The sequence below is a fragment of the Babylonia areolata genome, chromosome 19 (genome assembly GCF_041734735.1).
Source record: "Babylonia areolata isolate BAREFJ2019XMU chromosome 19, ASM4173473v1, whole genome shotgun sequence".
Classification (NCBI taxonomy): domain Eukaryota; kingdom Metazoa; phylum Mollusca; class Gastropoda; order Neogastropoda; family Buccinidae; genus Babylonia; species Babylonia areolata.
The window spans coordinates 60,216,203-60,288,291 of NC_134894.1; the positions used below are offsets into that span (position 1 = coordinate 60,216,203).

At 40.6% G+C, this 72,089-nt stretch overlaps 3 protein-coding genes across 3 annotated transcripts in view; 2 read left to right on the forward strand and 1 right to left on the reverse strand.

The window, feature by feature from the left end:
• LOC143294385 (pyridine nucleotide-disulfide oxidoreductase domain-containing protein 2-like) overlaps window positions 1-25,850 on the forward strand; it is a 28,693-nt gene extending 2,843 nt beyond the window's left edge. The window contains exons 5-17 of the mRNA XM_076605861.1: window positions 625-698; window positions 2,502-2,657; window positions 3,714-3,867; window positions 4,058-4,119; window positions 8,604-8,701; window positions 10,254-10,395; window positions 11,784-11,915; window positions 13,096-13,168; window positions 14,628-14,784; window positions 16,443-16,597; window positions 19,181-19,287; window positions 21,879-21,999; window positions 23,764-25,850. Of these exons, the coding sequence (XP_076461976.1) occupies window positions 625-698; window positions 2,502-2,657; window positions 3,714-3,867; window positions 4,058-4,119; window positions 8,604-8,701; window positions 10,254-10,395; window positions 11,784-11,915; window positions 13,096-13,168; window positions 14,628-14,784; window positions 16,443-16,597; window positions 19,181-19,287; window positions 21,879-21,999; window positions 23,764-23,834 (1,502 nt within the window). The 3' untranslated portion in view covers window positions 23,835-25,850. The remainder of the gene's footprint in view (window positions 1-624; window positions 699-2,501; window positions 2,658-3,713; window positions 3,868-4,057; window positions 4,120-8,603; window positions 8,702-10,253; window positions 10,396-11,783; window positions 11,916-13,095; window positions 13,169-14,627; window positions 14,785-16,442; window positions 16,598-19,180; window positions 19,288-21,878; window positions 22,000-23,763) is intronic.
• Window positions 25,851-28,391: 2,541 nt separating this feature from the next.
• LOC143294386 (clathrin interactor 1-like) lies at window positions 28,392-60,236 on the forward strand. Its single transcript, XM_076605862.1, has 14 exons — window positions 28,392-28,541; window positions 30,232-30,433; window positions 31,113-31,251; window positions 31,870-32,004; window positions 32,523-32,679; window positions 36,041-36,338; window positions 37,249-37,399; window positions 38,398-38,467; window positions 40,885-41,110; window positions 41,763-41,843; window positions 44,359-44,439; window positions 50,786-50,930; window positions 59,124-59,450; window positions 60,064-60,236. The coding sequence occupies exons 1-14, from the start codon at window positions 28,501-28,503 to the stop codon at window positions 60,210-60,212; spliced, it is 2,202 nt and encodes a 733-aa protein (XP_076461977.1). The 5' UTR covers window positions 28,392-28,500; the 3' UTR covers window positions 60,213-60,236.
• A 10,169-nt stretch (window positions 60,237-70,405) lies between these two features.
• LOC143294225 (actin-interacting protein 1-like) overlaps window positions 70,406-72,089 on the reverse strand; it is a 30,158-nt gene continuing 28,474 nt past the window's right edge. Inside the window, exon 13 of the mRNA XM_076605655.1 lies at window positions 70,406-70,533. Coding sequence (XP_076461770.1) covers window positions 70,406-70,533 — 128 coding nt within the window. The remainder of the gene's footprint in view (window positions 70,534-72,089) is intronic.

Sequence of the window (72,089 nt, forward strand, 5' to 3'; positions counted from 1 at the left end):
CAGATTCTCTTGCTTCCTAGGCAGACACGTTACTTCTAGGCCATCACTCCACTACATCTTCCTGTGGACTTGGAGAAGGGTCTTGTCTTTTTTGCCTTACTTCAGTTTGTGTGTGTGTCTGTGTGTATGTATGAGTAAACGTGTGTGTGTTTGTTCGTTCGTTCTTTAGTTTAACGTCTTTTCACTGTAAGTGATATTAGACGAAGTGTGTGTTTGCACATGTGTGTGTGTGTGTGTGTGTGTGTGTGTCTCTGCTTGTGTGTGTGTTTGCGTGAATGTGTGTGTGTGGATGAGTGAGTGGGTGTGTGTATGCGTGCACATGTGTGTATGCATGGACATGTGTGTGTGTGTGTGTGAGAGAGAGAGAGCTTTGTGTCTGACAAAGCGACTTTTTTTTTTTTCAAAGTCAGCTTTGTAAAGTCAGTTTCACAGTAACAGAAGAATTATTTTTACCTGCATTTGTCTTCCTCCACTGTCGTGTTGTTCAGTTGCACATGTGCATGCATCATGTGTGTGTGTGTGTCTGGATGGGTGGGAGAGGGTGGCTGGCTGGCAAGGCTGGACACATCGCACTCCTGTTGGGTGAGGGTTGGCTTAACAAAGCTGTGTGGGCTCCTGTTTCAGGGTTTAAATTTTCCAGGGCCTCCTATGTTCTGAGCCTGCTGAGACCGCAGATCATGAAAGATCTGGAGCTCAAGGTAAGAAGACTGACTTTTTTGACTCACTTGTGTAAACAAAGTGAGTCTATGTTTTAACCCGGTGTTCGGTTGTCTGTGTGTGTCTGTGTGTCCGTGGTAAACTTTAACACTGACATTTTCTCTGCAAATACTTTGTCAGTTGACACCAAATTTGGTTATAAAAATAGGAAAAATTCAGTTCTTTCCAGTCATCTTGTTTAAAACAATATTGCACCTCTGGGATGGGCACAAAAAAAATAAAAAAAGAAGTCTAATTATATGCAAACTGCATTTACTGTTATATTTATATTTTTTGTATTCTCTAAACTTGGCACTTTGACCTCTTATTCTGACACAACAACAAGAGGAGTCATTATTATCATTTTTTGTTCAAACAGGAACTTCTTTTGCTAAGCATGGAATTTTTTTTTTTTTTTTGCAAACGTTTTGGTGCAGATAGTAAAAAAGGGAAATTACTCTGTAATTAATGCTAGGGGACTTAATTTATCACAAGTGAGTCTTGAAGGCCTGGCTCTCTTGTTTTTTATAGCGCAAACAAGACTGATATTTTTATGACACTTAATAATGTCCATGCTTTGTTTGATATTCTTATTGCAACCTATATATTCCTGTGTAACATGCAGACAAGCACACACACATATGCATGCATGTGCACGTGCAAGCACACACACATGCACACATGCGTGCACTCAAGCATGCACACACACGCATGCACTCATGCGCATACACGCATATGCATGTATACTTACATAACATGCAGCATTTGTGTGTATGCGTTTGTATGTGTGTGCCTGTCTTTCTGTCTGTCTTTTTGTGAGTCAGAGAGAGAGCCACATGAAATGAACTACAGCTTCTGAGAAGTTGATGTTTAGGTCTGAACATAAAATATATACCTGGAAAAAAGTACATGTTCTGGGATGTTGAAAAAGGTGAGCGTTTTTCGGAAAACCCCTATCTTCTCTCCAAGGCGAATTACAAATAAAAATAATAGACATTTTATTGAGTTAAGAAACAACTTTGATAGCTTAATTCTTGCCTGTTGGATCATTGAACTGTTTACCAAGACATACAATCAGTTTCTTCATTCTTGTTATCGTGGATGTGTGTTAATGCACGCATTTGTGTGTATGTGTGCGTGTGTTTGAATTGCCTGCATTTTCGTTGTTATTGTTACCAGTATTTTTTTGTTTTCAATTATTTATATGTGATACATTATTTGATTTATTTTAAGGCATGTTCTCCATTAAATTGTCCTCTGTAACTTAATTTCTAAACTGTATGTGTATGTTTTGTGTGGGAGTGGTTTTTTTTTGTGAATGCTTTTAGTGCTATTGTAAAGCACATAGAGCTTCAAGAATATGCGCTACAGCAAAACATCGTAATAAATAGATGAATACCTAAAGTTGGTGTGTCTGTTAGAGCTTCACGAATATGCGCTACAGCAAAACATCCTGATAAACAGATGAATACCTAAAGTTGGTGTGTCTGTTAGAGCTTCACGAATATGCGCTACAGCAAAACATCCTAATAAATAGATGAATACCTAAAGTTGGTGTGTCTGTTAGAGCTTCACGAATATGCGCTACAGCAAAACATCCTGATAAACAGATGAATACCTAAAGTTGGTGTGTCTGTAAGAGCTTCACGAATATGCGCTACAGAAAAACATCCTAATAAATAAATGAGTACCTAAAGTTGATGTGTCTGTTGTTGTTTTTTTAACAGAAATACAGACTCAGAATATACAGGCACGACCCTAACGACCAATGTCTTTACTTTTTTTTTTCTTTTTTGTTAACACAGAAATACGGACTCAAAGTATACCTGCGTGACCCTAGCTCCTACACACCACTGATTGAGCCGGGAGGAAAGAAGGGGAAAGCCAGATCGTTACTGCTGGGCAGGAGTCATGAGAGCAACGTGAAGCAGATCGCACAGTTCTCTGAGAAAGATGCCAAGGTGTGGGTGATGAGTGCCATGGATGTATGTGTATGTGAGTGTGTATGGATGCTCATGCATGTTTGTGTGTGTGTGTTTGTGTATGTGTGTGAATGTGCTTATGAGTATGAATGTGTGTGTGTGTGTGTGTGTGTGAATCAAGCGTCAAGCATGCACCAACTGCCATCAGTCACTGACCATGTTCTTGTTTCCATAACCCACCGAACGCCGACATTGATTACAGGATCTTTAACGTGCGTATTTGATCTTCTGCGTGCGCATACACACGAAGGGGGTTCAGGCACTGGCAGGTCTGCACATATGTTGACCTGGGAGATTGTAAAAATCTCCACCCTTTACCCACCAGGTGCACCGAGATTCGAACCCAGGACCCTCATCTGCCAATACAGAGAGTCTGTGCTGGTCTGGGTTCGAATCCTGCTCTCGCCCTTTCTCCCAAGTTTGACTGGAAAATCAAACTGAGTGTGTAGTAGTCAACAAACAATGAGGCCAGGAGACGAAGATGATGAACAAACTGCAAAGAGTGGTAACTCTCTCCACTCACAAGGCGCACAACCTCAAGCCAGTGCTGTACTGCCCACGCCACCGACCCAGCCAGCACACAAGCAAACAAAAGGTACATTGGAACAAACCCAGACACTTACCTCAAAAAAAAGGGAGCGCCGGGCCTGTCCTTACACCGATCATTTACATTCACATTTGTCACAGTGCTTTTTTCTTTTTTTTCTTTTTTTTACTGGCGTTTTGAGTGTGTGAAGAAGAGCTGGAAAGCATTAACTTAATTTACGTTTGACTCTGCAGTTTCTTTTTTTTCTTTTTTTCTTTTTTTCTTTTTTTTTTAAAGGCGTTTGGTGTGTATGAAGAGGAGGTGGATGGCATTGGCTTAATGTACATTTGACACTGTGCTTTTTTTTTTTCCTTTTTTTTGTTGTTGTTTTTTTTAAGGCATTTGGATTGTATGAAGACGAGCTGTAGAGCATGGACTTAATTTACATTTGATGCTGTTGTTTTTTTGTGTGTTTTTTTAGGGTTAGTTTGTTTGTTTGCTTGTTTTAGGCGTTTGGAGCGTACGAAGATGAGCTGGAGAGGATCGTCGCTGCCATCACGCCCCTGCTGGACCATCCGCCTGTGTCCATTGTCAGGACGGGCCAGTCGTCCTTCCAGCACTTCAAGGCCACGCTTCGGAGCGCACGGCTCTTGGCACGCACCGGTAATTTTTTTTTGTGAGAAAATGGGTCTTGGAAATTTTGCTGTTTTATTCCGTTTCACACACACTGGTCAGTCTTGTCAGATACTCAAGTCTGGGATTTGCTATTGGATTCTTTTTGTGTCCATTTTTAGCTGTTTTCAAAAGGTTTGTGTTGGACTTTTTCTTTTTCTTTTTTTTTTCTTTGTTCCAGCATCCAAGCTTGGCAAGGATTTACCTGCGTTCTATGAGTTGATGACAGCACCTGGTCAGAAGGTAAGGTCATATTTTGTTTTCAGGTTGTGCATATTGTAGATGTCTTTTTTTCCATAACCCACTGACTCTTGCATCCATTGCAGAATCTTTGACGTGTGTGTTTGACCTTCTGCATGCCTACAGTTGTGAAGGGGGCTCAGGCTCAAGCATGTCTGCACATCTGTTGACCTGGGAGTTTGGAAAAATTTTCCAACCTTAACCCATCAGGTCCCGTGACGTGGATTTGAACCCAAGACCCTCAGATTGAAAGTCCGGTGACAGGCGCAATAGCCAAGTGGTTAAAGCGTTGGACTGTCAATCTGAGGGTCCCGGGTTCGAATCACGGTGACAGCGCCTGGTGGGTAAAGGGTGGAGATTTTTACAATCTCCCAGGTCAACATATGTGCAGACCTGCTAGTGCCTGAACTCCCTTCGTGTGTATATGCAAGCAGAAGATCAAATACGCACGTTAAAGATCCTGTCAGTGTTCGGTGGGTTATGGAAACAAGAACATACCCAGCATGCACACCCCTGAAAAATGGAGTATGGCTGCCTACATGATGGGGTAAAAACGGTCATACACGTAAAAAGCCCACTCGCGTATATACAAGTGAACGTGGGAGTTGCAGCCCACGAACGCAGAAGAAGAAAGTCCAGTGACTTAACTACTTGACTGTTGCACCCGTCTGTATCTGACAGGGAGACTGAAGCATCAGTTTCTGGAAGTTGTCTACCTTTGTTTTGGGCGGCAATGGAAATTAGCGTAGGATGTTAATGGTTGGGTTGAACCTTCTGTTGGTTTTGGTATTGGTTGACAGTTACTTTTGGTTTTGGTATTGGTTGACAGTTATCTTTGGTTTTGGTATTGGTTGACAGTTACTTTTGGTTTTGGTATTGGTTGACAGTTACCTTTGGTTTTGGTAGGGGTTGACAGTTACTTTTGGTTTTAGTTGTGGTTGACAGTTACCTTTGGCTTTGGTAGGGATTGACAGTTACCTTTGGTTTTGGTAGGGGTTGACAGTTACCTTTGGTTTTAGTTGTGGTTGACAGTTATCTTTGGTTTTATTTGTAATTGACAATTGTCTTTGATTGTGGTTGACAGTTATCTTTGGCTTTGGTAGGGGTTGACAGTTATCTTTGGCTTTGGTATTGGTTGACATTTACCTTTGGTTTTGGTAGGGGTTGACAGTTACCTTTGGCTTTGGTAGGGGTTGACAGTTATCTTTGGTTTTAGTTGTGGTTGACGGTTATCTTTGATTGTGGTTGACAGTTATCTTTGGCTTTGGTAGGGGTTGACAGTTATATTTGGCTTTGGTTGAGGTTAACAGTAATCTTTGGTAGTGGCTGACAGTAATCTTTGGTAGTGGCTGACAGTAATCTTTGGTAGTGGTAGGGTAAAGTGATGTAATTTCGACCAGTTCAGTCACCTGCTTTGGTTCTCAAGGCATTACTGTAGACTAACAGCATACCTTTTTGATTCGCACAGTCAGTAACTTTTGTCAGACTGTCTGTGATCGAATGCAGTGCCTGTCGTGCTTCTATGTGCTATTTTTAGTTCTGCAGAAGCCGTTAAAAAACGTTTGTGTGCTTGATCTAGATCCTACTGTGTGGATCTCAAACCCGACCAGTTTAGTCGCTTATTTTTGTTTTCAAGGCGTTACTGTCGACTGGCAGCATATCAATTTGGTTCACAGACTCTGTGATTGAATACAATGTCTGTCATATCTAGATCCTACCGTGTGGATCTCAAACCCGACCAGTTTAGTCGCTTATTTTTGTTTTCAAGGCGTTACTGTCGACTGGCAGCATATCAATTTGGTTCACAGACTCTTTGATTGAATACAATGCCTGTCATATTTCTGTGTCCTATTTTTAGTTCTGCAGAAGCTGTTAAGAACGTTGGTGTGCCTGATCTAAATCCGACCAGCCTGATCTAAACCTGACCATGTTGATCTAATGCCGACCAGAGTTCTGAATAGTGTATCTGCCTCTGGATATGTACGTTGCTGGGGCTGAAATTGACTGTAACTGCAACGGGGAGGGGGCTAGTGGGGGTTCCGCACAGGAGTGGGTCAAGTGGTGTTCGCTCTGAGCCATTTACCTGAAGCCAGTTGACATGATATTGCCATCAAGCTGGTTGATCCACTCCCCTGTTGTAAATGTGCCTGTGTGTGCGTGCGCTCGGGCGTGTGTTTGTGTGTTATGCAGTGTGTGAGAATTGGTACTGAGATGATACGCACACACACATATATATATATGGCCAAGAAAGGGGATATATTCACTGGAAACAACACACACACACACACACACACACACACACACACACACACAAATAAAGTCAATGTCACATCTGAACTGGTCAGGATTAGATCCACCAGTTGAAATGATGGATCTAACTTTTTGTCTGTCACTGCCAGGACAAATATAGCCTTGAAACCAGATGACATATAACGTAATCACTTCCCAGACTCATGTTCTATTCACTGGTAAGTGAGACAAAGCCAGCAAATCAGCTGTTTCTTACATGGTAACGCGACACTTGCCAAACCAGTGTGTTGACCACACAGCGACTTGGCGCCAAAACTGTCGTCAAGTAAGTCACACACACACATGGAACGCTTTTCGCGCCACTACACGTCACAGGTCGGGTTCCCGTGATGTTCTCATTGGTCTAAATGATCGGTTTGTTCCGTTGGCGAACTGAACAAGGATTTCCCAGGCTGCTGCTATGAATTGATCGGCATTGCTAATCATGGGAAGAAGGTGACTGTGTAAAGCGGTTGAAATTAGATCACCTTACCGTAGTGGTTGATAGTGATCTTTGGTTGTGGCTGACAGTAATCTTTGGTTGTGGCTGACAGTGATCTTTGGTTGTGGCTGACAGTGATCTTTGGTTGTGGCTGACAGTGATCTTTGGTTGTGGCTGACAGTAATCTTTGGTTGTGGCTGACAGTAATCTTTGGTTGTGGCTGACAGTGATCTTTGGTTGTGGGGTTGTGGCTGACAGTGATCTTTGGTTGTGGCTGACAGTAATCTCTGGTTGTGGCTGACAGTAATCTCTGGTTGTGGCTGACAGTAATCTCTGGTTGTGGCTGACAGTAATCTTACTGAATCATTTGTGGTGAGTCAGAAACCAGTTAATTGAATTCAGTTTTTTTTTCCCCTGTAAGTTTCAGTTTCAGTTGCTCAAGGAGGCGTCACTGCGTTCGGACAAACCATATACGCTACACCACATCTGCCAAGCAGATGCCTGACCAGCAGCGTAACCCAACGCGCTTAGTCAGGCCTTGAGAAAGAAAAAAAAAAAAAAACAAAAAAACGGGGGAATAAATAATAGATAAGCTTACATAAATAAATAAATAAATGAATAATAATTATAATATAGAAAAAGGTAGTAGTAATAATAATAGTAATACTAATAAAATGATTAAAAAAAATAAAATAAATAAATAAGACAACAATGGTGATAAATAAGCGAATAAATGTAAAACATGAAGACACACATTCACACACACACCCACACATGCACAACAGAATCATCCCCCCATAAAGTGCAATAAATAGATGCATTGTGTAAACAGTGTAATTATCATATCATATTGTATTACGTTTTGTGACAACCAGTTTGTCTGTTTGAAAGTCAGGTAGCTCTCCCAGGGGGGGAACTGCATCACCATCATGCAGCACCACCCTTCTGTTTGTTTTTTTTCTGTCTGCAAGTGAATGTGTGTGTGTGTGTGTGATTTGTGCATGTTGGTGTGCTTTGTGCATGCAGGTAAGTATGTATGTGGATGTTCATGCAGGTAATCATGTTGTGTACAGCCAGTATCTGGTGGTATCTGCCTTTGTGCTATTCTGGTGATGTTAGCTTGCTTCTTGCCTGCATGCATTTTTTTTTTTTTTTTTTTTTTTTTTTGGGGGGGGTCTGGAATTTGTCTCATTATTTTATTTTTTTTTCTTTGAACATCTTGTTGCAAATTTTATTGTTTTTCATGTGCAGTTAGGTTGGGGGGGTTTTTCCCCATGTGACAAACATTTTGTGATACAGACATTTGAAATTTATAAACATTTATGAAAGAATATCATGTAATATTGCCAGCAGTAAGATTCTGATGTTTTGGCAGTCGTGAAGAATTAATGATTTTTCATAGAAATAATGCGTATCCATCCAATGGCTTTATGTGCTTTATGAGATGTAATTGGTGTTTATAGATAGTAGTTTACACCAACAATGATCATAGCAACAGTAATGGAATTAGGATTCACATACTTTCAAACTGTGGAGGCCGCAAGTTACAAAGTGTAACACAAACACATGCACACATGCATGTGTCATCATATTCATGCATGCACATACAAAGACACACACACACACACACACATTCTGGCACAGACACATCAATGCACAGTCATACATGCATGCGCACGCACATAAACACAAATGCATTTACATACACACAAGCACATGAGAAAGGATGGTACTATTTTCTTTCTTTTTTTTATAGGTATTGAACAAATGGTTTGAATCAGAGCCACTGCGAGCAACACTGGCGACAGATTCCGTTATCGGCGCCATGACCAGTCCCATGATCCCAGGCAGTGCGTAAGTAATTTTTCTTCTTTTTTTTTTTTTTTAACATTTCTATTAATTTATTTTTAGGGATGTTATCGGCCGTAGCTACTTTCGTTTTCTCTGCATAGGCGGATAGTAGTTTGCACAGGACAGGAGTGTCAGACCCCTGCCGGAGTCTGCACTAGTTGGGTCACGGTAAAGTATGTTACTTAAACGTAATTTTAGATGGAAAATTTCCTTTTATTACAATCATTCTACTTCTTCTTTCTTCTTCTTCTTCTTCTTCCTCTGCGTTTGTGGGCTGCAGCTCTCGCGCTCACTCGTATGAATGAATAGGTTTCTTACATGCATGACTACCTTTACACCACCATGCAAGCACCCATACTAAGTGTGCTTGCTAGAATTTTTTTCTTTCTTTTTTTAATATTTTTTTTATTGCCCTCTTGTTACCAAAAATCCCTTGGCAAATAGTTGTTACTGAGCATAAAAAGGCTTGGCACTGAAAGGGTTAACGGTTGAATTTCTGTCTGTTGAAGTGTGTTTGTCACGCTAGTTGCACATTTGCTTAATAGAATCTCACTGTGAGCAGTCCTGGTTATAGTGCAGGGGTTTTCTGGTACCGATCATAATTATTTGCAGGTAATCATATTTATGTATCATCTTCTGATCTTTTTGGAGAGGAACACGAAAGGAAAACAGAGGGAAACAGAAGCATGTGTGTGTGTGTGTGTGTGTGTGTGTGTGTGTGTGTGTGTGCGTGTTGTGTGTGTGTGTGTGTTGTGTGTGCGTGTTGTGTGTGTGTGCGTGTTGTGTGTGTGTGTGCGTGTTGTGTGTGTGTTGTGTGTGTGCATGTTGTGTGTGTGTGTGCATTGTGTGTGTTGTGTGTGTGTGTGTGTGCATGTTGTGTGTGTGTGTTGTGTGTGTTTGTGTGTGTGTGCGTTGTGTTTGTGTGTGTGTTGTGTGTGTGTGTGTGTGTGCATGTGTTATGCATGTGTGTGTGTGCATGTGTGTGTGTGCATGCGTGCGCGTGTGTATGCGTGCGTGCATGTGTGCGCGCGCGTGTGTGTGTGTGTGCGTGTGCATGGCTAGTGTAACAGAGGAAAAAAAAACGGTCACACAAGTACAACAGTGTGATGGAAGAAAGATTCATCTTTCCAATGGTACCATAAACCTTTTTTGAATCCATGAACAAAGGTTAAAAAAAAAATTTCCACTTGAAAAGTACTAAAAAATAGCCCCGTTACCGGGCTACACACAGCCACTGAGTACCTCGCCTGAGGTGAAAATCCACCCAGCTGAGGTACACAGTAATAGCGTTAACTCTCTCCATACGAACGGCGAAAGAGATGACGTTAACAGCGTTTCACCCCAATTACCATCATCAAAATATTGCAAGCGGAAGGCTCTTATACTGAAGAGGTGAATGTTGACAAAGAATACCACAGTTCTGACGACGGAAGCTAAAGGTTGGGTCATTCAGACACCCACTGGACATCCGAGGGGTCTGTGTAGAGGAGAAGAGAGGGCTGGCCGTACTGAGTGAGTTAACCTTAACGTATTTCAAACTGTGCGTGACGGACAGGTACGTGTTGCTGCACCACGTGATGGGAGAGCTGGAGGGGGTGAAGGGGGCGTGGGGGTACGTGGAGGGGGGGATGGGCCGTGTCTCTGAAGCCATCGCCGCCTGTGCCCGGGACCACGGCGCCGAGATTTTCTGCGACAAGGTGTGAGGGAATCGATTGTCCTTTCTGCGCTTTGTGCGCATGCTTTGTTTTGTGTTAGAGTGCCAGCTTTGTGTGTATTTGTGCTTGCATATGTGTGTGTGTGTGTGTGTGTGTGTGGTCATGAATGCATGTTTGTCCACAAGGATTGATCAGTGTGAATGTTGTCAAAGTGTGTGTGTGTGTGTGTGTGTGGTGCATATTTTGTGATTCTTTGGTGTGTCTGCATGTTATGTCATGTGCCATTATGCACGTTTTTATATGTATTGTTTCATGTTAGGTACTTAGAGCCTATCATATGGAGAGTTTACATCACATAAGTACTATATTATTGTGATATTGTCTGCAGGTACAGTATTATGTATTGTTTTATGTGAGGTGCTTGTGGGTTGTTTGCGCTATATCAGTTCTACAGATTATTATTATTATAGTATTATTGACCAAATGTACAATTCTCATTCTTCGTTTATGGCCTGAGACTCCCACATTCACTCTCATACACGAACAGGCTTTTACATGTATGACTGTTTTTTTTACCCCCACCATGTAGGCAGCCACACTCCATTTTCAGGTGAAGGGGAGAGGTGGTGGTGGGTGCATGCCATGTCTGTTCTTGTTTCCATAAACCACCGAATGCTGACATGGATTACGGGATCTTTAACGTGAGTATTTGATCTTCTGCATGTGTGTACACACGCACAAAGGAGGTTCAAGCACTAACAGGTCTGCACAGATGTTGACCTGGGAGATTGGAAAAAATCTCCACCCTTTACCCACCAGGCGCTGTGGCCGTGGTTCGAACCCAGGACCCTCAGATTGAAAGTCCAACGCTTTAATCACCTAGCTGTTGAACCCGTCCAAATGTACAGTGGACCTTTCATGCCCTGCTCTCATGGTGACCTCAGTTTCAATACCCCTCCACTTCCGTGCTTGGGGTGAGTCCTGTCAATGTTGTCAGTGTCGGCAGATTCATGGGGGGCTGTTGTTTGAGGGACATGGTGGCAGTCTCCACTCTGGGAGGGACGCTCACTCAGTCTGGCTCCACGACAAAGCCATTATTGTCGTCAGTAGGGGCTTTAGTAGGTGGTGTCCTAAGTACGTTAAATCAGAAAAGGCACCACTGAACACCACCGAAGTGACTCAGCAGCAGTGCAGGGTCTCCTCTGGTGTGTGGCCTCCTGGCGACCTAACATTGATGGTTCCCTGTGGACTGCCGACGCTGGAACTATGACGGACGAACCCGGGTGTGGCCGTGTATGGGGGAATCTAAATGAGCGGCGTGGTAGTAATGCCACTGAAACGGTGCAGATGATGGGGCAGCAAAAAAAAAAAAAAAAAAAAAAAAAAAATGTACAGTGGAACATCTAGCATTGCGTCACCACTGTTGACAGCCAGTGGCTCAGATCACGTCACAAGGGGAGAGGGTGACAGGCGTGGTGCTGGAAGATGGCCGTGAAGTCGGCGCCAAGATCGTCCTGTCCAACGCCACGCCGAAGATCACCTTCCTCAATCTGCTGCCACGGGTAAGCTCTTCTTCTTCTCACTGGTTGTTTTATTCTCAACAAGGTGATTTTGACACGTGTGACATTCATTCTGTTCAGCACACACACACACACACACACACACACACACACACACACATGTGCGCTCATTGATACAACTGGTGTGGAGAGTGGGTGACTGGATGGGTGTCTGTATTTGTATTTGTATTTCTTTTTATCACAACAGATTTCTCTGTGTGAAATTCGGGCTGCTCTCCCCAGGGAGAGTGCGTCGCTATACTACAGCGCCACCCTTTTTTTTTCTTTTTTTTTTTTTCTTTTTTTTTCCCTGCGCTCAGTTTTATTTGTTTTTCCTATCGAAGTGGATTTTTCTACAGAATTTTGCCAGGAACAACCCTTTTGTTGCCGTGGGTTCTTTTACGTGCGCTAAGTGCATGCTGCACATGGGACCTCGGTTTATCGTCTCAGCCGAATGACTAGCGTCCAGACCACCACTCAAGCTCTAGTGGAGGGGGAGAAAATATCGGCGGCTGAGTCGTGATTCGAACCAGCGCGCTCAGATTCTCTCTCGCTTCCTAGGCGGACGCGTTACCTCTAGGCCTCTGGGTGGGTTGGTATGTTGCAGCAAATTATCATTCCCTGTTCTGTTTCAGTTGGAGGAAAGAAGTAGTGGAACATAGAATAAAAGAAACATCCATTTTCAGAAAGATCCATTTCGTCGTTTATTTTTTGTGATAACAGAAATGCTAATCTTCACAGTTGAGATTAACGAAAATCAGGCGGTCATAATATTGTTTTGTGAACTTAGATGCGGCTCTGTACTAAATGTATCCCATCTGTAAGTGCTGGGGTGTGTTCTTGAAGTAGTTTTGCTGGTGCTTGCTCCTTTTCTTATGACGGATAATGAAATTGTTTATTTTCTTCATATGTGTGAGAGAAGAAAGAGAGAGAGAGAGAGAGAGAACTCAGAAATTTTTTAATATATATTGGCCTTGGCCCACGATACAAACACAGAGAGAGTGTGTGTGTGTGTGGTGTTAGTGAGTGCATGAAATTTACTTCTTCACACACACACGCACATGCGTGTGCGCACACACACACACACATGCACACACACATGCACACACACACACTCAAATATATTAGCATGTTAAGTTGCCACAGTGACATGTTGGCAATTTCTGCAGTCCTTTTTCAACAGGGTGTTTTACCAGCAGACCTCACAGAATCCTTGGAGCATTTTGATTTTACCTCTCCAGTTACCAAGATCAATGGTAAGTTAATGTGTAGGTGAAACAGGACTTGAACATGTATGTTTATTTAAGAAAATGTCATTCTCTGTGACGGGCGCAATAGTCGAGTGGTTAAAGCGTTGGACTTTCAGTCTGAGGGTCCCGGGTTCGAATCACGGTGACGGCGCCTGGTGGGTGGAGATTTTTACGATCTCCCAGGTCAACATATGTGCAGACCTGCCAGTGCCTGAACCCCCTTCGTGTGTATATACAAGCAGAAGATCAAATACGCACGTTAAAGATCCTGTAATCCATGGTGGGTTTTGGAAACAAGAACATACCCAGCATGCACACCCCCGAAAGCAGAGTATGGCTGCCTACATGGCGGGATAAGAACGGTCATACATGTAAAATCCCACTCATGTGCATACGAGTGAACGTGGGAGTTGCAGCCCACGAACGCAGAAGAAAAAGAAGATCTTTAAACGACTGTAGTAGTTTTGTGACCTGTTGTGATTCATCATCAGACACAAAATGAGAGCGCCAAAGAATCGATAGACAGACAGAAAATACGGAAAAAAAAAAAACTTAGCCGTATGCGGATCACAGGAGCAGGAGTCAAGATGGCTGCCAGAAAAAGAGGGCGTTAGTCAGGGTGGCAAAGGGGAGGTACCCTACTTCGAGAGGTTATCGGCCATAGTTACTTTCGTTTTCTCCGCATAGGTGGGTAGTAGTTTGCACAGGACAGGAATCAGACCCCTGCCGGAGTCTTCACTAGTGGGTCACGCTAAGTATGTTACTTAAACGTAATTTTAGGAAGAAAATTTCCTTTTTGCGTCATGCAATTTTCATACCTATTTTTCTTGCCGTTTTTGACTCACTTGTGTAAACAAAGTGAGTCTATGTTTTAACCCAGTGTTAGGTTGTCTGTGTGTGTGTGTCTGTGTGTCCGTGGTAAACTTTAACATTGACATTTTCTCTGCAAATACTTTGTCAGTTGACACCAAATTAGGCATAAAAATAGGAAAAATTCAGTTCTTTCCAGTCATCTTGTTTAAAACAATATTGCACCTCTGGGATGGGCACAAAAAAAAATTAAAAAAAGAAGCCTAATTATATGCAAGCTGCATTTACTGTTATATTTATATTTTTTGTATTCTCTAAACTTGGCACTTTGATCTGATATTCTGACCCAACAACAAGAACAGTCATTATTATCATTTTTTGTTCAAACAGAAACTTCTTTTGCTAAGCATGGAAGTTTTATTTATTTTGCAAACGTTTTGGTGCAGATAGTAAAAAAGGGAAATTACTCTGTAATTAATGCTAGGGGACTTAATTCGCTTTAAACTGATCTTTCTCATCTTAAACATTACATTTTGAAATTATACACAATACATAAAAAGCTTGGATTTTTTTTTTCAGTGTATCACAAGTGAGTCTTGAAGGCCTTGCCTCTCTTGTTTAAAAAATGTAATGAGTCATGTCATCTCCTTATCAGTGGCCGTGGACAGGATTCCAAACTTCCTGGCTGACCCGAACGTGCGTGAAAAGGAGCCCATGCCCCATCACCGCTGCACGATACACCTCAACTGTGAGGACAGCGCCCTCATCCATGAGGCCTACCTCAGCGCACAGATGGGGCAGCTTCCCTCCAAGTCAGTGGTGTGTGTGTGTTAGAGGTGGTGAGCGAAGGTATGATTTGGGTTTGACAAGGCTTAGGTAGATATGTAAGTACTGGTGGCGCTGCCATTCCCCAACCCCTGCTCCCCTCACCACAGTATGCATTTTCTCGGTTTTCTTCTTTTATCAGCAAGAATAATATGTGAGTTATGAAGGATTTTCCTTTTGTTTTGTTATATTTTAGTTGTTTATTTTGGAGAGAGAGAGAGAGAAGGAATGACATCTTCTTAAATAAACATACATGTTCATTCCAAGTCTTGTTTCCCACCGTGAGACGGAAAGAGAGTATCCAATTCAGACAGGGACTGTCAGTTTCTCTTGTGGATAGTTTAACAGTCATGGCAAAAGCAGTTTATATTGTTGCATGCATGCGTATTAATCTTATGAGGAAACAAGAGAGGCAAGGCCTTCAAGACTCACTTGTGATAAATTAAGTCCCCAAGCATTAATTACAGAGTAATTTCCCTTTTTTTTACTATCTGCACCAAAAACGTTTGCAAAAATAAATAAAAATTCCATGCTTAGCAAAAGAAGTTCCCGTTTGAACAAAAAATGATAATAATGACTGCTCTTGTTGTTGGGTCAGAATATGAGATCAAAGTGCCAAGTTTAGAGAATACAAAAAATATAAATATAACAGTGAATGCAGTTTGCATATAATTAGGCTTCTTTTTTTTAATTTTTTTGTGCCCCTCCCAGAGGTGCAATATTGTTTTAAACAAGATGACTGGAAAGAACTGAATTTTTCCTATTTTTATGCCTAATTTGGTGTCAACTGACATAGTATTTGCAGAGAAAATGTCAGTGTTAAAGTTTACCACGGACACACAGACACACGGACACACACACACACGCACACACGCACACACACACAGACAACCGAACACCAGGTTAAAACATACACTCACTTTGTTTACACAAGTGAGTCAAAAATGGGGAGTGATCTAGACATGGCTGAAACGGAGAAAGGAGAGGGAGAGAGAGAGAGGAGTCAGAACTCAAAAGAAATCAGTTGTGTGTTATGTCGATTGAAACGACTCTTGTTAGTGCGTGTTCTCACTTCTGCTATTTTTTTTTGTTTAGTGCGTCATTCTGTCATTCGTTGATATGTGTGTTGTTGCTTGTTTTTGGTTGTTTTCGTGAATGTGCGAATACAAAGATCTTATCGTTTTCATCTGTGTTTGTTTGAGTGTTTGTGTGTGCTCACACTTGTTCATGTAATGTGGACTTGATGCATGTATGTTTTTGCATGTGTCACGTTTTTTTTACATATCATAAATGCTACAAGCTCCTTGAATTATTATTGTTAATATTGATATTGCTATTATTGTTGTTGTTATTGTTATTATCATTATTATACTGTTGCCAGTGTTACCATTGTACATGTTCCCCCTTTTGTTTTTGCCCTTTCATGTATGTTTGTGCATGTGTCGGTGCATGTATGTTTGCATGCGAGCGTGTGTGTTGTTTCCAAGAATTATAAACTAAAATCAGAATTTCATCTGGGCAGTGCTAAATTTGTAGTCTTTATTGACAGACTTTAAAACTAAGGGTGGTTTTTTTTTTTCCATGAAGGAAAACATCAGGTATTTCGTCACCACAACAAGAAAGAGAGAATTGTTATTTGTTTCAGGCCAATGATAGAAATGGTGATTCCATCGAGTCTGGACCCAACAGTGGCTCCCCCTGGGAAGCATGTCGTGCTTCTGTTCACACAGTACACACCCTACACACTGGCCGACGGACGTGTCTGGGATGATGAGACACGCAACCAGTATGCTGATACAGGTCTGCTTAGAAAAGGATTGTACTGTATTGCATTGCATTGCATTGTGTTGTGTTGTGTTGTATTACGTTTTATCACAACAGGTTCGTCTGCATGAGTGCTCTCCCCTGAGAGAGCTATTTCTTTTCTTTCCGTTACATGATCAACATCGACTTGCCGATGACTCTGTCATGGCTGATGCATGCTGGGTATTTTTGTGTCTCCTTAACCCCTCGAACACTGACATGGATTACAGGATCTTTAATGTGTGTGTTTGATCTGCGTGCATATACACAGGACGCGGGGGGGTTTAGGCACTAGCAGGTCTGCACATATGTTGACCTGGGAGATCAGAAAGATCTCCACCCTTTACCCAACAGGTGCTGTTACCGAGATTCGAACCCGGGACCCTCAGATTGAAAGTCCATCGCTTTAACCACTTGGCTATTGCGCCTGAAGTAGAGGGCAGCATCACCCATTTTTCTTCTTTTTTTCTGTCTTCAAGTGCATTTGTTGTGGGATCAAAGTGGATTTAACCTCAGAATTTTCCCAGGGACAACACTTGCCATGGGTTATTTTATATACACTATATGTATGCTCAGGGTTTGAATTTAGCGGGTGCCCGGGTGCAAATGCTACGAAAAGTTGGCTCGGGCATGCAAATTTTCTGTCGAGAGTGCCCAGTTGGCACTCAAAAATTGATAGATGCGAAAGAAAATTCATCAAAAGACACACCAAGAAAGCAAGCTCGAACACAGTCGATCGAAACGTAAAGTGTCGTCTGCTGCAGCTCGCTTCGCGGAGCAGCATCTTTGCACTTACACGATCGGATGTTGATGTTCATGGCGAGTTAGCGCCAGTTGATGTTTCCCATCTTCAGTGTTAAGGCCAGACACGGTGGTGAAATTTTGACCAAAATCATGATTTTTTGTGATTTTCGTTTTTTCGCATAATTTGCTTCTTCAACATCTAATCTTTATAGTCCGTTTCACCTGGGTACTATATTCACTTAAATAAAGCTTCAAACAGCATCAACATGTGTGATTTCTTGTGAGTACCAAGCACGTCTCCTTCTTTTCCTGTTTTCTCAGTTTTGTGTTTTGTCCTCCTAATACGATTTTTCAAAATGCTAATGCTCAAAAACTTTAAAAGATAGCATGTTCAAACTTGGTACTTTCTTTCTTTGTGGATTCATCTTTATTATAGTGCAGTGGGTTGTATAGTACTAGTAAAGGAATGAATATACAGTCATTTGAAAAAAATTATGTCAAGGAATTTATACACATTTCAACAACAACAAAAAAAAAGTATTTATTCAAATTCCAAAATACCACTGCACTATAATAAAGAACAAATACAAATAAATCAAATAAAACAAACAGAAATAACATATCTATAAAGGTATCGAAGTTATAAGCTTTTAATTTTTTTGTTTGTCGGCCATTTTGGATTCGTTTCCATGGAAACCGTCATGACAAATTGCACAAAATGACCTTTTTAGACATGTTTAGTCCAATATCTTTGCATACCATGTCACAGAAAGCCATAAACTTCAAGTTTATTTCATATGTTTTTGTACTACCGTGTCTGGCCTTAAAAGAAAGAATCCCGAAACAGAGACAAAAACACAGGATGACAAAAAGAATAAACAGCAGGAGTACGAATCAAAGCACCAGCGCATGTTACAATAAAGCCTGGCTGAAAGACTTTCCTTGGCACACCATTGAAACAGAGGAAGATTTTATTTCATTTTATTATGCTGGCACCCAAAACCACAATTGGACACTCAAAAAATGTTTTGTCCAGAGTGCTCGACTGGCACTCAAAAAAAGAAGTTAAATTCAAACCCTGATGCTGCACATGGGACGTCAGTTTACCGTCTCATCCAGAAGACGAAGAGAATAACCAAGCCTCAGTTATACAGACCTCATCAGCTATGTGCTGCCACTGCCAAAAGCTGTCTGCAAGATCCAGGGCTAGTTTGTGTAACATCTTGGTAAAAAAAAAAAAAAAAATTTTTGATCATCTCAGAGTATGGTATGATTTTATCGTACTGATTAAAACATAGTTGAAATGAATCACTTTACAAATCAATATGATACGATTTTATTGCATTGATTGAACATAGCTGAAATGAATCACTTTACAAATCATGGATCCCAAACATAAAAGGCATTTGAAACAACCTGTTCAGGAAATCAAGGTTTTAATTCCAGTTGCTCCACAAATGTGCACAGAGAATGTTACGAAGTAAAAAAAAAGATTTTTTTTTTAAATGAAGTGAAAAAAAACTGTCTAATGTAAATGAACTGTGAGATGATACAGCGGTTTTCCTTTGAATATATTTTGCAAATGTACAATTTCTTCAAAAAAATGTATGACCTGGACGGAGTCAAGGGACAAGTTTTCTTCTTCTTCTTCTTTTTGTCCCTCACTCTGCGAAGAGTCGTTGGTGTGCAGCACAGATTCACCAGATTCCTCCAAGTCTGTCGGTTGCGTATCAAAGCCGCGGTCTCTGTATCAACCCAACATACATTCTCACTTGTTCCTATCCTTGCCAGTTGATATAAACAGCTCATGTGACGACGGTTCTGTTCTGTTTTCAGTGTTTGACACGATCGAGCAGTACGCACCAGGGTTCAAAAACAGCGTGGTGGACAGGGACGTACTGTCTCCCCCTGACCTGGAACGAATCTTTGGGCTGACCGGCGGGGTAAGTGAGGAATGGTGCTCAGGCTGTCAGAGATGCCAACCCCTGTCAAGTGTTTGTAGGAACAATCAGGAAATTCGGCAGGAACATTTTGAATTTGTTTGGAACACTGTGGAGTGATGGCCTAGAGGTAACGCGTCCGCCTAGGAAGCGAGAGAATCTGAGCGCGCTGGTTCGAATCACGGCTCAGCCGCCGATATTTTCTCCCCCTCCACTAGACCTTGAGTGGTGGTCTGGACGCTAGTCATTCGGATGAGACGATAAACCAAGGTCCCATGTGCAGCACGCACTTAGCGCACGTAAAAGAACCCACGGCAACAAAAGGGTTGTTCCTGGCAAAATTCTGTAGAAAAATCCACGTCAATAGGAAAAACAAATAAAACTGCACGCATGAAAAATACAGAAAAAAAGGGGTGGCGCTGTAGTATAGCGACGCGCTCTCCCTGGGGAGAGCAGCCCGAATTTCACACAGAGAAATCTGTTGTGATAAAAAGAAATATAAATACAAATACACTCAGACTCTGAGCCACATCTCAGCAAACGCACATTTTATCTACAAGGCATACAAACACTTGGGCCTTCCTGTAACATGGTGTATCTGCTACGATTAAGCTGATTTGTCCATTCAATGCTGTTTCAATGTAAACACACATGCGATTAGCTGAGCATCATCACGTGAGACCAAGGTTAGTAGTGACTGCCCTGGCCTCATGATCGATAAGTCTATAGCGTCTGGGTAATGTTATGACAGGAAATCATGTGACCATGCTGTGTAGTCAAAAATGAACTCTTCGAAACATTTTTGACATTGGCATAACATCGTAACAAACTGCAATCGAGCTTAACAAAATACTGCGATATCGCAACAGTTGGCATCTCTGGTCAGTAAAACTTGAAGCAGAGTGTTCGCTCTCTTTCTTTTGACAAAAACTGAAAGAAACACTAATCCACAATCAGAGCTAGAACACTTATCGTAACTTTTCCTTTTCAGTGGTGAAACTCTCAAGACTATCCAAGTTGCAAATGGAGAAAGTCAAAAGAAAACAACTAAGGCTGAAAATAAGACTCATATTGATAAGAAGTGTCAACGTTTCAAAGTGTAGGCTGATCTTCAAGGTCTGTGGTAAATGGAAATGACAGTGTTCAGTGGAAATATCCACTTTAACCCATTCAACCCTTTGAGTTCACAGCCTTAGACGGTCCCCTGCCATATTGGATCGGAAAAATGCAGTAATTTACTTAAATTGACTGATTTTCCCCTCAAAATATACACGTATGGCCAAGCCGGAAACACTGTCGAAGTTAGTTCTCTTTGCTTATGGTTTATGATTATGTAAGAACATGGAAATAATTTTTATGAAACAAATTTTGATGCCCCAGGGATGCTCAGGTGCAAGGTTGAATGAGTTAAGACAGACCTTGAAGATGAGCCAGTTGTTTGAAATGTCGACAGTTCTTATCAGAGTCATACTTTACAACAACAGTTTTTAGAGACATTCTCCTTTTGTAAAACTTCAAGTTTAGCTCTCAGACTATTATCAAATTCATTATGGACCAAGTATTGTTCTAATGTCATGTGCATATGCTTTAGTAACCTGACAATTGAGCATATAATTTTTCACTGTAGCTTGATGAAGCCTTTTGTACATGAAAGTGTGTCTTCACAAGTGACTGAGAACGTTGATGTTTTTTACTTTTTGCATTCATTATCAGTTGTTTCGCTTGTCAGTTTAACGACTTCTCTTTTACGAAGTCCTTTATGTAATTTCCTGTAACTATATTTAGAGGGGGTTTTTTTGTTGTTGTTTTTTCTTCCAAATTTCACCCACATTTTTATCCTCATTTGCCCAGTTTCCCCCAACCCTCCATTCATCCACATCTCCCACCCCTTCTAACCGATAATACTCAGATGTATTCATAAATACTTTAACAGAATGTCTTCAATCACCGATATGTGTGACGGGACATTAAACAAAAATTCCTCCTCCTCCTTTTGTAAGTGTAACAGACTCAGCAGTTATCTTTTATTTTATTGCCCTTTCAATTGGGTACATGGACATCACTTAAGAAGTAAAATAATGCTTTTCTTCTTTCACACGCATTTGCACACTGAGATGTGATTTGGAAACAGGCACAATACTGTTTCAAAAAGAAAATGTCTCATGTCATCACAGTGTGGGTATCAAAGCGGGAAAAAAAAAAAAAAGACTTTCTTCTTCTTCTTCTGCGTTCACTCATATGTACACAAGTGGGCTTTTACGTGTATGACCGTTTTTACTCCGCCATGTAGGCAGCCATACTCCGTTTTCGGGGGTGTGCATGCTGGGTATGTTCTTGTTTCCATAACCCACCGAACACTGACATGGATTACAGGATCTTTAACGTGCGTATTTGATCTCCTGCTTGCATATACACACGAAGGGGGTTCAGGCACTAGCAGGTCTGCACATATCTTGACCTGGGAGATCGGAAAAATCTCCACCCTTTACCCACCAGGCGCCGTCACCGTGATTCGAACCCGGGACCCTCAGATTGACAGTCCAATGCTTTAACCACTCGGCTATTGCGCCCGTCAAAAAAAATGACTGTTTCAGAATATTTTCCATGGAGCGATGTCACTGGATCAGTTGTACCTGTCCAGACCTCACCCACAGATTGCTAATTACCGCTGCCCTCTGCCTGGCCTTTACCTGTGTGGGAGTGGGGCGCATCCAGGTAAAAACTTCTGTGTCTTGCTGCTTTTGTTTTTTTTTTTCATTCAGATTCAGTTTATGTATTATCCTGGATTCTCTGTGAGTAAAAAAAAAAAAAAAAAAAGATAAATAAATATATTTTTTGAATGAAGCCTTTTTTTTTACATCAGTGTCCTGTGTGTGTGTGTGTGCTTGTGCGTCAAGTCAAGTCAAGTCAAGATTTTATTTCATGATGGTAAATTGAATAAGCAACAATTGCTTTTTTACATCAAGCCATCAATGAAAATAATAATAATTAAAGAGAAGGGGAAAAAAAAGAAAAAAAAATTGAAGAAAAAAATTAGGGGGGAGAGAGAGAGAGAGAGAGAGAGAGAGAGAGAGAGAGAGAGAGAGACAAGCAGAAGAAGAGCAACAACAACAACAAAATGCATATATATATATATATATATATACAAGAATATTGTGATAAAGAAATACAAAATTGCATTTCTATTTCACACACACACACACACACACACACACCACTGAATACAAATTCTCGGACACAATTACACCATGCCCATCCCACCCACATGCACATGTTCCCCCATTTAATGCAAAATCCTTGCCAACACAAGCATATACAAAACATATGTGCGTGTGTGTTTGTGTGTGTATGTGTGTGTCTGTGTGTCTGTGTCACACAAAGTGTACATGAAAGAACACACTATAATGAAAGGGTTATTTCTGGCAAAATTCTGCAAAAAAAAAAATCCACTTTGATTGGAAAATAACTGCACTAGCAGACAGGAAAATTTCATTGTGACAAAAAGTAACACAACACAGTAGAACACAATACTTTTTTTTTTTTTTTTTTTTGATAATGCTCAAAGTTGCACATACCCCCATAGTGGTTGTCTGTGCAATTTTCTTAGCTTTTAATCTTTTCAGCAAAGAAAGTATCTTGCAAAACACTTTGTCCCAGATCATAAATCAGGGGTCCCAGTGTGTCGTTTTGTTTTCCTGTCCGCATTCAGAGAAACATTTGCCTGTTATATGTATACAGCACAGCCATGTGTCCTGTCTTTTCACCCTGTATACATATGTTCTGTCTTTGAAGCATGAACAACATGCAATACAGCATTCAACATGGTCGGCCAGACACAGATTCATTTAACCTATATTCTCCAGGTATTATTTGCATTGCTTCATTATCATATGTTATATCTTTCAACCCAAATAATACAGATATATCTGATCACTCAAATCAAGTTAAACACTACACCATGTTGACACACAAAAGGTATGGTGTGGTAATCGTAAAGTGTATTGCAGATGGAAACAATGTTTGTTCTGGGTTTTTTTGGTTTGGTTTTTTGTTTGTTTGTTTGTTGTTGTTTTTTTATGACTGTGTGCCCACTTCTTTCAGTGTTCCATTAGCTCAGGGGTGAGGGTATATCCATAAGAGTGAAACATAGACCAATGTCCTAACATCTGAAATCAGTGCTGTTGTGTGCTGAGGTTCAAAGAACTGGTGTGATAGATTTATCCTCTGAATACAGGAATATATCCTGAGATAACTCATCAATAGATGGGTTTGCTAATTGAAAGGGAAATAGCATGCATATACTGTCTGTGTATTGTATATATGTATGTGGATTACTGGTGAAGGGAAAAAAAAACGATGGTGGATAATTTTTCTTCAGAGTGATCTGTTTAAAAGCTATTACTGTGAGCCGTGTGTATCTGTGAATGTTGTGCTCAGTGTTAAAAGAACACGTTGTGAGACGCGTGTTGTGGGTTGCAGGAGGAGGGGTGATGGGGTCGGCAGGGCGACTGGCGGCTCAAGCAGCATTGGCCGATCTTCCACGCTTGTGATTATTCTCCTCTCGTCATTCTACCTTGCTTCCTGCAACATTACGTCAATGGCCTCTTGAGGTTGGTTGGGATTACCCAACACGATTTGATATGGTGTGACCGGCAGCGTTACCATGCTGATCACCTCTCCAGTGTCGCTACATCCCTCTTAAAAGTATTACAGCAGACCAACTTTGTAGATGCTGACCGTATTGTGGTCCTTGGAAAATGAAACTTTAATTACAAACTTTGCTGCGTTTCTCTATGACACCTTCAAGAGATGAAGCATTAGGAGTTGATGGCATTTTATGTAATCCGGTATACAGCACTTATAAACGATACATATGCAGATATTTTTATGCCCATTATTACTTCAAATTGTGTCTTGTTTATGTTTAGCCCTTCAAACAGGGCTTTTGCCTTTCTTGAATAAAACATTATCACTATCTCTTGTCTTGCTTCTGCATTTGCTTTGTCAGTCACATCAATGACTTGTCTGATGCTTTGAAATCTATGTATTAATCAGAATGAGAGGCATTAAACTGTTCTCTTGTTTTTTACTTCATATCAGCAGAGTCTGTAAACATACATGTGAGCCAATAAATGGTTAAAAACTGTTTGGATTTCTGAAGCGGTACCCAGCTGCACTTTACACACTGATTTTGTTTCTGATATGGTTATGTGTAATGAACAAAGAATTCTTAAGTATCTGAGTAAGCGGTTGACGGGCGCAATAGCCGAGTGGTTAAAGCGTTGGACTGTCAATCTGAGGGTCCCGGGTTCGAATCACGGTGACGGTGCCTGGTGGGTAAAGGGTGGAGATTTTTTTTATCTCCCAGGTCAACATATGTGCAGACCTGCTAGTGCCTGAACCCCCTTCGTGTGTATATGCAAGCAGAAGAAGATCAAATACGCACATTAAAGATCCTGTAATCCATGTCAGCGATCGGTGGGTTATGGAAACAAGAACATACCCAGCATGCACACCCCCAAAAACGGAGTATGGCTGCCTACATGGCGGGGTAAAAACGGTCATACACGTAAAAGCCCACTCGTGTGCATACGAGTGAATGCAGAAGAAGAAGGAGTAAGCGGTTGAAAGCATGATATGGATCATGTGGGCATGGCATTACCAGACATTTAACAACTTGGCAGTCAGTATATTTTTATATACATGTCCAAGCATGTTTACTTGTCAGTTCAACCCCTTAAGCAGTGAAGGGTTGTCAAACTGAGACAAGACAGAGCATTCCGGTCAGGAGGTTTGTCAGCATTTTTTTCACTGGACTCCTTTACTTTGGGATTGCATCATTTTTGTTCATCAAAATCAATGACACTGCTTACAAGTACACAACACGTTCTTGCACTTCAAATTCGTGCCACACTTAATTCATTTCATCAAGGTTTGGCAATCTAGGGAAGACAACTGATTGAAAATTCTGATGATTTGAATGAAAAGTTAAAATCTTTAAGGCTATACATTTCATGCAATATTTCCCCTCGGGTTTTAGAAATGTGTACATATTTAGGGTGCTAAATATGCAGTATTTCCTTGGTGTTTTTATATATATATATACAAAATATATAGCATTTCCTTGATGTTTTGGATGCTAACTGTGCAATTATTACCTGATGTTCTTGAAATTTATTACTAACTTTAACATACATGTCTGTATATTTCAGTGTATCCTTTTATGCTTTTTTTTGGTGTTTTTTTGTTGTTGTTTTTTTGTCACTGTATTTTGAATGCCTGTTTTTAGTTACCAGAGTTGCATGCTTCATATATCTATTTTTTCATGATTTTTCATCTTTGAAAAATGAAATACTGATGTCTTGTTTATAAAGATGTTTACAAACTTCCTGCCAGTAGGTGTGCCGAGCACACACTATGCTTTTTTTGTTTGTTTTTTTTCTTTTTTTGGGTGGATGGGGGTCAGTGTATGAATGGTTGGATAAATAAATTATTTTGATAAATAAAATGCATTTCATTGTATTCCCATGCTCAAAAACAAACAATAATAAACTGGTCTAGACTTATCTTGTCTCTTGTGTTTGGTTTGTTGTTGCTGTTTGTTTTGTTTTTTTTAGAAAAAGGACTATGTCCTCAGTGCATGTACACACACACACACACACAAACACACATACACATGCACGCACACACACACACATAAACACAGCCACATATGGATGCATGCATGTACACACACACACACACATACACACACACAAGCAGGCTTGCACACACACTTAAACACATTGACTGTATTTAATCAGAGCCAGGATTACATAAGCGCTGCTACTTTTTAAACTCACCAGTTGTAAAAGCATGAACATAAAACTGTGTCCCATGAATCACTAATTGGCAAGGACAGTATGGTTTTGGTTCTTTTTTCCTTTACCACTTTGGGCCATAACGCCAGTTATATAAACACATGATCTGTACTTAGTTGTTGAGGGGTGGGACATTTTAAATCTCACAGACACTATATGGCCAAATATAACCCTCAACTGACAAAGGTATGTACAAAGGTATGTAGCCATGCCCCACCGTACACACGTACACACAAATACACATACAATTACATATATATATATATATATATATATATGTTATGTGTGGCTCACAAAATATCCGTGGAGCATCACTCCACGAAATCATGCATACGTGTACACACCCACACACACACTTAACATTGATTCCATGAACGCACAGGACGCATATATGCTTGCATTTGTACAGCTACACTTGCAGATTGCTCCCAGAATCCACACATATATATTAATCCCCCCCTACACACACACACACACACGCATACAAACACACACATACACATACACACACACACACAAACACACACATATACACACAAGCACACACACACAAGCACACACACACACATCCCAAAAGAAATGTTAACAATGTCAAACAATTGAGGATGAATATAATTTTTTAGATGACTGCAAATCATACACAGAAATATTTTGTATTTGTATTTCTTTTTATCACAACAGATTTCTCTGTGTGAAATTCGGGCTGCTCTCCCCAGGGAGAGCGCGTCTCTACACTACAGCGCCACCTTTTTTTTTGTATTTTTTCCTGCATGCAGTTTTATTTGTTTTTCCTATCGATGTGGATTTTTCTACAGAATTTTGCCGTGGGTTCTTTTACGTGCGCTAAGTGCATGCTGCATACGGGACCTCGGTTTATCGTCTCATCCGAAAGACTAGCGTCCAGACCACCACTCAAGGTCTAGTGGAGGGGGAGAAAATATCGGTGGCTGAACCGTGATTCAAACCAGCGCGCTCAGATTCTCTCACTTCCTAGGCGGACGCATTACCTCTAGGCCATCACTCCACTCCAATAGAGAAGAATTCATCACAAAATTCAAAAATCCCTTCCAATTAGCATTGAAGCCAGTCAGCTGATGTAGGAATCTTTTGAAAATTTGTCTATAACTGATGCCAAAAAAGCAATAGCATGGAGAAGTAATTCAATATTTTGTTCCACGTCTTACTTTACTTATTTACCTATTATTTTGTTTTACTTTCTGTGTGTCATATATGTAACTTTGCATGCATGTCTTATAAACCTTGTTAAGGTTTAATCGACATTAAGATTGATTCTGATTTGCACACATATGTGCACGCATGTGTGCATGTTTGTGCACACAGACACACACATTCATACACATTCACCAGCTCTCACAACACACACACACACACGTGCACGTGTGTGTGTGTGCATGCATTCTTGAACACACACACACACATTCACCAGCTCTCACAATACACACAAATACGTGTGCATGCCTACACACACACACACACACACACACACACACACACACACAAACAGAAATGCATACGCACACACCCTCACACACATGCACACACATACACATACACTTACAGCACACACATACACACACACACACATGCACGCGCATGTGCGCACTTGCACACACACGCATGCATGCATTCATGCACGTACACACCACAACACCGCACCAATACACTTAATTGTAGACATCCCTGTTTTGAGGCCAGATTTGAATGGAGATTTTGCTTTAACATGAAAAATGTTCCAGGTGACAGGACCAAACTATGGAAATGCATATTGTATTTTATCTATTCTTTTATTAAATTTACTTATTTATTCAATAATGTGGGATGCAAAGAAATTGTCAATCCGTCGGTAGCTGAGATGATCACAAAAAAATGGGTGGAATGTAAGGCTGAACAAGAACAGACGCGTACTGAGGGGATATGCCAGGAAAAAAAACACGGAAACATATGATCAATTCTCTTAACAAGATGAGTAAGTGGTTTATTTTTACATTCCTCAATCATGTCCTTGTTTGATATTCCTCTTCATTCTATATATATTTATCAAGAAAATAGGTAATTCCTCTTCAATGACATCATAAAAACTGAAACTGCAACGCTAGTACAACCATGTGATTCAACACCCTGAAATAGAAAATATGCAGGGAATTCCAGAGGACTGACTCTCAGCCCACTTTCTCTTTATTCCAGCACGCCTACGAGGTCACGTGATCAAGCTTGTGTCGTGTAGAAGCTGCTTCCGGAAGAATTCCGTTGGATATTCAGATAAAATCCCGAATCATCGGGTCTCTCTTGAAACACAAACCTTATGAATTTTCAAAAGAAGTAGACAAACATCAAAATGATTAGTATGTGGAAGATCCGTGAGCTGACAGACAAAGTGTAAGTATATTTCACCTCAACGTTTCTGTCGATGCAGGTAAAGAGTTGCCCCCCTCTTTATGAGGTCAATTTCCTGTTTTAATCTGCAAGCCTTCTTTTGCCCCATTACAGTGCTGTTCTTTGAAAAGAAAATGAGAATAAAAACACGTATGCATGCAACAATATTCATAGAGTTTCAATTGGCGTATCTCTTTTTACACATGCATCTAGAGTTTTGCTTTGTGTCCTATAATTTTTTTGTCAGACATTCTGTTGATCAACGACTTAAAAAGTTAAGTCCTTACTTGTCTGCTGCCTGTACTGCACACCCAAATCGTTTGTTATGCCCATCCCATGACAGTTGACTGACGTTATGAACTGATGCTTTCAATAGAATATTTTATACGTTAACAACAGCACTAATATTCATGCTTCACTGCATGTAATTGACAATACGAACGGGAAAGTTGTGGAATAGCTGAACCAGTCGATCACATTATTCTCAGGTCATATAATAATCACAATAATGAACTGTATGTGTTTCTGTCACAAGCGCTAGCAGTCTGTTGCTGGGTATATTGTAGACTTATTTGTAGTGTATGTGTATGTTTGTTTATAAATGTGTGTGATAGTGTGTAGTGGTTTTTTAGTTCCATAATCTTGCACTGTTGCAGTGTCATGAAAAGAAGCCATTTGATCATATTGTCAATAAAGGTGAAACCCAGGGGTGAGCATAAAAAATGCCATTCAGATTTACTTATTTTGTATTCATTGTGGTTGATATTTAGTGTTTTCCTTTTCCATTTCCCATGGGTGTAACTCAGCTGCACTGCAGTGAAGCAGCTGCAAGGCAAGTGTAATGATTTTCACCCGTGTAGAAATTGGTCATTCTGCAGCTTAGGTGCAGTGATGAGGCTCTCTATTGATAGACCCAGTTGGGAGGAGGAGGTGGGGGGAAAATTCACCCTTAAATCACCAGCTATGTTCCATGCCTAGACCATGCATGATGTTCTTTGCTTTGTAAGGTTGTTTTGGCTTCTTGCAGTTGGTTTCACTTTGATGAGCCACTTAATCTTATATGTTATGGGCTTGATCTGCCAGTAGTCCTGTTCCCCACCCCCCTTCCCCCTCCCCCCTCCTTACTTGTCTTAGTGTCCTAGTATGATACAAAGAATGGTTGTTACAATATAAAAACGATTATGTGATGTAAAATTTGCTTCAGCGGTGTGGTGGCTAAGTCGCATGGTAATGGGTCTGCCCAGGAAGCCAAAGAGTGTGAGTGCACAGGACTGAATCCCACACTCAGCGGTATCTTTGTCCCTTTCCGCTAGATCTGGAATGGTGTTCTGGATGCAAATCATTCGAATGACACGATAAATCAAGTCCCGTATGTAGCATGCACTTAGTGTAAAAACCTGCAGCAAGAGAAGGGATGTCCTTGGCAAAATTTTGTAGAAAAATCCCCCTTGATAGGAAAATTAATGTACCTTGAGAGAGAAAAAAAAATCCAAAATTGTTGGCACTGCACTGTAGTGATATGCTCTCCCCAGCGGGAGAGTAGACCATTTTCACACAAAGAAATCAATTGTGACAAAAGAGGAATACAATATGCTACAAAATTACAATACAATACAAAACTAGACTATACCCTACCATACAGTGCAATGTGATGCATTGCAGTGCAATCTAATATTTATTCATTTTGTTCCAGCACCAATGTGGTGATGAACTACTCAGAAGTGGAGACCAAGGTTCGGGAGGCGACCAATGACGACTCCTGGGGCCCTCATGGACAGTTGATGAAGGAAATCGCCCAGTACACGTTCACCTATGAACACTTCCCTGAGGTGATGGGCATGCTCTGGAAACGCATGCTGCATGAGAACAAGAAGAACTGGCGAAGAGTGTACAAGGTATTCATTTCTCAACTGTGTTGATACTAGTAGTAGTACTTTTGCAGTTTCCATCAGTCTTAGCTCTTTTACATTAATTGATCAAACTGTAAATACAGTTTTCAAATATGGATTGTGGTAATGTTTGAGGAAAAAAAATTTGTGTGATATTGATACAGAATGAGTGGATAGACTATCATGTGTTTATGTCAGCATTTAAGGTACTTAAGTCCCTATCGTTTTATATGTTAAATTGTTTCTTTGTGTGTGTGTGTGTGTGTGTGTGTACTTCTTTGTTCATGTTGTGTATACTGTATATGTGTTGTACTTGGTCAAATAAGACTGGTGTCAAAAATTTCATTTAAAAAATGTTTTTAATCAATTCTGAGCTCATGAAAAAAATCTTAGATCCTGAAAACAACAACAAACCAGTAAGCCCCACCTCCTCCTCTTGATTATTTCGTTATTCATTAACTAGTCTGAAAGCTTTCAGGTGTTCTTATACTATTTTTTTTTACCATGAAAATACACATATGAACATTGAACAAAATCATATTCATAATGCTTAACATTTGTCTCCCAGATAGTAATATCAGGAACAAAAATCATCCAAGTCCCCACAGATAATTTCATTATTCATTGTTGAATCCACGAGCTGTGTTAGAAAGGCTGCTCTTACATTGTGTACTTAATGTTTCAGTCGCTGATTCTGCTGTCATATCTGGTCAAGAATGGATCGGAACGGGTGGTCACAAGTGCCAGAGAACATATATATGACTTGAGAGGGTTAGAATCCTATTCCTTCATGGATGAACACGGAAAAGATCAAGGCTTAAATGGTAAGACCAATGTGCTATGGTTGATTGTGATTGTTGTTTTATTAATGTTTCTGGGTCATCCTCATCCTAAAATTCTGAGGAAAAAAAGTATCAAATTCTGTAAACATTCGTTTTTTGCTTTCCTGATGACTTGGGTTTTATTTCATTTTCCCCTCAACTTCCATGTTTGGTAATATATCTTCAGTGCACATACTATGCATACTGTATTAAGGTTAACAGTCCCATAGCTTTGTAAAGCCATCGAGGCAGTGAATTAATCTCCACTCCGTCTAGGGCTCGGCACAGGAAGGCAGGGCCCAGTCTTCTCCTTCCACTGTTTTAACCTTCCCCCAACCAAAGTCAGGTACCCATTCACACCTGGGTGGAGTGCGGAAAATCAGAGTAAAGCGCCTTTGCCAGGGACACAACAGAATGCAGAAATGGGGCTTTGAATGATGGCCACTGGTGAACACAGGATCAGAGGTCCGATGCCTAACTTATTCTGCCAAGACAGCACACAAATATATATATATATATATATATATATGTCTATACAGAAACAGAGAACAAAAAAAGAAGATATGGGTCATGCTTTATGAAGAACTGAACAGCTGAAACACTTGTTTGATTTTGTGGCAGTGAGGCACAAGGTGAAGGAACTACTGGAGTTCATTCAGGATGACGAGAGGCTGAGGGAAGAGAGGAAGAAGGCCAAGAAAAGCAAAGACAAGTACATTGGCATGTCCAGTGACTTCCAAGGGGGCTCCAGATATAGTGAGTAAATGTTTCTGTTTGTTCTAATTTTGGAACCTGTCAGTACCTAAATGATATATTGTGCCATCAGATTTGCTGAGGAACAGAGCTTTTTTTTAATTTTTTGTTCAACAAAGATTGCTGTGCATGCATGTGTCAGTGTCTTGAAGCTGCTGGGCCTGGTGTTTTCTTGATGGTAATGATGTCAGTCAGGCTTAGAGTTGACAGTGTTACGGTATGGCAAATACCTGTGTTTGTGTAACTTCTGTCCATTTTTTTTATGTGTGCCACAGGACTCGATGACTTGTGTTTGTTTTTTGGTTTTTTTACTGCATCCTTTTCCCTAATACTAATTATAGTACTTAATGAAGGCATATGTATTAATGGGAGCCTGGTTTATCCAGCAAGCGGTAGAAATAGCTGAACGTTGCTGACCATTTTGTAACAAGAATATAACCTTTATATACCTACCACTGTGAAGATTGTTGTTGTCTTACTGCCAGTTCTGTGCTGATGTCAAAAGAAATTGCATTCCACAGGCGACAGATATGATGAGGAACCTCATCGCAGTGGTCGACGAATGGACGACGTCGACTGGAACAGCGGTAAGAAGTCGGTCGTCGGGGAAGCACTGGACAAAGCCAAGGACCTGTGGAATCGAGCATCTGGCCGTCGCGGCCCTGATAAGTATGACTAGTACGTTGTTGGCATGGTGTGTACGCCTCTCCTTCGGTCCTTGCCTGCATTCTGTGCCTTGTGGTTTGGTCCTTGGCAGCACGTGACGTAGTGAGTGCATCTTGCAGAGTGGTCACTCTTGAGCAGGTTCTTCAGTATTAGCTCCCTCTTTCCCCACCACCACCACCACCACCACTTTTTTTTTCATCTGGTTTTTGCTGTTCATATTACCAAGCAGTAGATATTAACGACACTGGTTATATTTTGAGGGGTGCATTGTTAGTTGTTTTCATGGGGAGGGGTTGGGGTTGGTTGGTTTTTTTTTGGGGGGGGGGGGGGGGGGGGGTTGTTGTTGTTTTTGTTTTTTTGTTGTTGTTTTTTTATAGAACAGAAGTTTAATGTTTGAAGTAATGTTGGAAACTTGCATGACATTGCTATTGTCCATCAGCCAAGTCACCAGTTTGTCTTGAAAGAGACACATGTAACTCTTGAGAGATAGAGACATGTAAAAGGTAAATGAATTAAATCATGAAGCAGCATTACTTTACTTTGTACCTTACAAAAGTAGATTAATGATGATTTCAGCAGTGAAAGAAGTCTTTGATGTCAAGATTTACCTTAATACTGATTTATGTGTATTAAATTTTCTTTGCTTCTCTGTCAAAGTGAACACACACACACACACACACACACACACACACACACACACACAACCTAGATTTATTTCCCCCTCAGAAATTATATATTTTTGGTGTAACTTTTAGAATATGCACCCATGAGAATTTTGAATGCCAAGAAATAGATGAAGCATTTATTTAATTACACATACTTAACCGTGACTCAACTAGTGCAGACTCCAGCAGGGGTCTGACATTCCTGTCCTGTGCAAACTACTATCCGCCTATGTGGAGAAAGCGAAAGCAACTATGGCCGATAACCTCCAAGCATTTATTAGGAGTAATGAAAGCATTATTATTACCAATAGTTTTCGATGAAATATTGTGTTATGTTTATTGCTTGTTCACTTCCTGTTTTCCATTTCTTTTTCTCTCTCTTTTTCTCTTTCTTTATTTCCAGTACATATGATTTTCAAGGTTTGGGAGAATGTTTCCTGGATATTTTTTTCTTCCCTTAATGTTTCAGTTTCTTTGACTTCGCTTCTTTCTTGTCCTTATGGTTTTTAGGGCTTGGAATTAAAGCTCTTTTCTGGGTCATCACCCACTTTCATTAAGAAAAGGACTATCTTCAATATTGCTTGACAATTTGTTTGCACTGATTTAATTTTAGCATCTTATTTTACAGTTGTTGGTGGGTTTTTTTTTTACAGTTCTTTAGCGTAGACTTGAAGTTGTTTTAAGCATAATAGTGATGATGGGTCTGACTACATGGATTACAATCTGATCTCAGTGTTTGTGCATGATATATATTTGTGTTCATTTGTTGCATAGGGCATGGTTGTAGAAAAAACATAGTTCTTGAGTTGTATAAACTTGAAAAGCCCAAAACAAACAAATAGAAGTTATTGTTGAATTTCATTGTCAAGTTATTACGTAGTTTAGGAAAGCTTAGTCAGTTTTGTGTATTTGTTTTAATGTTTTGCAATGCATCCTGTGGAATACCATAGACATTTCCTGTGACACTGCTTGTGCACCCTTTGTGATTTTAGTCTGTTTGATATGAGGAGCTATGTGTGCTGTGTGTGTGTGTGTGTGTGTGTGTGTGATACAAATGTTCAATGTTGTGAAGAGAATGATGTGTTAGAGACTAAGTAGTGATAGTAACAAGTGTTACGCTGTTATTCAGTGATTTTTTTTCTTTTTTAAGAATTACACAGTGAACACATTTGCACCTGAAGTTTCAATATTGTGATATTTTGATCAGTACATTAATCATTAAATGTTGACTTCATTGTGAATTGCGGTCAGTTCACTCTGATTTGTCTACGATCAGATTTTGTAGTGAATTGGAGTTGCTTGAACTCTAACTTGTCTGAGATCAGATTTTGTAAACACTCTGGAATGTGCATGTACAAGTGTGTTTTAGCAGTATGCTTCTGTATGTGTATGGGCACATGTGCACTGTTTACCTGACAATGCATTGTTGAATTTTTTTTTGTTCCTGAATTCCCTTGAGGGGGTGAGGGGGGAAGGGAAAGGGGTTTCTTTGGCCAGTCGAAACCAAGCATTGAAAGTGAAACGTTTCATGGAAAGAAAATGATTGATTTTTCACTTTCACTCCATCATGTCTGGGTTGAACCGTTTGAGATTTCTGAGACTCGGAGAGGAGGAGTCATCATTTTTATATTGAGAATTGCAGCAACGTCTCACTATACAGGAAATCAGTTTGCTTCTTTTCTTGTGTTTTGCAGAGTGATTTTTTTCTCTCTCCAATTTCAGTCTTAAATATTGTCAGAGTGTATGGTGTTAATCTGAAAGGTAGATTCTTCATTTCTTATCTTTTTGAATTTGTTGTGATGCGCTCTGTTATGGACATTCTCGTTTGTGTGTATCTGAGAAGAGCAATACAAATTACAATTCTTGAGGGAAACGGAACAATTGAGTTGTAAACTGCAGCATTTCTAAACATTTCGGTTTTCTTAACTTCTACAAATAATGAAATTTTTCAGTCATAATGGATTGGTATCTGAAAAAATATGTGTGCATATTTACATAAGGACTGATTGTTATAGTATTCTCATAGATATTTGCACATTAAACTCCAGTTTGGAGAAGATTTGCAGGATGATGATGTTGATTTTTCAAGCTCAAAATGATACGGGTAAGGCCTGAGTAGTATGAGTTATGGATAAGATCAGTTACAGTGGCTGTTCTTTATTTAAACGATTATTCAGACTGATCCAGATATCATGAGGTGGTGCTGCTGCTGCCATGGATTGATAGGGTTGGGGGGCAGAGCATGACTTTTTGTCTGCTTTGTTTCCTCTGTGGGATGCCCTTCTTTCAGTGTAAATAGCATCCCTGCCTTATGGAAATTCCCTGCTAGAAATTTCCTCTTTTCTATTGCTCTCTTTGTTTCTACCTTTTGTTGTTGTTTTTTTTCCAATTTCACTATTGTCTGCGTTTTCTGCAGTCCATTCCATTCCCAGTCCATTCCCACAATTGTTTTTCCCAGCAAGCCTTGACAATTTTTTCCCCCTTTTTTTCTGCAGTGTTTGATGAAGGAACTGGTGGTGCTGTATTGCTCTTGTGATTGAGTTGTGAGAAAGAAAGCATGGGTTAGGCACTTGCTATCCATTATGCAACGTTATTTTCCCCTCTTTTTTTTGTTTTTTTTTTTGCCTTTTTATATTTTGTGTTTTTATGGCTTTGAAGTGTTTTTTATCCTTTTTTTAATGATTAATTTGTCTGCTTTGTTCTCCCAGTGAGGACGATGATGAGGACGACTTCAGAGAGCGTCGCACCCGTGACTTCCCGGATTACGACTGGGACCGGCCGGAGCGCGGCAGCCGGGACCGCGACCCTGACTTTGAGTTTGGGGAGAGGAAGCGGGAGCGTCAGTTCAAGGACGAGTTCAGGGACGACGACGAGTACACGTCCGTGGAGCAGACACACACGACACGCACAGAGAAAATCGTCACCAACCGCCGGACGCGCTCTGTGGGGAAGAAGTTGGATATGGCGGCGTCGACCACTTCTGTGGGCAAGGAGTCCGACACAAAGGTGAGTTTTAATCAGCATTCCATTTCTGTGTTCTGTGATTCCGTGTGTGTTTGTGTGTGTTTGTGTGTTAGTGTTCATTGATTTTAGGCCTTTTCACTGAGAGTGATATTGGACGCACACGAAAAAAAGTTAGGGTGTCGGAGGGGTGTGAGTGCATTCTTGTGTGCTTTGTGTCTGACTGACTTGTAACGGTGAAACACTTTGACTTGAGAGGTTTGAAAGTGCTAGATATGTATTCATATATAGATATATATGACACAGAAGCAACAGATGTGGAGGGATCTGGTGGACATTTCTTCTGTTTGGTGCCCCATTGACTCTTCACACTGTTACGGGATAAGAAGAGGATATATATCATTATATGTATATATACTATTATTATTTTTATTGTTATTATTATATTATTCAGTTGATCAGACAGGCAGAAACACTGTACCATAGTTCACTGCAACACCTCTTTGCAAGAAATGGCATCACACTGCACAGTACCACACTGCACTTATATATATAGATGCATAATATATAGATGCTAACATGGTTTACAGCACTGTAAGTTTCAGTATATAGATTTGTGCGTTTTTGTTAAATGCGCAAAGTGCCGGATGAAAAAACTAAGGACAGGGGCAAAATATTGGCATTTGGCCTCAGTTTTGATGGGAAGTTTTTTTGCTGATTTCCGTATTTTGTGTGTGGATGTGTGTCCTTTGAGTGTGTGTTTGTGTCCATCATGTGCGTGTGTGTGTGTGTGTGAATGGGTATGCCCTGAGTGCTTCTATGTGTATGAAGTAGTAGTAATCTTCAGTTTGTCTTCCAGTTTCAAGTCATCTGTCCATGAGTGTGTGTCAATCAGTGTGTATGGGCATGCACTGACCGTCTATGTATGTGTGTGTGTGTGTGTGTTGGGGTGCAGACAGGCGAGGTGGGGGTGCCCAGCCTGATCGACATGGGGCTGACAGGTCAGAGCCATGGTGGGGACGGCTTAGCTGACTTCTCCTCCTTCCAGGGCAGCAAGAGCAGCAGCACTGACGACTTTGACCCCCGTGGGGCCGGAGGGGTGCAGGGTGAGTGGTTGGCTTCCAGAGTGAAACTCCCCCCCCCCCCCCCCACCCGATGTGTGCAGTGGCTGAACGGTTTGAGTGCTTGATTCTTGCCCCAAGCTTTCTGAGTTTGATCCTCGGTTCCCACACACCTGATAGGTTAAGGTTTCTTTATCTTCCAGGGTTAACTCACTCCGTACGGCCAGCCCTCTCTTCTCCTCTACACAGACCCCTCGGATGTCCAGTGGGTGTCTGAATGACCCAACCTTTAGCTTCCGTCGTCAGAATTGTGGTATTTTTTGTCAACATTCACCTCTTCAGTGTAAGAGCCTTCCGCTTGCAATATTTTGATGATGGTAATTGGGGTGAAACGCTGTTAACGCCGTCTCTTTCGCCGTTCATATGGAGTGAGTTAACATATGTGCAGGGCTGCTTGTGCCAGAACCCCTTTCATGTCTGTTTGAAGATCAAATATTCATGTTAAAGATCCTGTAATCCATGTCTGTGTTTGGTGGATCATGGAGATAAGAACATTCTCAGCATGCACATCCCAGAAAATGAAGATTTGATGCCTACACAATGGGGGGAAATGGCCATACGATTGAAAGCCAACTCATACATGTGTGCGAGTAGATGTGGGAGCTGCATTCCATGAATGCAGAAGAAGAAGAAACCTTTCCCATAGAGAAGGAAGGCGGACCCGAATTGAGAAATTCCTTATAATGCTTTCTTTTTTTTCTTTTTTTTTTCTAACAGTCTGATGAGTGGAAAGTTGAACGGGTGTGTGACTTTCACAATTACTGTTATTGTTATATAAAAATACAATCATGTGCTTTTCTCTGTTGGATTGAAAATAACATTTCAGTGTGAAGTCAGGTTTTGTTCATGAATCTTAGTAAGAGAACAGAAACGTGATCACATGAAACAGAAGACAGTAAGAGAGAGGGAGGGGAGGGGGGCTGGGGGTGTAGAAGAGAAAATGGGCAAACATTGAAGTATTATGTTTTTTTCTTATCTTGCAGCGTCAGCTAGTGGCAACGACTTTGGAGACTTCACCCAGTTCCAGACTGGCTCTGCGGCTTCACCAACAGGGTAAGAATCGACCCTTCTACCTTCTGAAAGTTTTGGATTGATTCTTTGTTCAAGATACAAAAAATACAAGATACAGAAATACTTTGCTATCTCTTAAGGAGAAATTGTTGACATTCGCTGATAAAATGGCGATAATAAAAGCAGATGTGTTTGCTGATGAAATGGTACAATAGGTGAATAGATGACGGGCGCAATAGCCGAGTGGTTAAAGCATTGGACTGTCAATCTGAGAGTCCCAGGTTTGAATCACGGTGACAGCGCCTGGTGGGTAAAAGGGTGGAGATTTTTGTTATCTCCCAGGTCAACATATGTGCAGACCTGCTAGTGCCTGAACCCCCTTCGTGTGTATATGCAAGCAGAAAATCAAATACGCACGTTAAAGATCCTGTAATCCATGTCAGCGTTCGGTGGGTTATGGAAACAAGAACATACCCAGCATGCACACCCCCGAAAACGGAGTATGGCTGCCTACATGGCGAGGTAAAAACAGTCATACACGTAAAAGCCCACTAGTGTGCATACGAGTGAATGTGGGAGTTGCAGCCCACGAACGCAGAAGAAGAAGAAGAAGAAGAGGTGAATAGATAAATGAATAAAAATTCATCCACATTACCAGGCTTTTAAAATTTGATCATGTATCCATGTTTCGCGACTGATTTGTTAATATATGTGTTTAACACGGATTAAAGCTCATGTAACAAATCAGTACATAAATAAAAGTGTTAAGAAATAAAGGAAGGAAAGTAGATTTTTATAAAAAGATTGAATTATCGCATATACCTAAGGCGTCCATTTATTTGTTTACACATGTATTTCATATATGAAATGCAGTTTTGTTAAAGTACATCATAGGTTTGATCTTGTCTTGTTCCTCATTTAGCTACCCCCATCTTGAAATACTTTCATCTTCATTGCTTTTTGATTACAGGCATTGTATCAAATATTGGTTGAATTTAAAAGAAAAATTTATTCTAAAAGAAAACTTTATTATGTAAGTAATTTAGTTTCTTTGTCTATGTAGCTGGAGTGCAGACTTCTGTTTCTTTTCATCAGATTGATTTTTTTTTATTCTTTGCTTTGTTATTTCTGATTTTTGTTTTGAAGGTCAGGCGTTGCTGCAGCTGATGTAAAGAACATATTGCAGCCGAATGGGTGGACGGGGGTTTGAAAGCGATTCTGTGGGACAAATTTGACTGGAAGATTATATTTGCATGGTTAACCTTTAGCACTCTGCATTCATCATGACTCAATTTTCTGCCAGTGCACTTTTTTTTAATGGGAGCAAACAATGCCTACACTTACATATTTTAGAATACTATAACTTACGTCATTATTATGATGTGTAGATTTGCTTCTTCTTTTTTTTCTTTTCTTTTTTCTTGAACAGGAGAAATGTCTGCAAAGATTGTCATCCTTTAGAAGGAAATACCAAATCCACATCTTCAGAGTGCACATACAGATAGTTAGGTCTGCACTATTTCAGACTGTCCAGGAGTCAGGGTTTTCAGAATGCACACATTGATATTTCAGTCTGCAATATTTCAGACTTCCCAGGGGTAAGGGTTTTCAGAATGCACACATTGATATTTCAGTCTGCAATATTTCAGACTTCCCAGGGGTAAGGGTTTTCAGAATGCACACATTGATATTTCAGTCTGCAGTATTTCAGACTTCCCAGGGGTAAGGGTTTTCAGAATGCACACATTGATATTTCAGTCTGCAATATTTCAGACTTCCCAGGGTAAGGGTTTTCAGAATGCACACATTGATATTTCAGTCTGCAATATTTCAGACTTCCTATGGGTAAGGGTTTTCAGAATGCACACATTGATATTTCACTCATCGTTATATTTCTGACTGTCCAGGAGTCAGGGTTTTCAGATTGCATATGTTGATATTTCAGTCTGCAGTATTTCAGACTTTCCAGGGGTAAGGGTTTTCAGAATGCACACATTGATATTTCAGTCTGCGGTGCATTTCATACTGTCCAGGAGTCGGGGTTTTCAGATTACACACGTTGATATTTCAGTCTGCAATATTTCAGAATTCACACACATTGATATTTCAGTCATTGTTATATTTCAGACTGTCCAGGAATCAGGGTTTTCAGAATGCACACATAAATATTTCAGTCATTGTTATATTTCTGACTGTCCAGGAGTCAGAGTTTTCCAAATGCACACACATTGATAATTCAGTTTGTGGTATAAATCAGACTGTCTAGGATTCAGGGTTTTCAGAATGCTAAGATTGATATTTCAGTGTGCAATGTATTTCTGATTGTCCAGGAGTCAGGGTTTTCAGATTGCACTCATTGATATTTCAGTTTGCGGTATAATTCAGACTGTCCAGGAGTCCGAGTTTTCAGAATGCACACACGTTGATATTTCATCTGCGTTACATTTCTGACTGTCCAGGAGTCAGGGCTTTGCGGACTTCAGCCAGTTCAGCTCAACGACAGGCGCCCCGCCACACAGCGCCCCTCCGGGGTCAGGCCAGCCCTCGGCCCCCTCCGGCAGCTCTAGTGACCTGTTCGACGTGTTCAGCAACGCCCACCCCACCCCTGCCCCCAACGCCGCCATGACCATGAACATGACGGCCTCCTCCCAGGTGTCCATGTCGGCCGGCATGACCATGCCCATGGTGGGTGCTTAGGGTCCTGGTGACAAGGGGCTGTATGCCTGTCTGTGTGGTGTTTGGTGTCGTGTGTTGTATATAGCGTACCATGAGTTAAAAAATTTGTAGTTCATAGGTTAACGGTCTTGTGCGAAACTAAACGGCACAGTTCAGTTCTACAGTCACCCAGAATTGCACCTGTACTTTTATTGTGGCTGAAAATGCCTTTGTTTGAGTTCAGTACGTACAGTACATGCGAGCATATAGTCACCCAACTCAGCCTTTTTGCTCGCTCACTCAACAAGATGGCATCTCCATCAACTTCGGCAAGTACTGTGGCTCAAAGTCGAATGCAAACTGATTCTGTTGTAGTTGATATCCACTGTGCATACGCGTTTGCCCATTCAATTGCTACAACTAGGAAGTGTCTATGGTTACAAATGACCACATTTGTAAAATTTCTGTGAATAATATACACTTAGTGCTCGTAAAAGAACAGATGGCAACAAAAGGGTTGTCCCTGGCAAAGTTTTATAGAAAAATTCACTTTGATAGGAAAACAAGTGCACTTTCAGGCAGGGAAAAAGAAAGTGTAGTGCTGCACTGTAGTGTTGTTGCATTCTCCCTTTGTAAGCGTGTGTGTGTGTTATAAGAGCAGGAAATGGTGCTGTTTTTGCAGATGGGAGGCCCGATGCCAGGTATGGGAATGCAGAGCACAATGCCCATGCAGGCCACAATGGCACCGGGCATGGCACCACAGGTAGGGGCAGTTATAGATTCCATTTCTCTAGTTTACTGAAACTGGGTGATCTTTGAGATGTTCAAGCGTAGATCTGCCGTATCGTATATGCCGAGGCTGCCATTACTGATGTTCCTCCATGATCCTCCAAAAGCATTAACAGTCCATTTCAGATTAAAATGGGTTATGCCCTCATTCATTACCAAGTGTACAGGGGTCACAAGGAATGTTGACTAGGGTGGGGAATGTGGGATAGTACACATAAAGAGAAAAGACATGAATTGGAAGTCATATACAACAAATACAGTAGGACTTTAGACATATATGCATATATATATATATATATATATAAGTGCTTGGACATGTGCATGTTCACACACACACACACACACACACACACACACCCTCTGTTAGTTTTCAGTCTACAACACAATCAAGCTAGTTGATTTCTTTTCATGCATTAGTAGTACCTTTTCACTCTCACTTCATGATTTCAGTGAGCTGAAAAGATTTTGAGTTTGACGTTGTAGTTGGTGATGTTTGCTTCACCAGACTGATTAGTTGGGGGGGGGGGGGGGGGTTTGTTGGTGGTTGTTGTTTTGTGGGGTTTTTTTGTTGTTGTTTTTTGTGTGTGTGTTTTGATATTTTTGGGTTGGGTTTGGTTGGGGTTTTTTTGGTCCCCAGTCGAAACTGATGTATACAAATCAAAACAAATCTTCACAACAATAAACTAAATAGATATGTTTTTTTTTAATGTATGAAAATATTGAAGACTTGTGATTGATGAATACTGTTGTTAAAAAGAATACTTTAAAAAAAAAAATGTATTTATAGTTCTGGACTATGCCATTGAGTTAAGAATGTATGACAGCTTAATAAAAGTAGTTTTTTTTTATGGTTTGGGCTGTGGTCATTGCATGTCAAAGAAAGCATAGAAAAGTTCCTTTGTGGTTATGCTTTGGTCACTGAATGTGAAAAGTTGGAACAAATCCAGTTCTAGAATAGTGGAGTTTGGTTCAGGTGTGTGAAGAAAAAGTAGGAAATTTTCCTTTTTAATAATGGAGTATGGCCTTTGTTCGGTCATTTTTTGAGAAGAAAAAGTAAGAAAAGTCCCTGATAGAACAGTGGAGTTTGGCCCTGGAATAGTGGAGTGTGGCCCAGATTGTGGTCAGTGTATGTGAAGAAAAAGTAGGAAATTTTCCTTTTTTAATAATGGAGTATGGCCTTTTTGTTCGGTCATTTTTTGAGAAGAAAAAGTAAGAAAAGTCCCTGTTAGAACAGTGGAGTTTGGCCTCGGAATAGTGGAGTGTGGCCCAGATTGTGGTCAGTGTTTGTGAAGAAAAAGTAGGAAATTTTCCTTTTTTAATAATGGAGTATGGCCTTTGTTCGGTCATTTTTTGAAAAGAAAAAGTAAGAAAAGTCCCTGATAGAACAGTGGAGTGTGGCCCTGGAATAGTGGAGTGTGGCCCAGATTATGGTCAGTGTATGTGAAGAAAAAGTAGGAAATTTTCCTTTTTAATAATGGAGTGTGGCCTTTGGTTTCGGTCATTTTATGAGAAGAAAAAGTAAGAAAAGTCTCTGTTAGAACAGTGGAGTTTGGCCTCGGAATAGTGGAGTGTGGCCCAGATTGTGGTCAGTGTCTGTGAAGAAAAAGTAGGAAATTTTCCTTTTTAATAATGGAGTGTGGCCTTTGGTTTCGGTCATTTTTTGAGAAGAAAAAGTAAGAAAAGTCCCTGTTAGAACAGTGGAGTTTGGCCCCGGAGTAGTGGAGTGTGGCCCAGATATGTGAGGAAAGAGTTGGAAATTTCCTTTTGAAAAAAATAGCGGAGTTTGGCTTTGCACGGTCATTGTCTGTGAAAGTCTGTTTATAAAAAAAATTAACCAGGCTGTGGTATTTGTATGAAAAGAAGTCATATATATATATATAGTGGAGTATTGCCTAGGCTATAGTCATAGTTGGTAAAGAAAAAGTAGGAACAGTTTCTTTATGTTATTTTAGAATCTTGAACGGCTCTGAGTATCCTGCACATGTGAGCCATGGCTCAGACGTGTGGAGTGAACTGTGAAACTTTTGTCACCTGTGTGGGGCTGTGGTTTAGTTGTTGTTGGTTCTGCCTGAGGACATTCCTCGACAGTCCTTTAGGCCTGTTCATCACTGAGGTGTGTGTGAGAGAGAGAGAGAGAGAGAGATTGCATTGTAGGCGTGTGTAGAGGTGTGTCCACATAAGGTTGTTTTGGTTTTGTTTTTTGTTGTTTTTGATTGTTTTTTGTTGTTGTTATTTTTGTCTTAGTTCCTTCTTTCATCCATCTATTCCACAGTTCCTGCATTCATACATAAACATGTTAAGATGAAATAAGAATAACTTTATTATCTTAGTAAGATTACATCAGATGTGGCAAACATCAGGTGTGTTGTTTGTGGCCTTTCTACACATTTACGAGAAGAAAGGCGTCACAGAAACATCCAGAAATAAAATAACAGTGTGGTGTCCGTGTGAGAGCCTGCGTCTCCAAACCAGATGTGTGCTTTGTGCAGGGGGCAGGGATGGGCATGGTTGGAGGTATGGCCCCTCTCAACCCCTCCTCCTCCGTCGCAGGGTGGGGTATGGGCGCACAGGTGAGATGTCGTGATGTGTGGCCCCTGTTTCCTTCGTCCCTGTCTCTGTCACCCTCTCTTTGTGTGTGTGTGTGGGGGGGGGGGTAGTGGGGGTAAGGGAAGGTGCATGGCACCTTGCGCATATGTAGTATTTTCAGTGTTAGTATGCAGAAGACGTTTAACGCTTTGTGCCCCTTCAGTGCAGTATCTGTTGGCCAGCCTTGCGACAGCAGAGTGCACTATTGAAGCCATACTTCATAGACAAAATGCACAGAGGGTCAATAGAAACATGTTGAATCCTCTTGAAAACACAGGCAGACAATGTAGAAGCCAAAGCCAACCAGCTAAAAGTACCTAGTGAGAATACAGCAGCTTGAGAAAGTGAAACTGAACCTGCCCAGAAATATCCGTACAAGAGAACTTGGAAGGGGTTATCGATAAGTCAGTACCCAGGCGCAAAGTGTAAAGTGTGTATATGATTTAAAATCCGTCTTTTCCCCATATGATCACATTACTAAATGTTTGTTTTTGTTTTTTTTTCTTTTCTGTTTTTGTTTTTTTTAAGCTACTAAGCATGTACAGTGTTCAGACACTTTTTTTTTAAGTTATATTTTTTTAAAGCCAAGTTTATATCTTTTTTTTTTAAGTTATTATGCTCTCTATGTGTTTATTTTCAATGATGTTTTTTCTTGGTACTTCAAAATGTGTCTGGCTTTAGCCATTTGCTATAAAGGTTTTTAAGTCTTGATTTTAGTTCAGTCTGTTACAAGGTTGTATATGATTATTTTGGTCTAGATTTTGTGTGTGTGTGTGTGTCTGTGTGTGCTTTTTTATTCTTAAAAAGCTGCTGCTGCTGAGTACATGTTTGCTTGTATGCGTGCATTGTGCTTTGTTTGGATCAGTTTCGTACATGTGTCTCGGAAAGTGACGTGCTTACTGAGTTGCAGTGTGTCATGGAAGTTTTGAAAAGCCTTGGGAAAAATGAGGGGACCATTTTCAGGGCTGAAAAAGTCTTGGGGGGGAAAATATCTGTAGCCTTTCAGGGTCTGGAAAAGTCTTGGAATTTAAATAAGATTATTGACCAGTTCTGTTTAACAAAGAGCTTTATGCATTTGAGAAACAATAAAAAAAAAGCAAAAAAATGAATGAATAAAAAGTGATGAAAAATTTACATTGACATGGGGATATCTACCAGCTTCTTTCATGGGCGGTTTAGGAAACAGATTTTTGATTCAGTTTGGCTTTGTTCTCGGGATGAACATCTTTCATTCTGGTCTGGAAAAAAGTATGGAATATTTGTTTAGTCTGTGGGAACCCTGGTGGGAGTTCGTGGATGATTTCTGTAGCACAGAATTTGTGAATGTGGGGTCTTAGCTGACAGTTTTGCTATGTAAAACATGAGTTTTTGATTGTGGAAGGTGCTTTGTGTGTGTGTGCTGTCTGTTGTGTCAAGGATCATGTCACAAAGTGAAGTGGTTTATTACGTAGGTGACCAGCTCTTCTGTTACCTCCAGCAGCACAGAGAGTGTGAGTGACACTAACACTGTGGCCACCCTGCAGGTTTGTTTTGGGTTTGGGTCGCCGTTCATTCACCCACCTGGTTGTTCGTTAACCAACCTCTGCTGCTTTTCTTGTGATTTCCACTCAACCCCCTCTCCCACCACCTTTGTTAAGTCAGTAGTGTGTACTGCTGATGACAGTGCTGCAGTTTTACACAGCGCATCTTTTCAGTTATGGGTGTGACTGGGGGGGGGGGGGGGGGGGGGAGGGTTCTGTCAAACAAGAAAGAATTTTAGTGCTGAATGTGATGGTTTCAGATCAGAAATCATTTCTATAGCACAAAATAAATCTGAAAAAAAACCAAAAAAAAAACCCAACAGATAATAGAGGAAGAAGAAAGTGAAACTAAACTGAGGATTTACTTTTTATTAAACATTCTGTTGTACTTGTTATGAAACATTCTACAATTTTTCCTCTTTGAAACAAGGCTGAAATTGTAATTTTGTATCAAGGCAGCGTAAAACTAAATGCCATTTTTACATGGAGTGGAAAGAAAGGGGAAAAAAGAGGGTGTTACTTGTCAGTAAACATTCTGTGATGTTCCCATTTGAAACAGGGCTGATAATGTATTTTCATATCATGGCAGCAGGAAACTAAATGCCCTTTTAACCACAAGTCTGGACCCCCCCACCATCCCACCTCACCCCCACCTGCCCCAGCACACTTTGTAACCTGACGTTAATTGTTATTTTTACAGGAGAGTTTCTGTTTTCGCAGGTCCTCACCTTCTAATTATGCTACTAGCTCTGATTCCAAACATGCCTGGAATGAATTGATCTCCCGCCCTTCTCTTCCCTCGCCCCTCTCCCTGAATCCCTGACCCTGAACCCTGATCATCTTGAGCTGACCGACCTCCACCCGCCCCTCACCCCTCAGTGGATCCATGACCTTGAACCCTGATCGTCTTCAACTGACCTTCACCTTCCCCTCGCCCCTCCCTGGATCCATGACCTTGAACCCTGATCGTCTTCAACTGACCTTCACCTTCCCCTCACCCCTCCCTGGATCCATGACCTTGAACCCTGATCGTCTTCAACTGACCTTCACCTTCCCCTCGCCCCTCCCTGGAACCATGACCCTAAACCCTGACCATCCTCAATTCTTCACAGCTTCACAATGTTTGTTATAATTAACTGCCTTTGATTTTTGTTACAGTAAACATGCACCTCTCCCTTCCTTCCTAACCCACCTCCACTTAGTAACTTACTCCTCCTTCCCCCTACTTAGACAGTTCCCATATCTGCAAGTGAATCTGCTCAGTTTGGGAAATGTATACTGTGCATGTGATTTTCTCTTAAAATCTGATAGGCCAGTTATCATCTTACATGTATCAGTAACATGGTTCTTTTGCTTTTCTCCCAGGGCAGGTAGAGAAGCATGGATGTGCTTTATATCGTTCCTCTCAGTTCAAACTGAAGTATATATATATATATATATATATATATATATATATATATATATATATTCAATGCAAGTAATCAGTGTTCAGTCTAGGGGAACAGGCTTTTGGTGACACATTGGATAGATTTGCTGGCTGACGGTTGCTTGAAGTTTTATAGTTGATATTCAGCTATATCTGTTGTTTCCCCGTCATTTAGGCAGCCATACTCCATTTTTAGGTGCTTGCACACAGGACATGTTGACATTTCCATAACCCACCAAGCATTGATGATCACAGGATCTTTAACACAGGGTATTTTTTTTTATCATCTTTGGGTGCATGCACTCAAAGGGGGTTGAAGTACTAGCAGGCCTGCATATATGTTGCCTGGGAGACTGGACAACTCTCCACCCTTTACCCACCAGGATACCTGAGCCCAGGGCTGTTAGTTTGAAAGTTCAACACTCTGACCACTATGCTATTGCAGCCAGGGGGTGTGATTTTCAGATATGGAGTTTTAAAGCAATACTGTAGGTGTGTCTGTCTGTTAGGTATAATATGGGGGAATGGGGGTGTTTCCTGTCACTGTCATGACATGTGAAAAGTTTGAGCTTTTTATTTCCTCTTGGGTTGAGCAGAATGTATTTTATTAGATCCATTTCTGACTCTGTATTGTTTCTCTTATGTTGCAGATGTAAGGGTATATGCCACATTTTGTGGTTTCTTATTCAGTGTTCACCTTGTTGAACATGAAAATGCGAAGAGTGATTGAACTTGTGTGTTAAAGCCGTGTAGGTGTGCCTGCAGAAACATTGCCAGCACATGGTCTGACATCAACGTCACAAAGCTGGACGCACTAGCCTCAGCCCAGCAAGATGAGACCCAGCATGACAGATGCGCATACCAAACCCCGGCATGCATGTGAGTGGTTGTTCCTGATGTTCTTTGATAGTAAGTGTGCTGGGTGATCTTCGGTAACAGTGTTGATGTTGGCATAGCACTGTTGCGTGACTCCATAGCAATAAGTGGATCCCCATCATACAGTGTGTGATTGATCTCATTGATTCCTAAGTGTGTGAGTGTTCTCGTCTAGCAATGGTAAACTTGATTCATAGCCATGTGTGGTTGATTCATCTAGCAGTTGTGGGATGGATCGTCATTAGCAGTTTATGGTGTTCTAGAGATTTGCAATGTACATTTGCGTCAAAGATGTTGCAACGAGTTATTATCAACTCATAGCATGGTACATGCTTCGTAGAAAAATTAGTATTAATCAGAAAAGCTCTAGAGCTTACAGTCACGAGCCAGAACATGCAGTCAACTTCGTACACCTGTGAGCCATCCAATCACGTTCGTCGTTAGTGCAAACCGCTTATGGACAACTATTTGACTTTTTCTAAAAAAGAAGGCAGTGTCTCGATTCTAGTGAAGAAGAAGAAGAGTCTGGACCCACCAAATAAACAAAGACTGGAAGAGGAAGCTGTAGAAGAAGTGAGAAGTGATGATCTCAGCATCATCATGAACCTAAGCTGCCTTCAGTCTCTCATCGCTTCCAGTGGTGCATTGTGTCCAGAATGCAAAGAACCGGTAAGTCAATCGTTGATTTCTTTGTTTATTTTTCGTTTTCTTTATCATTCATACTTCTTCCTGGTCCTCAGAAACTCTGTATCATGTTGGTCGAGTCAATACATTATTGATCTATAGATGAAAGTGGGCGTGTCTACACAAATTTGTGAAGTGTGAGAGGAGAGAGATTGAATTAGATTGTGGTGTGAGGGAGTGGGTGGGGGGCTGTGTGTGTGTTGTGGGGGGGGGGGGGGGTGAGAGGTTATGTGTTTATTCAATCAGTGTGTGTGTTCCAGGTTGTGTTTATTCAGTGTGTGTGTGTGTGTGATGTTATGAGTTTGTTTGATGTATTAATGTGTGTTTCAGGTTATGTGTTTATTCATATTGAGTGTTTTGTGTGTGTGTGTGTGTGTGGCTGTGAGTGTGTTCGGTGTATTAGTGTGTGTGTGTTTCAGGTTATGTGTTTATTCATAGTGTGCGTGTGTGTGTGTGTGTGTGTGATTATTCTGTGTGTTTGAATGTGTTTAGGTTACGGCTTTGTTCATTGTGTATGTGTATGAGATGTGTTTATTCAATGTATGTGTGTGTTTCAGGTTATGTGTTTGTTCAGTGTGTGTGTGTGTAAGACTGCTTGTACAGATGTGTGTATATGTTACAAATCTATGAAGCTGTGCAAAAAAAAGTGTAATGTATCATGTGTTTCAGAGCCTGAGGGTGACTGAGGGAGGTCAACAAAGGGTCCTTGGCCCTGCTGGATGTGATGATGGAACTGGAGCCTGTGGGAGGAAGCACTCTGGGTGACTTTGTTTTGAAAGAGGACACTGCCAGGGTGGTGAAATCCAGCAGAAAATCATCAGAAAAGGAGAAAGAGAAGAGAAAGAAAATAGAGATGATGTGACGCATGGAACGCCAGGAAAGACAAGAAAGAGAAGGGGAGGTGTATGGGCCTGGGCAGTTCTGAGTGTTTGATTTCCAGTGCCACATAGAAAAAACTGTACAGAATGTCTTGACAAGGTATCATACTTGATAATTATTGGAAAATGATATTAATACTATTGAAAATTGTTCCTTTCATTTGTCCACATTAAATTCTATCTTTGGAGTCAAATTTCTCAAAACAACTTTTTATTCCATATGTATGTACTGCCCTCATTTACTGTACAAGTTCTAAAACAGATATTGCCTTGAAAGTTTGCATATAGATGGAAAAATGGCTTCTGAGTGCAATGAAACCATTAGAAAGTATGGATACCATTAGAAAGTATGGATCTTGGACAGTTTTAATGTTAGGTTAAAAATAATTATTTACATTTGTCAATTTTCTCCAAAGTCTTGGTGATGGTATTTACATTTATGTACATTTATACATACTAATTTATGTCTGTTGCACTCTTCTATTCATGTCCTTTGTATTGATTATGATTTTAGCTTCAATACTACCTAACTTTGCAAACTGTAGATGAGGAGCAGACATACCCGTTTTCGACAGCACAAAAATTAGAAAAAATATCATAAAATTATTTCTATGTAACATGAACATTTGAAACTTTGTATTCTAGCTCCAAATCCACTTTGCTGTCTATGTGCAAAATTTCATGGCAATAGCTTTAGTAGAAGTCGAGATATAAAAATACTAGTAAAATGCACGCCAAGTCCCCCCTTAATGTCTGCATGCTTATTATCATTTGACTATCCTGAGGACTTAGTGTTCAGCTGGTTCTTGACAATGTTGGTTGAAGCTACTCACTGCCCATTCTGTAGTTCTCTATATTCAGTGTTCAGCCCTTGTTGAAACATGAACATGCGAAAGAGAGCGTTGACTGTGTAGTGTAAAGCCCTGTGTTGGTGTGCTGCCTGCAGAAAACGATGCCCAGCACGTGGTCTGACACCAACGTCAACATCAGCCTGGACGCACTGAGTCCCGGCAGCCGCCAGAGCAAGATGATGACGCCCAGCATGAACCAGATGCAGCAGACCAAACCCGCCCCCGGCACCACTGCCACTGGTGAGTGGTGTGTCTCCGTGAGTGTGTCTCTTTATAGTGGTGTGCTTGGGTTGATCTCTTCGTAGCAGTGTGTGGACTGGTCTGGTCATAGCAGTGTATGCGTTGATCTCATCATAGCAGTGTGTGGATTGATCTCGTCATAGCAGTGTGTTGATTGATCTCATCATGATCTCATCATAGTGTGTGAGTTGTTCTCGTCATAGCAATGTGTAAATTGATCTCGTCATAGCAGTGTGTGAGTTGATCTCATCATAGCAGTGTGTGGGTTGATCTCATCATAGCAGTGTGTGGGTTGATCTCATCCTGATCTCATCATAGTGTGTGAGTTGTTCTCGTCATAGCAATGTGTAAATTGATCTCATCATAGCAGTGTATGCGTTGATCTCATCATAGCAGTGTGTGGGTTGATCTCATCATAGCAGTGTGTGGGTTGATCTCATCATAGCAGTGTGTGGGTTGATCTCGTCATAGCAGTGTGTGGGTTGATCTCATCATAGCAGTGTGTGGGTTGATCTCGTCATAGCAGTGTATGGGTTGTTCCCTCAGAGATGCCAACTGTAACGATTTTGCCGTCAAAGTTGTTCCAACGAGTTCATTTTCAACTACATATCATGGTCACATGCTTTCCTGTCGTAACATTAGTATTAATCAGATGCTCTAGACTTATCAGTCACGAGGCCAGGACAGTCGCTTCTAACCTTGGTCTCACATGATGATGCTCAGCTAATCACGTTCGTGTTTACATTGCAACAGCATTGAGTGGACCAATCAGTTTAATCGTTTGCCTGAACAAGAGAGAACATGGCTGAATCAAGTTGCTTCTCGGTCAAACAGCATCTGTGCCCGTTGGCTGATGTGGAGTCTTGAGTGTTCAAACCAAATTCAAAATGTTCCTACCAGACGGGCGCAATAGCCGAGTGGTTAAAGCGTTGGACTGTCAATCTGAGAGTCCCGGGTTCGAATCATGGTGACGGCACCTGGTGTGTAAAGGGTGGAGATTTTCACAATCTCCCAGGTCAACATATGTGCAGACCTGCTAGTGCCTGAACCCCCTTCGTGTGTATATGCTAGCAGAAGATCAAATACGCATGTTAAAGATCCTGTAATCCATGTCAGCGTTCGGTGGGTTATGGAAACAAGAACATGCCCAGCATGCACACCCCCGAAAACGGAGTATGGCTGCCTACATGGCGGGGTAAAAAACGGTCATACACGTAAAAGCCCACTCGTGTGCATACGAGTGAACGTGGGAGTTGCAGCCCACGAACGCAGAAGAAGAAGTGCCTACCAGATTTCCTGATAGTTCCTACAAACACTTGACAGGGGTTGGCATATCTGTTCCCTTCATGACAGTGTGGATTGATCTCTTCATAGCAGTGTGTGTGTGCTGATCCGATCCCTTTATCCCTGTGTGGGATCCCTTTACAGCAGACTGGAGTGATGGTGTGGTGGTACTGCATCCACCTGGGAAGCAAGAGAATCTGAGCGTGCGGGATCAAAGGCCTCACTCGCCAGAATTTTCTCCCTTCCCCACTTGACCATTTGATCTTGAGGGGTGGTTTGAATGCTAGTCATTTGATTGAGACGATAAACAAAAGTCGGATGTGTAGCAATGCATGAAGCATGCGTAAAAGAACCCACCGTAACAAAAGATTTGTCCCTGGCAAGATTCTGTAGGAAAATCCACTTTGATAGTCAAACCAGTTCACCTGCAGACATAAATAAAAAAAATAAAATGAAAGAAACTGCTAAGGCGATGTACTCTCTCCAGGAATAGCAGCTGGGATTTCACACAGAGGAATCTGTCAGGACAAAAAAAAAGTACTATACAGTTCGGTTCAGCACACTGCACAGCTGTTTGACAGTGCTATCCTGAGCCAGGCTGAGAAAGGATGAAGTGTTGGTGGAACTTAATCAGGGCCAGTCAAAAATTGGCTGCCATGGATTTATGCATTATTTGTGTGTTGCATTTCACTTGGTCACATTGCAGTATTATGATTATGCTTCATTAATACGCTAAAAACACGGGGGAAAAATCAAGTGTGTGTGAAATTTTGAGTGGTATTTTTTTTGTGTGTGTGTGTGGTGGGGGGGGAGACAGAACACTCCCTCTTTTTCCTCCTGACTTCTTACCTTTCTCCCTTAATCTAATGACTTACTCTCTTTTCTCCAAGTCATTATTTTAGGTTTGTTTTTTGAGAGTCATCTTCTCTCTGGTTCCTTTTGTATGTTTCTGTCTCTTTGTTGTTATTTCTTCAGATAAATCCTGAAGATTTCTTTTCTGAAGACAAAAATTTGAATGACATATGGGGATATCTCAGTGGCTGTATAAATGCAATCTTTACAGATTCAAGTGACTTACATGGTATGTGTATTTGATGGTGTACATGTAATTTATTGTTATCCGCATTTTTGAGAAAATATGTATTTTTCTGTTATTTTCGTGATATTGTTTATTGTCTGTTTGCTTTTTTGTACTTTGACTTATTCCTTGTTTTATATGATGATCAGTTATTTGTATTGGTGAGTTTTGCTGTGTAGATGAGTATTGTTATACGTCTTTGTTCCATCCAAAGAAAAGCTGTTTTTGTGTGATGCAGGTCATCTTTCTCTCTCCATACAATCCATTTCCAACACAGTGGTGTTCACTGGGCACACACACACACACACACACACACACACACACACACACACACACATGCATCCCACCACCAAACTAAATATAGTAAACACTTTACATGCAACTGTAGGGGATACCTTTAAAAACTTTCTCTCTTTTTTTATGTGAGAATTTAGAGCCTTTTATGCTCAGTTTTCCAGAAACATAGCAATAATAGTTGTGTTGTTAATTTCTTCTTAATGTCACAACTTTCTTCTGACAGTCCCTGGGACATTTGCTGCTTTCGTTTTGTCTAAAGTTTCCAACATACATTCTAATAAGTTCTTACTCCTTTGAATGTGAGTGGTAGAAATTCGCACATTGTGAGCATATGTTAAGCTGAAGAACACACACGTTACACCACGTTTGATGTGCGCCAACCTCCTGAACTGCTTTTCTCAATGTTGTTTTACTAACAAAGTGTTTATGATGATGCCTGTGCTGTCCCAACACAAAGGCTATGTAAGGTGGTTCCCAGAAGTTGGAAACACAGGTGTGTACCGGCCTTTTACCTTTAAACCCTGCTATTTTTTTTATTTTTTTTTTGCATGCTGTGTGATGCTGGTGTTGCTGTGAATGGGGTCTGGTTGCATGTTCCTGGTTCTCTGTCCTCTTATCTCCTTGATCCCTTGTTGACTCACTCGGGACGACAAGTTTTCTCCCTTGCTTTTGCCCACAGACGGCCCATTTGTAAGGGTTTGGGAAAAAAATTACAAAAAATACAAAATACAGAGTAAGAAAATGAAACTTTCAGAACTGGTTTATTACAGGTTGAGCTATTACATATAAAAAAAAAATCAAATTTCTCATCTTATTTTTACAGTTTTGCCATATGTAGAAAATACTGCCAATTTTTCACCCCGAATCACCATACCCATGCTCGCTTTCTGCATTAAATTCGCTTTCTTCTTCATCATCATCCACCTCTTCAATGTCCGACCCTTCAGTTTGTAGCATTTCAAGTACTTCGGCAGCCCTAAAACGTTGCCGTCACTGCCTTGTTCGTTTCACAGCATTCTGAGAAGAGCCCGCTTTGCTAACTGGCTGGCACGCGAGCAGACGACCGGTCAGTGACTTTTTCAGCGTGTGTGCGAGACGGGCCACACATCCCAGGCTGACCAGTCATACTGTTTGATTGTGGAGTGACCCAGAATAGCGCACTCTGCTTGGCTGATCACAAAATCACGTGTACAGCGCATGATGGAATTTTACTTTCGGGGAATGCTATTGCATTCCTTCGTCCGAATCTGAATACGTTTTGTGTAGGAATGCTCACGCATTCCTTCGTCCGGAGAGAGAGTTAAAAGGTTAAAAAAAAAAGAAAAGAAAAAGAAGATGGCGCTGTGGAAAAATTGGGCAGGTGTTGGTTGGTGGTTCTTTTTCAGCATGGTGTTGCGTCTTTGCGAAAAGGCACTTTACTGTTAGAATCTTCACTTCCATCCAGATGTGAAAGGGTGTGATCGCGTTTTTAGTCACTGGCATAGGGAACCCTATGGTAGTGACAGCAATGCAAGAAAAGGTTGTTGGTGTGTGAGCATGGTCCCCCTTTTTTGTTGGTTGGTTGGTTTTGTTTGTTGGGTTTTTTTGTGTGTGTTGGATGTTTTTTGTTTTTTTTTAATGCAGTCATAAGCAGTTTTTCAGGTCTTTTTTTTTTCTTTTTTTCTTATTCAGTGCTGTTGTATGTGAAGCAGGTTTGCATCCACCACACACCAGTTTGAGTGTTCACATCAGTGTTCATTGTTGTCTGATAGACATGTGTAAAAATCGAACCCCTGTTGAAAAGAGAGAGAGAGAGAGAGAGAGAGAGCTTTGCAGTTCTTTGGAAAAGTCTTTGTCATTTGAATGAAGTTCGAAATGTATCATTACGGTCTGAAGTCAGTTGGAAATTGTTCTTTTATGATGGTCCCACCGTCAATTTTGTGCAGTCATCACTAGCACACAAGTCGTTTGTTTGTTGGTTTTTTTGTTGTTTTTTTGATAAACATCAATCAGCTCATCTGCATGTTGACATCTCAAACCACCATTAGATTTTAGTAAGATTTAGACCTTTTACCTCCTGATCACTTACTCAAAGATATATCTGAAATAAACTTGAGAAGAAAGCTCAAGCAGCCTCTGCCCTCTGGAATAACTGTTTAAAGATGGAACCTAAATCAGTCACAAGGTCTGATTGGTGTGTGTGTGTTGTTGTTGTTCTTTTTGTTGTTTTTATTTGGATTTTACATTATAACATACATAATAATATATATATGTACTTACATAAACAGCAGTAGGAAAAACAAACAAAAAAATGATAAGACAGATTCGCAACTCTGGACTTTTTTTTTTCTTTTATTTTTTTTTTAAAGAAAGAAAAAAGGAAACAATATACAACCAACAAAGAACAGAATGTTGTTAAAAGAAAAAGAAAAAAGTATATCAAATGAAGACTGGTATACATATAAACATCAGACATAGTTCTTGAAGCGAGCACTAATTGTTGTTGCTCACTGTGTCACACCATGGGGGGGTGGGGGATTACTTGCTTTCTCAGTCTCTGGATTGGGTTTTATTTTTGTAAGTGTATTTTGTTTTTTGTTTTGGGGGTTGGGGGGAAGTGGGGGGGGGGCGGCAGGGTTTGGGAGAGGGTGGGGGGGGGTTGTATAAATGAAGAGTGACTCGTCAATTAATCTATTGGAATCTCTTTTCCACCCTAATGATCTTGGTTTTGATGCACATGTGTATGTGCTTTGTGAAGACGTTTGGTAATATTCTCTCCCAGTTGTTCCCCATGATAGAACAGTTATAATTAGTTATATCTGATGTGGTCACGGATGTTACTTTGGCATGGTGTCTGTTTTACTTTTCCTGGTCAGCTGTTTTGGGGTCCTGTGTGTTCAGTTCAGTTCATTTCAGAGCATCGTTCTTTTCTTTAAAAAACAGTTTTTTTTGTCTGTTGTTGGCATTCATGAAACACTGCACAGCACATTTGCATCTGACCATTTAACATATAGAATTTGATTTTTTTTTTTTTTTTTTTTTTAGGTGAAGACATTGTTTTGATGCATCTGATTCTTTGGCAAGCAGTGTGATGGTTTCTTCTTTTTCTTCTTCTGCGTTCGCTGGCTGCAACTCCCACATTCACTCGTATATACGTGAGTGGGCTTTTACGTGTATGACCGTTTTTATCCCGCCATGTAGGCAGCCATACTCCGTTTTCGGGGATGTGCATGCTGGGTATGTTCTTGTTTCCATAACCCACTGAACGCTGACGTGGATTACAGGATCTTTAACGTGCGTATTTGATCTTCTGCTTGCGTATACACACGAAGGGGGTTCAGGCACTGGCAGGTCTGCACACTTGTTGACCTGGGAGATCGTAAAAATCTCCACCCTTTACCCACCAGGCGCCGTCACCATGATTCGAACCCAGGACCCTCAGATTGAAAGTCCAACGCTTTAATCATTCGGCTATTGCGCCCATCAGTGTGATGGTTTCAAATAGCATTGAAGGATTTTTGTTCTTAAGTCATGTTTTTGTTGTTGTTTTTTCTCTCTTCTTGGAAGAAAAGAAGCAGGTTCATTGTTGTGTGCATGTAAAAATTGTTTATTGTGAACATGTGAAATGGACAAGAGGAGTGTTTTTTGTCAGTTTTAGTCTTACCTTTTCGAAAGTTTACCTTTTTCTCAGATCGGGTTCAGTTTAGCATTTTGCCATGTTCAGTTTTATTTTGGGTGTTGTTTACCTTTTTTTTGGTGAAGTTTTGTTGAACCTTTTTCTCAAGTTAAGTTTTCCTTTTTTGACAGGTTTTGTTTACCTCTTTGTCAATTTTGGGTTTACCATTCGACAGGTTTAATTCAACTTACCAGTATTGTGAATTACTTATTATCTTTTTCTTCTTTTTTTTTCTTTTTCTTTTCTTTTTTTTTTTTTTCGTATTTGGCAGTTGTAATTTATATTTTAGCTATGTTTGTGGGGTTTAGGTTACCTTATTTGTCAGGTGACATCACTGTTGTTAATATCAGCTGCTTTTTGTTCCTTTTATTTTGTTGCATACACGTTCTGTGTCACTTCTGTTGAGCGCTAGCTGCCTTGCCTTCAGTTATGTTTTTTTGCTGTTGTTGTATCGTTCTGTTGGTGTTTTAAGTTTTAACATATTCCAGGAGAGAGTGGGAAAGGGGGATCTGAGAACATTTTATGGTGTGTTGAAGATTGGGTATGACTGGATCCTTATCGGGGGGAAAAAAACAAACACCTTTATCTTCTTTCTAAAAAAGCTATGACCATTTCAGAGATGAGATTTGTGATCTGAAAATAATGATTGTCAAGACAAATGTTCCTCATGGTTAAAAGAGGTGTTGGGTTTTTTTTGTTGTTTTTTTTTTGTTTTTGTTTTTCATTTAAAACATGTTTTGGACTGGGGGATGGGAGTTCTTAGGAAAGATTGAGTTTGTCATTTCTCAAAAGTGGCAAGGAAGTAACGTTTGTCATGTATTCACTGCCCTTGTCACACTCCAGAATGTGAAGGCTTTTCATGTGCATTTCTCTTTCTTGTCCCAGAAACGATTTGAGCTCAGAATTTAACCGAAAATCTGAGTATTGTAGAAGTGGTGAAGTTCAGTGTTAATAGCAGGTTTGGTTTTTTTTCCCCCCCAATGATTGGGTTTGATGTGCTCATGGTTTACAGCCTCACCTTTCCCTTTCATGTGCACCTGTGCATATTATAAACATTTAGATTTGATACTAGTATAATATTCTTGTGTAATTCCATATAATATATATATATATATAATAACAATAGTCAGCACTGCTGGCAGTCTCATGTGCTTTTTTTTTTTTTTTTTTTTTAAAGAAGAATGGGTTTATTTTTATGATATTTTGTTACAATATTTTTTGTATTTTTGCAGATGTCTGACTCTTTGTCTTGCATCACAGTATCTATCTACCTACCTACCTACCTACCTACCTACCTACCTATCCGTCTGTCTGGCTGTCTGTCTGTATTCACAAAAAGTTGAGGACTTCATTAAAGCTGGTTTATTGTGATAAAATGTCTATAGAAAAAAACAACTCAAGAGATGATTTCAAATCATGCAAGCAGTATATGAACTCTCGTTGAATATACACATGGCATATGTGCGCCAAGAACAGCTTGAAAATTTCGTTTGATGTATGATCGGAAAATAGACAGTGATTCATTTTGGTTTATAATCAGTAGTCATGGATTTTCATGACAAACAATGGAAATGCATATCCAAGGAAGCACCTCTGGTTGAGTGGAGACTCATTACTTTGGTGGCATACATTGCTGTTTGACAAAGAAAAAAAGACAGAAATAAAAATCAGCATAATTTCATGATGCCCTTCAAGTTCCTAAGTGGTCCTTAAATTTTTTGTGAATTTTGCACTTCTCTGTTTTTTGTTTTTTTTTTTGTGTGTTTTTTTAAGTTGAGTTTTCAGCTTTGATACCTGCTTAGGGCTCTCTGTGAGCTTTATTCACAGTCGGTCAGTGCCAACAAGGCGTGTGCATTCATTCTTCTTCTTCTTCTTGCAGGAAACCAAGGGATGATGATGGGCAGCATGGCCCCAGGCATGATGAGCTCGGGGTCGGCCCAGCAGGGCATGATGGGAGGCGCCACCGCGCCGCAAGGCATGATGGGAATGCCAGCCACAGGCATGATGGGGGGAGGAGGAGGAGGAGGCCAGGGCATGATGGGAGCAGCGCCGGCAGCAGGCATGATGGGAAACCAGGGGATGCTGGGAGGGGGCGGAGGGGGGATGGCGGGGCTGAACCAGGGCATGGCCTCCATGAGTCTGCAGAGCCCCACTGGCGGCATCAGCATGATGGGGCCCCCTCGACCCCTGATGGGGCAGCAGATGGGTCAGTCTCTGCCTTCATGGTGATAATGATGTTAGCGATAACGATGAGGATAATGGTAATTGTAATGTTAACTTGTGTGTGTGCGGAGAGTATTTTATTAAAAAAAGGTGTGAGGGGTGTTGGGTTGCTGGTCTCTGTGTGTGTGTGTGTGTGTTTGTGTGTGAGTGAGTGTGATAATGCAGTATGTAGACTTTGGATATGTTGTTGTTTTTAATGTTTTTTGTGTGTCAAATCATTGTTGCTGTTGATGTTATTGTTACTGTTATCATTCCTTTTGTAAGTAATGTTGCATGTGTAATATTTATTGGACAGCGCTTTTAGCTTCCTCTTAGGAACAAAAGCACTCAGCAAGTATCCATTATTAATATTGATAATGGGGAAAAATGGTTACAACTTAAATTAACAATACACGGCTGTATAATCAAGACTTAAAGCAAGACAAATGAAATCAGTCAATGACAAAGCACATGCATGAACACATGTGCGCATGCTTGAGCACACACACACACACACACACACACACACACACACACACATACACTGAAGAGAAAACTGACAGAGACGTTTTTGTTGCACTGTGTGTGTGTGTGTGTGTGTGTGTGTGTGTGTGCAGGCTACAGCATGGGCATGCAGCCTGGCCTGATGGGAACGATGAACACGGGCGCCATGGGGATGCAGAACGCCAACGCCAACGCCATGCAGTCGGCTTTCAAACAGCGAACAGACCAGGCTTTCTCCTCCTTCGGCAACATCAAGCAGTGATGGGGGAGGGGAGGGGCAGACGGAGGCAAGGGAAGCCACTTTGAAGGCTGCAAACAGATTGTTTGTTTGTTGTTGTTGGGTTGTTTTTTTTTGGGGGGGGGGGGGGGGGGGGGGAGGAGGGGGGGGCGCGGGGGGCACAAAATGAGGGAAAGAATTCTCAGGAGCTGATCAGGCAAAATATGAAATGTTGGAAGGATTTCCGATGAACACTGTCAGCTTTGAAGCGCCACTGTTTTATTTTTTTGCAGTTCTTGCATTCCAGAGGGGTTTTTTTATTTATTTTTTTGTACTTTTTTTTTTTTTTAGTTTGTATACCTACCTCTTAGTCCCAGTAAATTTCCCCTATCCCTCTGCTGTGGTGAATGCTCACAGGGGAAATGTTATCTGAACACCTCAACTTTGAACGAGTAGCAAGAGAGATTCTCATGTGGGTGTGCATATTTTTGAAGGTGAATGGAATTTCTTTTGCACATTTTTTTTACAGTATGTCTTCTTTTGTTGTTGCTATGTTTGTTTTATTTGTTGTTTTATAGGTTCTTTGAGGGTACATATTTTTTGAAAATTCACAGCACAAGTGTGTGTATGTATGTATGTGTGTTTGATTGTGCGTATGAGTATGTGCATGTGTGTGTGTGTGAGTGTGTGGTTTTCATACTTGTGTTTATGTGGGGTTGGGTTTTTTTTTGTTTTTTTTTTTGGGGTTTTTTTGTTGTTGTTTTTGGGGGGTTTTTTTTTGAGAAGCCCGAGAAGTGTAGCAGTTTGTATCAGCTACTTTCATGTCCATGGTATGCAAAGTATTTTCTCTTGTGAATGAATCCGGGATTGATTGTAAACGAGTATTTTGCCATACCTCAGAAATACTTTTGTTTTGTAGTTTTCAAATGTCCCCAGAGCTTTTGTGCAATAAATCGTTTGTTTAATCTCCGAAGCACGTTTTCCTCGGTTTTATCTGGAATGAAATTATGCTATTTCCTGAGGCAGTGATTGTTTCTCCAGAGCGGCATAAAGTCCTGTTGGTCTACATGTGATACTCTTTGTCTCACCCGGCATATCACGCTGTTGTGTTGAAACGGCTTGGTTGTGCTGCTACTCTGTGTTTGACCTGTTGATGTACAGTCCTGGTTCTGGTCTGGTTTTTTTCTTTTTTTTTTTAAAGGCTCAGCTTTGTCGTTGATTTGTTGTATTATTCATGCTTCCTTTACCACAGGGTTCACCAAAAAAAGTTAAGGACCACTTACTCTGCGGTTTTATTTTTTAGAGGCGTGGTGAACGGATGCTGACTTTCCGGCAAACAGCGGTGTATGCAGCCTGTGTAGTGAGCATCACTCATAACTGGAGGAGCTTTCTTGCACTGACACTTCCATCCTTTGTAATGGAAATTCACGGCTGTCATCAATTTCTGGCTGATAGTATGTTAATTTTTCAAATGAGTTCTTTTTCAAGCTGCTGTAGGTGCAAGTGTGCCTGTGTGTTCGTTGTTTAGGTCAGTGGTAGTTTTGTATAATTTGAATTGTTTCATTTTTTTTTGGTTTTTTTTTGGTTTTTTTTTAAACATTTTATCAAAATATACCTGCTTTTATGAAGTGGTCCTTAGCAACTTGTGAAGTATGTAGAACGGATGGGTCAGTTATCACTTTTTGCAATGAATGTTGTTGTTTTTTTTATTGTTATAATTTTGTATTGTATTAAAACGTTGAAATGGCATTCTTCTGTTTTTTTAAATCATTGAAAAAACCAGTGATCCTTTCTCCACGGTTTCTGTATGTGTTTGTGTGTGTTTCTGGTTTGTTTTGTTTTTTTCTTCTTTTTATTTAATTTTATTTTTGTGTGTGTGTGTGTGTGTTCATAGGGTGTTGTAGGAAAAGGGGGGGAAAGAGGTTGTACTGTATATGATTTGTTGTTTTGTTTTCAAAATGGAAGCAACAGCTCTATATTCTGTTTCTGTTGTACAGTTTTTTTGGGGGGGGTTTGTGGGGTTGTTTTTGTTGTTGTTTCTTGTTCTGTTGTTTTTGGTCTTTTTTTTGTCTTTTTTTTTTTGTTGTTGGTTGTTTTTATTTTCTCCTTGGTGGCAGGGGGTGTCATCTAAACAAGTCTCGCTCCAGTACTGATAATATTAGCCGATCATAAACTAGAAATGTTGTTGGCTGCGACACGTCACCTGACTGGACACCGCAAGCCGCCAGACAGTTGCTCTGTCTACAAAAGTAATTGCTATGCTCATACATCCAGCAGGAAAGAGGGTGTTGTGTGCATGTTTTGTATTGTCGGTGGTTCTGTCAGTCCCTCTCAGTATTGGCAGATTAGATGGAAAGTACCATTTGAGATTTTATAAGGATAATGAGTGGGGACTTTTGCAATGAACTTGTGTCAGTTTGTTTTGTTTGACTTTTTTGATCTTTACTGATTTGTAAAAAAAAAAAATGTTTATAGTTCTGATGCCATAGTTTTCTCAGAGATTTGATGGTTGGGAAGAGTTCTGAAGCAGGCCATTGAGGTAAAAAGGCCAAATTGTGTGGGATTTTTTAATTTTTTTTTAAAGTCAGCATGCTGGTGTACCCATCAATTCTTCCTCTGTCTCTCCTATAATATGAATGAACCTCAGGTGTCATTCAGTTTTGGCTCATGTGTGTGACTTGATTTATCGAAGCTGAAAAGTCATGTTAAAGACAGGGAGTGTTTAAAACAGGTGGATGAATGATTGTAAAACAATGAAATACCCATATCCCTGTGGCCAGCGTATGAATGTATGATTACAATGAAATACCCATATCCCTTTGGCCAGCACATGGATGTATGATTGTAAAACAATGAAATACCCATATCCATGTAGCCAGCATAAGATAGAATTGTTCCGTTTCCTACGCATAACTTTCCGTTCGACTAACACTCGTCTCTGAAGCTGAGCAGAAATATGGTTTGGATTGTCATTTGTTTGTTATCATAACCCCCTACCCCCCATCTCCTGTCCACCCGTCAGTGTTTTCAGTTTTGTTGTACAACAGGACTTGCTTGTGAGCAATGAAGGCTTTGCCTCTTGTTCTTCTTTCAGTTCATCCATTCGTTGTGGTTTAGGATGTTTTGTTTTTTCAGGCTTGTTTCATTTTTTTCTCTCTGGTCTTGATTCCGTTGTTGTCCTTGTCGAGGTTGTGTGACTTGCAATAGACTGTGTTCTGTATTGTGTGTGCCATCGTTCAGGATGAGAGATCTCAAAGATTAAATCACTTGTATTCATTTGGTTCAGAGTTTTAACTTTTTTTTCCACTCCCAGTTTGATGTATATATACATAGTATGTTTTATCACTTGTACATAAAAAAATATATATATATATCTGAAATCCAGTTGTCGAGACAGTTATAAAACATAGAAAGGTAGAAGAAAGAAGGGGATTTTTGATTGCATAATAGGTGCTTTTCCATCCTCTTAGTCTTGGTAATAAAATGAAGTTTGGGTTTTTCCTTTCTTTGTTTTACTACATGTGTTTGGAGGGACGTATAAGAATCTTTTTCACATTTTACAAATGCACTCATTTTTCAGTTGTATATCGATTTTTTGTGTATGTTATGAGAAGGCAGTTGCTCAGTTTGTTGTTTTTGTTTGTTTAGTTCTTTTGACGTAAGGATGCTGTTTAGAATAAGCAGAATTCTGAATGTATTTGCCAGACAGCATACCATGCATCAAAAATATATGTGGCGTGGACAGGAGTCTACCTACACAAGATTTCATAATTTTGTGATCATGACGAAACGCTTGTCGGTGTGAATGGGTACCCTGACCTTCAGTTTAGGATGGTTAAAACAGCAGGAGAGGATTTGTCCCCACCATCCTATGCCAAACTCCAGACACAGTGAATATCAATTCACTGCCCTGATGGTTGTAACAGGCTATGGGAACTTTAACCTTGAAGGGTACAGAACTCTGGTTGAGCTTACTTCTCATTCCTATCTGCAAGGCAACATTTGTGAGCGAAATTTGTTCATGTACAGTTCGTTGATGGTATCTTCACACGACAGTGCAGTGATGTGGTCGTACTATTTGGTGATGACAGCAAGCACAACAATTGTTTAGAAACAAATTCAGTCTTTTGCTGGTTTGTTGTTGGGTTGGTTTTTTTTTGGCAGCACATTGCTTTTGCTTTTCTGTGAAGATTTTCTCTTTCCAGTGTGATGATAGAGTTTAAAAAACAACAAACATTTCATGTTCAATCCCAAGCAAGCTGCTGACAAGTGAGACAGTTGACTGACGTGAGTCATGCCTGTATTTTAGTTGACTGACGTGAGTCATGCCTGTTTTTTCTTAACAGCATGTAAAGAATTGCTTTGGTACTGTATTTTGTGGATTAGAAGCAGGGAGTTTTTTCTGTTCTTCATCTTCAGAACTTCCATTCTTTGACTTAGACTTTACTGAGTTTCAGCTTGCCTGCACATTTTTCTTGTCATGTGGTCATCATTTTTGCATGCATTTTTACAGATTTGAAATTAGATAATGGATTGATGAAGCCGACGCTGCAGAATAAAGGCGGATGCGATCAAAACGAAGCACTTTTAAGGCTTGGGCGTTGCGCCCAGAAAATAAGAATGTTTATTTGAAATAAAGAAAAAAATTACTGAACAACACAAAGACGATCCATGTTTAATTTTCATCATGATGAGTGAAGGAAAGTGATACCAGATGTTCTACTGTATTTCAGTGTATTTTACTTATTTGTTTGTCTAAATATTTTTATTTCATGTCAGTGTTTTACTCAAACCGACTTCAGGCTCTCAAGGCCTGCGTGTTGGGTTTGTGCGTAGGGTCGGGCATCTGCCCTTTAAACAGCAAAAATGTTGTATATGGATCAGTCCACAGGCTCTGACACCTTGAAACTGATATCAGAAGACTTTTCTTTTGATCCTTTTCAATGTATATTGTGTATCAGCCTCCACTTTATCCCCCCTTTTTTTTCTTTTTCTTTTTTTTGTGAAGACAGAGCAGTTGCATCCTGTCCAACATCTCTCGTCCCAACCTGCACTTCTTGTGGATACCTGGTGGTTTATTTGTTTGAACTTTGAGGTTGCAAGTGACATGTCAGTGAATGTTCTCTATGACCTGATTATGGCACCAAAAGGAATTACGAGAGACGCTCTTCTCTCATTTGCTTTTTACCGTTTTATGTTCCTAGTTATAATGTATACAGAAATGTAAAAGGGCAGGAACTACACTGAAGCATTACTGGGCACAGAACGTGTATATCTGAAGTAGACTAGATTTATACATGAGAAAAAATTTGATGTCATTGTAGAAAGTGATGAGATTGTTTTTAAATTACACACAAGCAGGTTTACAATCTCTCTCTCTCTCTCTCTCTCTCTCTCCACACACACACACACATGTATGTGTGTGTGTATGTATGTATTATTGTGCACATCTTCGACAATGTATCAAGAGATTCCTATTGTTGACCACTTCTGTTCCAAAGGTAATCAGTGTGTCAGAGATGTGTTGGGTGTTGATGTTGACCTTGCTGTGAACTGCACTGCTCTTGGGTGAAGTGGAATGTTTGTATCCTGTTACCACATGAAAGAAAATCAAATAAACGTTAAGAGTGAACCACGATTTGCATGGCTGTCTTGGTGGTGGTGGTGGTGGTGGTATCAGCGGCTTTGGTCATTTGGACAAATAGAATAGAACATACAGCCATCAGTGGAGTTTACTATCCCCCCCCCCCCCCCACCCCTGTACTATTTGTCCTGTCTCTGTTCGGGACCAATCCACATTTCTGAATTGCCTGTCTGTCTCTGTCTGTCTATCCAGGATCACTGTGGTAATCCACATTTCTGAATTGCCTGTCTGTCTGTCTCTGTCTATCCAGGATCACTGTGGTAATCCACATTTCTGAATTGCCTGTCTGTCTATCCAGGATCACTGTGGTAATCCACATTTCTGAATTGCCTGTCTGTCTATCCAGGATCACTGTGGTAATCCACATTTCTGAATTGCCTGTCTGTCTATCCAGGATCACTGTGGTAATCCACATTTCTGAATTGCCTGTCTGTCTCTGTCTATCCAGGATCATTGTGGTAATCCACATTTCTGAATTGTCTGACCATGTCTGTCTCTGCCTCTTCAGGACTATTGTGTCAATCCACATTTCTGAATTGCCTGTCTGTCTATCCAGGATCACTGTGGTAATCCACATTTCTGAATTGTCTGACTGTGTCTGTCTCTGTCTATTCAGGACTATTGTGTCAACCCACATTTCTGAATTGTCTGTCTGTGTCCATCTCTGTCTATTCAGGACTATTGTATCAACCCACATTTCTGAATTGCCTGTCTGTCTATCCAGGATCACTGTGGTAATCCACATTTCTGAATTGCCTGTCTGTCTCTGTCTTGTCTATCCAGGATCACTGTGGTAATCCACATTTCTGAATTGCCTGTCTGTCTCTGTCTATTCAGGACTATTGTGTCAATCCACATTTCTGAATTGCCTGTCTGTCTATCCAGGATCACTGTGGTAATCCACATTTCTGAATTGTCTGACTGTGTCTGTCTCTGTCTATTCAGGACTATTGTGTCAACCCACATTTCTGAATTGTCTGTCTGTGTCCATCTCTGTCTATTCAGGACTATTGTATCAACCCACATTTCTGAATTGCCTGTCTGTCTCTGTCTGTCTATCCAGGATCACTGTGCCAATCCACATTTCTGAATTGCCTGTCTGTCTCTGTCTGTCTATCCAGGATCACTGTGGTAATCCACATTTCTGAATTGTCTGACTGTGTCTGTCTCTGTCTATTCAGGACTATTGTGTCAACCCACATTTCTGAATTGCCTGTCTGTCTCTGTCTGTCTATCCAGGATCACTGTGGTGATCCACATTTCTGAATTGTCTGACTGTGTCTGTCTCTGTCTATTCAGGACTATTGTGTCAATCCACATTTCTGAATTGTCTGACTGTGTCTGTCTATTCAGGACTATTGTGTCAATCCACATTTCTGAATTGTTTGACTGTGTCTGTCTCTGTCTATTCAGGACTATTGTGTCAATCCACATTTCTGAATTGTCTGACTGTGTCTGTCTATTCAGGACTATTGTGTCAATCCACATTTCTGAATTGTTTGACTGTGTCTGTCTCTGTCTATTCAGGACTATTGTGTCAATCCACATTTCTGAATTGTCTGACTGTGTCTGTCTATTCAGGACTATTGTGTCAATCCACATTTCTGAATTGTTTGACTGTGTCTGTCTCTGTCTATTCAGGACTATTGCGTCAACCCACATTTCTGAATTGTCTGTCTGTGTCTGTCACTCTCTGTCTGTCTATCTGTCTGTCTGTCTGAATGCCTGCATCTTTCCAAGTTCTTTGTGTCAATCCACATTTCTGAATTTTCTCTGTCTGTCCAGGACCCTTGTGTCAATCCACATTTCTGAATTGTTTCTGTCTGTCTGTCTGTCTGTGTCTCTCTCTGTCTACCTGTCTGTCTGTGCAGGTCCCTTGTGTCAATCAACATTTCTGAATTGTTTCTGTCTGTCTGTCTGTGTCTCTCTCTGTCTACCTGTCTGTCTGTGCAGGTCCCTTGTGTCAATCAACATTTCTGAATTGTTTGTCTGTCTGTGTCTCTCTCTGTCTACCTGTCTGTCTGTGCAGGTCCCTTGTGTCAATCCACATTTCTGAATTGTTTGTCTGTCTGTGTCTCTCTCTGTCTACCTGTTTGTCTGTGCAGGTCCCTTGTGTCAATCAACATTTCTGAATTGTTTCTGTCTGTCTGTCTGTCTGTGTCTCTCTCTGTCTACCTGTCTGTCTGTGCAGGTCCCTTGTGTCAATCAACATTTCTGAATTGTCTGTCTGTCTGTGTCTCTCTGTCTACCTGTCTGTCTGTGCAGGTCCCTTGTGTCAATCAACATTTCAGAATTGTTTCTGTCTGTCTGTCTGTGTCTCTCTCTGTCTACCTGTCTGTCTGTGCAGGTCCGTCGTGTCAATCAACATTTCTTAACTGATCAAGCTTAAATCAGGCAAACTGGACTTTGGTCAATGACTTTTTTTCCTCCCCCTTCCTCCAACCCCCCCACCCCGCCCACTCCAATTTGGATTATGTATGCCCACTGCTTTGTTATGGATTGACTGCAAAGTAAAATTTTAAAGCCATCATCTCTTGATCATTTAAAATCTGGAAGTTGAAAATGTGTTGTTGTTTTTGTTTGGAGGGGGATGGGGGTAGAGAGGATGTGTGTGGATAAAAAAAGGTTTGTAGTAGGGGAGGGAGGTTTGGAGAGGGGGGGGGGGTTGTTTGTGTGTTGTTTTGGGGTGATTTTTTAAGCTTAGGAATGTATGCTGTCATCAGGAATTTGGAATAGGGATGTTGTTTAACTAAATGGGCAATTGTTAGTCGATACTCACCTTTTTTTCTTTTTTTTCTTCTTTTTTTACAACTGGCCAGGTTGTTGATAAAATCACTATTTAATGATATGCAAGCTCGGATAAAATTACACCAAAATCATTAGCACACAATCGGTACACACACTATCCCAGAAAATGCATAGTTGTACCTCCTAGGCAAGTCAGCATGTACAGAAACCACACATACACTGTGTTGCAGAGAACATAATTATCATGAACCAGTAATGTAGGATCAGCTTCTCTGGTTGTTTGCTTGCCACAATTGAAATTTGAAATGTATTTGCTTGTTTGCTTGAATGGGCTTCTTGTTTCGTTTGTTTAGTTTTTGACATCACTCTTTTTGGTTGTGTGGTGTGTGCAAGAGATGCATGTGTGTTTTGTTTCAATGCCTCCAGGAGGCACTTGAAATGAAGCTGATTGCTGTGTTGATCAGTTTAACGCAAATGATATATATATATGATAGTCAGTCGTGTCCGACTATGACCATCCGAACAGCAGAGGAGGCAACTGCTGTTCCAACTATTTGGGCTAGAATTTGATTATAGTGGAGAGTGTCTTGCCCAAGTTACATCCCCACTCTCTCGGCCAAGAGGGTTTTAGGACAGTCGGCATTGGGATGGTTCCGAAAGGCCAACTATCCCACAAGGCTGCAGCACTAAGAGCCAGTGCAATTTTGCCTCCTAGTTTGAGAGTCATAGTCCTTCACAAAAGACTAAGCTGTAAATGATTTCCCATTGACTGGAGAAACCATTGATAATACAGCTCTCACTTTGCGCAAATGACAACCCAACTAGATTGCAGTTTTTGATAATGTCGCTGCACACTTCGGTGACACAACTAAATTCATATGAAAGGGTAGGTGACGAGAAGAATTGCAATTAAACCCAGAGGATGAATTATGTTCTTTAGAAAAGGTGTCAGAAAGAGTCACTGTAATGTTAATCATTTGTGAGAGAAATAAGTGTTAACGAATCATGATTCTGTTTGATATGACTGCGGAACACTTTGAGTCCATGTACAATGCCAGAACCTAGAAATCACAGGCACATACAGATAATATCATACATTTATTGATATATATTAATACAAAATAGGTTTCTTTGTCGTTTCTTTATATCTAGCACAAATATATGGAAATAAGACCATAATGTTAAAATGATTCTTAATACAAAATAGTGATACTTCTTTGAATAAGAAAAAAATATTTTTTTTAATATATATATATATATATATATAAATATATATCTAAAATGGTAAAGTAAGATATAAACTTTTTGCTTTCATAAACTTGAACATTGCATAAATATGTATCCTAAATGGATAAAGATGTCAAAACTTTCTCCCAAATTTCAACACGGCATGAATCTCTATCCCAAATGGATAGATATATCAAAACTCTCTGGATCAGAAACTTGGACATAGCACAAACACATATCCTAAATCGATAGCGTCAGATGTCAAACTTTCTGGATCACAAAACGGAGGACACAGCACGTCCTAAACGTGTTTGAAGTGCTGTCACAGCAAGATCAGCCACACCAGTCAGTTGTACATGAAATCTGTTGCTCCAAACGTGGATAAAAGCGATGCATTGCAGGGGTAAGCAATGGTCTTGCTGAGACACCACCTCCGAAGGAACTGTTGAGGGGAAGGAGAGGAGACGCACGGGAAGACAGAAAAAAAAAACGACGGACTGACAACACTGCAGAATGGACAGGAAATCCAACTGCAGTGACCCATGCTCTGACACACAATGGAACGACAGACCTGGAGGAATCTGGCGGACGGTTCCTTAGTTGCGGTGTCCCAGTGATTTCAGAAAGCTGAAAAAGAAGAAGAATCCAGGGTGACGTTGAACTGTTTGACGTTGCTGTCCTGGCCTGCAGTCACTACAGTGGTCGCGTTCAGCCAGCCGATTCGGTTGGCGTAGCTGTTGGCATGAGCTGTACACACACACACACACACACACACAGGTGATGTTCATAAAGTATTGTTTTCATCTTGCCCCTCTCAATTTTCCTGGACTGTGTATGTGTGTGTGTGTATCACACAGGTGATGTTCATAAAGTATTGTTTTCATCTTGCCCCTCTCAATTTTCCTGGACTGTGTATGTGTGTGTGTGTATCCGTGTACATGTGTGTGTGTGTGTGTGTGTGTGTGTGTGTGTGTGTATCCATGTCTCTGAGAAAGAGTAAGAGGGAAAGCACAAGAGCTAGAGGTCAATATCAAGAGACTCCGAGGAGACAGACACAGTTAAGCCATTGTGAACACAACACAAACAACAGAACACCTCCACCCCTATTGTTGAGTGCTGTTTCATGCTTAATTTCCCATGTAGCCCGTTGTATATACTGCACTGCTAGTGGTGTGTGAAACAGGGTACTACATACCTTACTAACTGAATTATCCAAGACATGACCACAAGCCTGGAATTCTACCTATCTCCCACTGTTTTTACAAGGAATTAAAGTATACTGTTTTCTGTGAAGTGCAACCTTACACATTCATTGCCGTTATGAGTGTTGGGTGGTTGGGTGGGGACATGTATGAATGCGTATGTTTGAGTGCATGCATGTGTGTGTCAGTTGTTTGTTTGTTTTGTGTGTGTGTAGTCCCCCCCCCCCCCTGCTAACAGGTTAATGCTGTATTCCTACTAACAGGTACTGCTGTATTCCTGCTGTCAAGTAATGCTGTAATCCTGCTAACAGGTAATGCTGTATTCCTGCCGACAGGTAATGCTGTATTCCTGCTAACAGGTACTGCTGTATTCCTGCTAATAGGTACTGCTGTATTCCTGCTCACAGGTTAATGCTGTATTCCTGCTATCAAGTAATGCTGTATTCCTGCTAACAGGTTAATGCTGCATTCCTGCTGATAGGTAATGCTGTATTCCTGCTGACAGGTACTGCTGTATTCATGCTAACAGGTACTGCTGTATTCCTGCCAACAGGTACTGCTGTATTCCTGCTAACAGGTACTTGTATTCCTGCTAATAGTTACTGCTGTATTCTTGCTAATAGTTACTGCTGTATTCCCGCTTACAGGTAATGCTGTATTCCTGCTTACAGGTAGTGCTGTATTCTTGCTGATAGGTAATGCTGTATTCCTGCTAACAGGTTAATGCTGTATTCCTGCTAACAGGTACTTGTATTCCTGCTAATAGTTACTGCTGTATTCCTGCCGACAGGTAATGCTGTATTCCTGCTGACAGGTACTGCTGTATTCCTGCTCATAGTTACTGCTGTATTCCTGCCAACAGGTACTGCTGTATTCTTGCCAACAGGTACTGCTGTATTCCTGCCAACAGGTACTGCTGTATTCCTGCTAACAGGTACTTGTATTCCTGCTAACAGGTAATGCTGTATTCCTGCCGACAGGTAATGCTGTATTCCTGCTAACAGGTACTGCTGTATTCCTGCTAATAGGTACTGCTGTATTCCTGCTCACAGGTTAATGCTGTATTCCTGCTCACAGGTAATGCTGTATTCCTGCTAACGG

Excerpts from the sequence above, each read along its gene's own strand:
- LOC143294386 (XM_076605862.1), top strand. The coding sequence starts at position 28,501 with ATGATTAGTATGTGGAAGATCCGTGAGCTGACAGACAAAGT. Across the intron at positions 32,680-36,040 it reads GGCCCTGATAAGTATGACTA|TGAGGACGATGATGAGGACG; the intron begins GTACGTTGTTGG and ends TTGTTCTCCCAG. Across the intron at positions 44,440-50,785 it reads GGTGGGGTATGGGCGCACAG|AAAACGATGCCCAGCACGTG; the intron begins GTGAGATGTCGT and ends TGCTGCCTGCAG.